Source organism: Ambystoma mexicanum, chromosome 1p (genome assembly GCF_040938575.1).
Source record: "Ambystoma mexicanum isolate Mex_15411 chromosome 1p, UKY_AmexF1_1, whole genome shotgun sequence".
Lineage (NCBI taxonomy): Eukaryota > Metazoa > Chordata > Amphibia > Caudata > Ambystomatidae > Ambystoma > Ambystoma mexicanum.
Window position 1 is genome coordinate 309,013,840 of NC_090921.1, and position 72,089 is coordinate 309,085,928.

A 72,089-nucleotide genomic window follows, 5' to 3' on the forward strand; every position below is an offset into this window, starting at 1 on the left:
AGTGGAATCATTTTGGTGTGGGAAGGGGTGTGGTGTTTGGGTGTGCTCCTTTTGTGCTGGCTCAGACTCCATTGCCTCCACCTGTGCTGATTGTGTGCACCTGTGGCAGTTAGGAACACTGCACATAGCATTTAAAGGTTGGTTTTCAATGCCGGTATCCCCAATTAGCACCTTCATGATGCCGGTATTTACATGTCCGCCTGACTTGACGTGATGTCCACCGATTTGCGACATGCTGGTATTGCCGGTATGATGGGCTGCATGCCCGCACACTTGCCGCTAATACTGGGTTGTTAGGTCAGAATAGCCCGGAGCGGAATGATGACCGGCGTCGTTTTTCCATTAACTCCAACCTCGTAATGACCCCCTTAAACAGTAAAATTTATTTAAGGGCAGTGCGTGTTGCATATGCTCCTGACACTCAGATTCTATTAAGAAGAGGCCAAACAGAAGTGAATATATACCTATATATGTAAAACTTGTTATTTATACACAGCTGTGGAGCTGGGTCTTCAATGAAATTGCATTTACTCAAAATGAATCGGACTATCAACAAAGTGAACATTATTTATTAACAATAGGACACAGCGGGAAGCACTTTGCAGGACCATTGATTTCCTTCTATTTCTTGCTCTGAGGTGAACAAGAACAAACCAGTGACCTGTTGCGTGGATTTATGAGGTCATAGCAATGGGTGTGGGTCGATAGAACTTGATACGGGCTTGAAACTATACAGCAGCAGCTGCTGGCTGGTAGGAACAATTCAATTCTTCCACAATGGCGCACACTCACATGGAAGTCGACTGCAACTTCCTCACATGGTTGGCGCAAGATGAAGTTACACAGTCTTAAAAGCTGTATGCTTCCTGCAGACAGCTGTGACTGGCACAAGTGCCAGCCATCCTCAGCATCGCTCAGTTTGCGCGATGCTGTGGCTGGCTGGCACTTCTGTCAGTCACAGCTGCATGACTCAATGATGGAGGCGGGCTCATCTACCATTGCGGCTGGGGCCGTGGCAGGTTAATGACCTGCCGTTGCTCGGTGGGACCGTGGGGGGGCCGACAGCGCCCCGGCTCCGACTCACTTTTTAGAGACTGCCGGAGCCCAGCCCTGGCCAACCTAATGCGCTAGTAGGGAGGAGCAACGCTGGATAGATAGTTGGGATGAGGGTGAGGGATAGATAAGATGCTCAGGAAGGCATGACAAGGAAAATGTGGAGGAACTATGTGTACAATTGGTCTGAATTTCTCATGGGAGTCAACTGTATTCTATGGGGTGCAGCCCCGAAAAGAGAAATAGCTGGAGTGAGATATTCTCTGCGCAAGGGGTCTATGTCTAGAAACTACTCACCACATGGTGAGCTTTGACATGTTGAAGTCATGCTCAGGAAAACACATGCAGTAAAGCCATTACGCTTGCTTTCCTATGCCGAACAACTTTTGGGAAATCCGAATTTGCCAAGTTTGCAAAACTCCCTGAAAAGAGAGAAACGAACCCTAACATTTATTGGTTTACTCAGTTATGTCATGGTCACCAAACCGTAGACTTGTGCTTCTGTGCATAGTGCTTAGGCCTATCTATGGCTTAACAGTGGTCAGGCTTTTGAGCCTTCAAAAGTGTCATGATGAGCCAAGGCATGAAGAAATCATGTTCAAGAAAACACAGTGTAGAAAGACCCTCTGCCTACTCCCCGAGCAGTCATTGATCAAGCTTTTCATACAGAAAGAGCAGAGCAGTAGAAATGGAGACTTCCCCCGCAAACGCAAAAAGATGCTGCAAAATTACTGTAGGCAATTAAAATCAGTGAATTTAACCTTACATTCTGCTTTTGTCCTTTGAGGTAAGAAAAATGCAGAATTCAGAATGGGAAAATAACAGAATGCGAAACTTGAACAATTTGCACTTCTTCTTACATCAATTATTGCAGTTTTTGCTTTCATTTCTTAAATGCTATGAAATTACAAATAATTTGCTTACATAACATGAATTATGGGTGTGCAGAGTTCATGAAAATAGACAAATGTCCCAGGGATTTCCACAAACGCACTACAGAGTGGATTCTCGGGATTAAGCCCTCTTTTAGTCACAGAAAGCTGCAATATAATCATGGCACTACCACACTCCCTCACAGACAGCAGCAACGCAAGCTTCAGACATAGAACAGAGGCCTCAGCAGCACAGCACTGGCTGCAGCAATGTGAGCCATCTCAAACAGAACAGAGAAGGTGGAATTACTGAACTGGGCTGTTAGGGTTCTCTCTAAGAGTCAGGCAAGAGCATAGTCAGGAACAGGGCTGGACTGGCCTACAAGGCACTCTGGAGATTTCCCGGTGGCCTCTGCATCATGGGCCTCTTTTGTGTGATTGGCTACTTTACTTCTGCATTTTCTTATAGGAAAAATGATTGGGCTTGCCCAGAATGTGTAATAATAGGCCACTTTGAACATTAGTTCAAAGTCCAGTTTGTCTGCTCTTACTTACTCTTAACACCTCCAGCAAAACAAGATTCCTTCTCCGACACAGAGCAGGTGTTGCAGTAGCAAATGCAGTGAACGCAGGTGCCGTCGCTGCAATGCAAACAAGCATTGGCAATGCCAACAGTTTCGGCTTTTGTGGACATCTATTAGCAGTCCCTGTGAAATGCCTAATACTTTATACACATGGTCAATGGGTGGGCAAATAATCAAACACCGACAAGCTTTGTGTCATCTCCAACATGCGGTACTCACACAATCCGAAGAAATGCAACAAAATGCACCAAAACAGAAGCGCCCATATCTTTCAGTAATCATTTCAATGGCTCTGCTTGGCTGCAAGATAAGCTAGTAACCAAAAGAGTGTTTGCTGCTGGGTCTGCAAAAAAAACATAGGTGACAGCTATGCGTGACAAAAAGAAAAAAAATATCCTGACACGTGATTCTCCTAATTATAGCCAATCACAGATGGATGAAATCCTGATTCCACCTCAATGGGATTCAAACATGTGACCTATAGATTGCATTCTATGTCAGCAGCATTTGCTCAATCAAGCCATCTATCCTAGCTCATAAATTTAAAGAAATGTCCTCGCCTCAACCTGCATCTGTCCCTCACTTCCTCTGCCTCCACTTTAGCACTTCACCCATCATGGTCACATCCTAAGCGCAACTGGCCGTACTGCCTACCTGCACTTAAGAATGTCCAATGTTGGTTGTCCTTAATCTATGTATGTCCACTTATCGAGGTGCAGCCTTGGAGCAGCAGCAAAGGTGCAGACAGTGATCGAAGAGAGTGGGAGCGGTGCTCCTCTACTTTTTTTTAATAGGTTTTCGCGCACTGAAACACTTGTTTTATGAGCGCGATAGAAATAAAATAGCAATATCTATATTTTTATTTTAAAAAGAAACTGTTCCGGAATGGGGTTGTTTTAAAATAAAAGTGTAAGAAGAAGTAGAAACTTGCACTTGCAGTGCACTGCACTGAAAGTTCCCTTAAACAGCAGGCGTATGTGTTTACGGGTTTGTATTGTGCGTGGGAGGCGGCGTGGTGAAAGGGTTTGTGGGGAGTGGGTGCAGGCCCGCAGGGAACATTGTTCCACTAATTCTTTTCGTACACTTCGACCACTGGGTGCAGAGATAGTATTATGTGGGTTATGAGCCTAAAATTCTGGCAAGCCTCCAGATTGGCCAGCGATGCCCGCTGAATGGAACAAAATCAATCTTGAGTGTTCTCCTGCCAAGGAGAAAGCAAGATGCATGTAGCACCTGCTTTAAGAGTGTTCTTTCCAGGAAAGCGCTACATCAGAGACAGCTGCTGCACAAGCAAGCCATTAAGATTGGGGCTGGGACATTGGAAGACGCACAAGTCTCACTGCAGTTTATTAGAGCAGGTAACTGGCATAATGCCTACCTTCATCACAGAATGACCAATTAACCACCTTTGGTTGACCTGGAAATAGTTTGTGTGAGCAGAGCCCGCACACTTACTGGCAGTCTGTTCTACTGAACCGTGGAGGTTATTGGAGAAGAGTTCAAGTCGCCTGTGTCTTCAGGTGAAGACACAACATGAGTTCAACCTCATGTCTCCTGCTGGTTCTCAGAGTCACCTGGGGGGTGGGGACACACCTTGCTCACAGGGTGGCCAGGGGAAGATGAACATTTAAGCTCTATTATGTTTCAATGAAGGAGGTGCCTAATTAAGGATACAGGAAAGCCAGCCTAACTTGCAAACATGTCCCGGGGGCTGCCCTGCCCTACCTGCAATACTCATAAGACACACCTTGTTTTTCAGTTATGTGGTCTTTGTGCTTCAGATCAGGTGAAAAGCCGCCATAGCTAACAGACTCACTTGCTGAGAAAAGGGGGCCACCCAGTAAGGTCAAAATTGTCCTAAACTAACAGAAAAGATTGTTTACCATTTCTCAAGCAGATGTAATATTTAAATGACAGTTCCCAGGCGGTAAGAATGCACTTCTACAAGCAGTTAATTTATTCGGGGAGCATTGACATTGATTTTCCATTGAACAAAAGTTTCAAATCAGGCCCATACTGTTTGTTTTTGTGTGTCTTTATGACTTGAAAAGCTGCATAACCATAGAAGATTTATTTAGGCTGACATAATTTTGCATTCATATACTTGTATTCTTCTGCTCCAAATAGGGAAAACAAAGGTTACTGTCCTACTATTTTTGGTTCACGTAAATATTTATATGTTTGTCATTACAGTTTACAATTTGATTTGTGTACAAACCCTGTGAACACACAGAGGACAGTGCTCAAAATCTGTCAGCACAGTCTTCCATGTGCTCACAGGATTTTTCTCGCACCTCAAAATTCTAGCTCTCCGCTGTCGGCAAAGCGGAGCATGCCAGCAGCGTGTAGCTAGAAGCTCACATCAGCGAGATCCTCTCCAACATGAGCACTGTGGGGTTTCATGTCTTATTGCGAGTTTCTTATTTGAACACTTTAGTTTAAAAGTGGTGGGGAAGGAAAACAACAGAAAGGGAATGCATCGAAGGACAAAAATAGACGTCGGGCCCATACAGGGTAGGCATCTTCTTGACCCCTCAGAGCTAACAGCAGCAATCATTGAGCCAGTAAGTGTTCGAGCACTACATGTAGCAACACATTGCTGATTTTCTATTGTAAGACATTGATACATATTAAAACTGATTTAAAAAGGACAAGAAACAGCCCTAGCTATATTAAAAAAAAAAAATGAAATGCAGAAAGTACAGAAATTATTACCGCTGTCAAAAGTATTGTAAATTACTTTAGCTATTTTTAAAAGATTATACTCACATGATTGAATGTATCATTTTATTTGGAAGATGCATGGTGTCTTTCCTATTCAAAGATGTCCGCGAGTTTCGGCTTGTTTCCAGAGAGCTTCCTTAGAGACAGTCATCCAAGATGGCGGCCTCCATGGGAGGGCTCAAAGAGCTCAAAGTGTTCTGCGATGGGCAGGAATGGGAAGGATTGGCCATAGGGATTAGCATGGCTAGGGTTAGGGAATAAGAGGGATTCAATAACCTAACAACTGTGTATCGCTCCTCAAATGTCATCTTCATTGGAAAAACATTACAGACCCTCATTCAAAGTATCGAAAACAAAATAAGTGGGCACCACTAAGTTGATACAATTACAATCAGGTATCTGCTGTTACACTTCGGACTTCCCCGTCGGCATCCTTGCAGAATTCATCTTCATTAGAGGCTCCTCTATGGTCCAGGTACAAGCTACCATGGCGTCTGTACAAACGTCGACGTACTCCAGGTCACCTGACACACCTTGTACGTGGAAGACGTACAGCAAGCCACGCCCCTTGTACGACTATAAAACCACAGTCTTCCAAGGGGCTCGTTGCTGCTAATTAGCGTTACCAGCTACACACGGTTTCATCCGTTTCTTCTTCGTGTATCCTTACACAAATCCTTATCTGAACTCCTGGTTTTGACCTTCTGCCTGAAATTGGATTGCTTCGTCTCCAGTGTCTTGCGGTTCTTTCCTGGTGGCCGTTCTGCACATCAATCATCTCAACAACTACTCAATCATAATCGTGTACTCAGGTACATATCTATTGTCTTCTATGGACGTTGTTTTCTGTTGGATTCTGGGACATTGAGTGACTTTCCTGTGAGTCTTTTCTTCAGTGCATATGAACGCTTTCCTGATTTGCACCAACCCGACCCTAGCGCGTCCCTCGTGCCGTCCGGGGTTACTTACCTATACTAACTTCCCTGTTTGTTATTTTCTCCTGTCGTTGTCTCCAGAATTCTGAACTCCTTATCCTGGACTCCTCCTACTCAAGTATTCCTTACTCAGGTCAGTTGTTATCAATACTATAGCTAAAGTGGGAAACGATACTGATTTAGATTTATTCCACTCATTCGTGTTATTCTTTGTAGATAATCCCGGGGAAACGCAATTCCAGTCCAATATCCCTATAGGTAGTTGTTCTATCATTTGCTGCTCTAATCACTTGTTTATAACATCCACACATCAACACTGTCTAATATCTTGTATTCTTTTGCAGCATTGGTATTGGCGGTGTGTGTTCTCCCCGCTCTTTTATTCAATTGACATCTCTGTCTGTTCTATTGAAACAGCAGAGAGGTACATTGTGGAAAAGAGCCCCTCGTTGAGGAAGCCTGAGTCTTATACTCAGGGGAGCTGGGATGGAAGGCTGAATTCGGAATTCTATATTACCAACATCTCCAAGGTCGTGTTCTCCGCATCTTTGACCTATTCGGAGTGGTGAGTAACAGAATTAGCAGCCTTAAAAAATGTCCACAGAGGCCAGTGATGCTTTGAATCAAATCGTGCAAATGGTCACGGATCTACGTACCGACTTAACCAATGCACAAGAAGCACTGCGCCAACGCATGGACGCCATTCTGTCTTTGGTTACCACACCAGCGTCACAGATGGCTGGTGCCGGAGCTACAGCATCCGGTTCAGGGTTTCCACCTCCACAGCAGGAATCAAATCCGATCATGCTTACAACCCAGTTCCCGCTAGCTCCTCCTGAACGCTTCCTAGGAGATCCTAAACAATACAGAACTTTCATCAATCAATGCAAATTACATTTTCTGTGTCGGCCCACCTCATTTCCCACATCTACAACCAAAGCGGCTTTTATTTTGTCTCATTTGGGAGGCACTGCAGCCGCATGGGCTAACCCGTTGTTGGAATCTAATAGTCATGTCCTGTACAATTGTGATGCCCTTCTTGCTATGATGAGTAAAGTATTTGATACACGTTATACCACTCAAGCTACTGATCTGGAACTCTTAAAACATAGACAAGGAAACAATTCTTTATTGGTTTATTTGGCTCGATTCAATCAGTTGGCAGCAGAGACCGACTGGCCTGAAGAAAAGAAGACAGCTGTCTTCTATCAAGGCCTATCAGATGAGCTAAAGGACATTCTCTCCACCGTTCCTCTAGTTCCCGCAGCATTCGGGGAATTACTAGATTTAGTCCTTCAGATTGATGCTCGTAAGTCTGAAAGACGTGGCGAAAAGAAAACAGCATTGTTCAGCTCGGTTGCAGCAGAGGCTTCATCTTCATCATCTCCTGCTCCTGAGCCTATGCAGATTGGGGCGATTAGGGGACCTCTTACCTCTGCTCAATGAGAATATCGTCGATCACACAATCTCTGCATGTATTGTGGGGCCTCTGATCACTTGTTACCTGAGTGTACCAAAAAACCTAAAAGGAAGGCGGGAAATGCCAAATCCCGACAGTTGACAGAGTCCCTATGTCGGGAAACTCATCCTTGGACTCTACAGTACAGAATCCGAGTCATCTAGTTCGCCTACCTGTTACATTTTCTTTAGATCATGGTGTTTCATTCCAGACTACAGCTGTGATCGATTCAGGTGCAACAGGTAATTATGTTGATCAATGTTTTGCCATCATGTCAAAATTACCATTAGTTCACAAAACTATCCCTGAAACAGTTAACGCAGTGAATGGTTCACTTCTTGTCTCTGGAATGGTAACACACCAAACAGTTCCACTCCATATGAGTACTGACGAAGGCCATACTGAAGACATATCATTTGATATCATTAAAGCACCAGTTTACAAAGTCATTCTGGGTATTCCATGCTTGAAACTTCATAACCATGCCATCGACTGGTCAACATCTCAGATTCAGTTCCCTTCCAATATGTGCAATACTCGATGTACTACATTACTCGGTATTACCCATGACAGTCCAGTCAGTGCGCTAGTTTCACCTACTATGCATATCGGAGCTGTCTCTAAAAACATATCCTCTGTGATACCTTCGCAATATACAGATTATTCAGATGTTTTTGGCAAAGGCATGGCGGAGACTCTACCTCCACCTAGAGCTTATGATTGTCCAATAGACCTAATTCCGGGAGTAAAAATACCATCTGGCAGAGTGTACTCTCTCACTCTCAAAGAAGACGAAGTTCTTAAAGAGTACATAGACAAGGCTTTGTCCATGGGATTTATTCGTTCTTCCAAATCACCCATTTCATCACCACTTTTCTTTGTCCCTAAGAAGGAAGGGGATCTACGTCCTTGTATAGATTATCGTGCTTTGAATGCAGCAACCATTAAAAACCAGTATCCTCTTCCTCTGATTTCTGTCCTTCTTGATCAGTTGGGTTCTTCCAAAATATTCACGAAGTTCGATCTTAGAGGAGCTTACAATCTCGTCCGCATGAGAAAGGGGGATGAATGGAAGACCGCATTTAAAACACGTTATGGTCTATTTGAATATCTTGTCATGCCCTTTGGCTTATGTAATGCCCCGGCCACCTTTCAAGCTTTCATGAACGATCTGTTTTGCGACATTCTCGATCAATTTGTTGTTGTCTATCTGGATGACATTTTGATTTATTCTCAAAACCAGGAGGACCACGAAAAACACGTCAAGATAGTACTCCAACGTCTGAGAGAACATAGATTGTTCGTTAAAGCTGAAAAGTGCATATTTCATGCCTCAGAAGTGGAATTTCTGGGATATGATCTTACTAACAATGGTGTGCGCATGAGTCAATCCAAGATAAGTGCGATTTTGGAATGGCCTGTCCCTAATTCAGTCAAATCATTACAATCATTCCTGAGATTTGCAAACTTCTATAGACGCTTCATCAATGGGTTTTCTGAAATATCTCCACCACTTACCTCTCTGACAAGTGTCAAAGTACCATTTGTATGGTCCTCAGAAGCTCAGGAAGCCTTTGATCAATTAAAATCAGCCTTCACTTCCGCTCCTGTCCTCAAACATCCTGATCCCGAGCTTCCTTTTTTTGTGGAAGCTGATGCTTCAGGTTATGCCATTGGGGCGGTATTGTCCCAAACCTGTCCGCATTCGGGAGAGATTCATCTTGTTGCCTATTTTTCTCGTAAATTGACAGCTTACGAAAAAACTTATTCCATCACAGAACGCGAACTTTTAGCCATCAGAGACGAATTCTTGGAATGGAGGCATCATCTTTTGGGGGCTAAACACCTTGTAACTGTATACTCTGATCACCGCAGTCTCTTAGCTTTCAAGTCTATGAAATGTCTTACTGCTAGACAGGCGCGGTGGGATTTGTTCTTTTCACAATACCAATTTGTTATTACATACCGTCCTGCTAAAGCTCAAGTTCCGGCTGATACTCTCTCGCGCTTACATGCGGATGGCCAGTCTCAACACATAGAAGCTCTTCCTCTTCTACCAAACAAGGTTGTTTGTGCTTGTTCGATCCAGCCTTCTTTGCATTCAATTATCCTTGAATGGGTTTCAAAACATTTAAAAGAGATCAGTGACCTCAATCTGGAAGTCATTCAGGGTATGCCATTCATTCAAGGGCGCGTCTATATACCATCAGGTCAAGCTAGAGACTTAGTTCTTCAGTGGTCTCACTATTCCTTGATTGCTGCACATCCAGGAAGTCAAAAAACTCTTGAGGCCTTACGGCGTTGGGCCTGGTGGCCTTCTATGGTTCGTGATGTAAAGGATTACATTTTGACATGTTCCATATGCATTCAGTGTAAAACTTCTAGGGCCAAACCAGTTGGATTGTTACAACCTCTTCCTGTGCCGTACAAACCTTGGCAGATGCTGTCTATGGATTTCATTGTGGAACTTCCTGACGTTCAGGGCTATGACACTATTTGGGTAATCGGTGATTACTTCACTAAATACGCATTGTTCATATCTTGTTCTGGTTTACCTGCAGCTCCTGAATTGGCAAAACTGTTCTTGACGAATGTATTTCGTTTCTTTGGGTTACCTTCGGTCATTGCTTCCGATCGTGGGCCCCAATTTACGTCACGATTCTGGAAGGCTCGTACAGCTTCTTTGGGTATTGAAGACAGGTACTCCTCCGCTTACCATCCGCAAACGGATGGACAAACTGAGAGAACTAATGCTACCATCGAACAGTATCTACGCTGTTTATGCCTTCAGTACCAACAGTCTTGGTTTACTTCTTTGCCTTATGCAGAATTTGCATATAACAACTCTATGCATACATCAACTGGAGTTTCTCCTTTTTTCGCCCTCTATGGTGGTCATCCTAGAGCACTTCCACTTGATCCGGTATTACCAACCATTAATCCTGCAGCAAAGGATTGCATCAGAGATATCGATAAGATTCATCGGGATGTACGCTGCCATTTACTCCGAGCTCAAGATCGTGCCAAGAAGTATGCCGATGTGCATCGATCACCTGCTCCAGTCTATCGCAGTGGCATGAAAGTGTGGTTATCGTCCCGTAATTTGCGAATTGCAGGTAAACGCTCACTTCTGCCTAAATTTGTGGGGCCCTATGTCATTACAGATGTCATGAATCCCGTGGCAGTCAAGCTTTCTTTGCCGCGTTCATGGCGCATACACCCAGTCTTCCACGTCTCCTTGATCAAGCCTTTCATCCCTGGAACTCGCCTGCCTGATCGTCCTTCGCCAATTTTGGTGGATGGTGAGGAGGAATATGAGGTCTCGCGTATCCTGGACTGCAGGGTGTCTAGGGGTACATTGTTCTACCTCGTGGATTGGAAGTGGTACGGGCCTGAGGACCGTACTTGGGAGCCGCTCTCCAATTTGCATTGTCCAGTTCTTCTCAGGAGTTTCCATTCCACCAGGGGGTTGCCGGTGTCTTTGGGGGAGGATGCTGTTACATTTCGGATTTCCCCGTCGGCATCCTTGCAGAATTCATCTTCGTTACAGGATCCTATGGTCCAGGTACAAGCTACCATGGCGTCTTTACAAACGTCGACGTACTCCAGGTCACCTGACACACCTTGTACGTGGAAGACGTACAGCAAGCCACGCCCCTTGTACGACTATAAAACCACCGTCTTCCAAGGGGCTCGTTGCTGCTAATTAGCGTTACCAGCTACACGCGGTTTCATCCGTTTCTTCTTCGTGTATCCTTACACAAATCCTTATCTGAACTCCTGGTTTTGACCTTCTGCCTGAAATTGGATTGCTTCGTCTCCTCCCTTGTTCTTGTTGTGACCGTCTGGCTGTTGAACTCGGAACGCTTCTGGATGCGGCTTTCTTCAGTCTCTTGCGGTTCTTTCCTGGTGGCCGTTCTGCACATCAATCATCTCAACAACTAATCAATCATAATCGTGTACTCAGGTACATATCTATTGTCTTCCATGGACGTTGTTTTCTGTTGGATTCTGGGACATTGAGTGACTTTCCTGTGAGTCTTTTCTTCAGTGCATATGAACGCTTTCCTGATTTGCACCAACCCGACCCTAGCGCGTCCCTCGTGCCGTCCGGGGTTACTTACCTATACTAACTTCCCTGTTTGTTATTTTCTCCTGTCGTTGTCTCCAGAATTCTGAACTCCTTATCCTGGACTCCTCCTACTCAAGTATTCCTTACTCAGGTCAGTTGTTATCAATACTATAGCTAAAGTGGGAAACGATACTGATTTAGATTTATTCCACTCATTCGTGTTATTCTTTGTAGATAATCCCGGGGAAACGCAATTCCAGTCCAATATCCCTATAGGTAGTTGTTCTATCATTTGCTGCTCTAATCACTTGTTTATAACATCCACACATCAACACTGTCTAATATCTTGTATTCTTTTGCAGCATTGCTATTGGCGGTGTGTGTTCTCCCCGCTCTTTTATTCAATTGACATCTCTGTCTGTTCTATTGAAAAAGCAGAGAGGTACATTGTGGAAAAGAGCCCCTCGTTGAGGAAGCCTGAGTCTTATACTCAGGGGAGCTGGGATGGAAGGCTGAATTCGGAATTCGATATTACCAACATCTCCAAGGTCGTGTTCTCCGCATCTTTGACCTATTCGGAGTGGTGAGTAACATCTGCGTAGAACTTCAAGCTTTAGCAAGAATATATAAAAAGTATTTGTGAAAGCTCACAGGAGCTGGTTATGATGAGTCTGGAGACACCGTGACTCGAAAACAAGTAAAGCAATAGACTTGAAAGGCCACCTAGTCACACAGCCGCTCTCCGTTAGAACCCAACCTTGGGTCGTGCAGTTCAAAACAAGCTGTTCAAAAGTTCAAATTCACTTTTCCAACTTTGTCTGTTCGCTATGGGTTCAAGAAAATTCAAAGTCTTAGTTCGAGTAATAAGTGTTTTATCAAAGAAATGTCAAAAATATCAAAAAAATTATCACTAATGAAATCTTAGTGAGGGCGCGGCTGACACATCTCATGATTTGAGTAGACTTCAAATGCCAATGCATTTCGGAGCATTAAACTCCTTCTTCAGGGCTATTCAATACTTAAGTATGGCATTATGATATGGTAGCATCAAGTAAATAACATACAAACAATTAACAACACAATTAACACCACAGTCATTAAATAAATGCATAAAAAAGAGACATGTGAAAAGTAGAAAAAATTGAAATAAATGACATACCCATGGAAGGATGTATTCAGAGCAGGTAGGAATATGTGAATAAAAAGAAGAGAAATTAATGAATAAACGAAGCCGGTGTGGAACTCGAAGTTGACTACCAGTAGAAACAGTCACAGGTTACCTTGCGTGTAGAGAATAGCCAAACGTGTTGAAAGGTTCAGAGTTGTTGAAAGACGCAGAGTTTTAGATGGATTCCAGTGTGTGGCATGCGATTGTGCATTTGACCAGATTTAGTTGACGATCTGTAAAGATGAAGTCAACTTTAGTACGCGACAGAAGCCAGAGGCAAGGTAAGTGTAGGGAAAAGTGCTCGTGTACCTGTGGAGTCCACACAGTAATCACAGCGGTTGCCGGAGGAACGCCGTCGGAGTAAGCGTTGCCAAGAAAACCTGTGCAAGATATAGACATGTGACCGCAACGCGAGGAAGAGAAGTGCGATGCAGCACGTATAATGTAGGGTGGCATATGCGTTAAAGGGGCAATGTGGGCGCAAGGAAATCAATTATAGATGTTCTAGTAGGTAAAACAGGAATAGTAAGAAAGTAAAAATACAGAAAATTAGGAAAAAATAGACATTGAAAAAATACTCAGAAAAAAATAATGGTATTAATAAAAAACAAAGGCAACAGTAAAGCAAGTATTATATGAAATAAATGTAGACAACACATCATAATGAGAAAAATAATACCTGTGAAATAACACTATGGAAATGTCCAAAATATGGCCAAAATATGCAACTTGTCCGCGGGCGATGGCACCGGTGGGTACCACCTTGGCTCTCAGACTCTTGAATAGGAAAAAGAAGATTTCTGTAGAAAATCAACCGTTTAATAAATCTACAGATGCTGAAACGCAAGGTAGAATAAGTCTTCATAGAAGTGTGCAGCACTTTTACAATTCTCCCATTTCTAACTTACATTATGCTGCATCGTGCTGATCGTACTGTTGGGAGTGTTTGTAGTTCAATTTTGTGGAAGGGAAATTTTGCCGAACACTATAAACTTAAACTTGACACCATAGTTTGTGTGTTCATTCTTTCAAACCAAGGCGTGTTGTTCTTTTAACACTCTTAGAAGGTGCGCGTAATGCTGTTGAGTGTGGCAAAATGCTGGCTGAAGCAGAAGTATAAAAACGCTTTAATTGCAATAATAATATTTGGTTCTGAAGCATAAAACTTTAAGCCAAAATGTTCTCGAGGTGGATTAGGGAGTGTCTGCTCGTCACTTGAAACAACGCTCTCAATGCATGCCAAAGTCCTTGCAGATGCGCATAGAGATTGTGCCTGTGCCCAGGGGAGGACTGGCAACATTTGGCCTGGGGCTGGGGGCAAGTTTACTTTTCTGGCCCATAGTGCAATGTCCCAAGCCCACAGTGCAGTGGCCCCAACTTCCAAAACAATTAATCTCAATACCAACCCCCTGCCCTCCAGAGGTCAAGTCCTAACAGGGGGACTCATTAGCATACCAATTGAATGTGGTGTCACCATAAATTAGCATGTCAAGATGCTCTCTGAAAAAAGTGGGGGACTCCGTCCACCCACATGTACCCTCATCTTGAGCCTTGCTCCCCTCACACGTTCTCAAGTATATATATATAGTAGACATTATTAACATTACTTTCCTTTTAGGCAACATATTATAATTGGTGAAATGTGAAAGCTGGGATTTGAGTCCAGTTTTCAATGTGTTATAGTTTGTAATTTGACAGCAGGCTACATCTCCTTCCACCATATCTCATCTTTAGTTTAGAACAATGTAAACAAGTGGGGAACCTGGAGAATTAATTGGTAGAGCAGAGACATTGTTGAAACATGGGGACTGAGTTTGCTCTCAGAGTCAAACATGCGCTGGCATGGCAAATGACCCATACCTGGCTTCCTGCCTCCTCACCCCACAACACAAAGCTCATACCTGCACCCTGTGTAACCACTCCCCACAACATAAGACCCTCGCTTGTCATCTTGCTTCCTCACCAGTATGCTTAACATAAATTGTTTAAAGTATTTCTAGAGTAACACTGTAATTTAAGTGGGCCTCCGCTGCCAATTTTTCTCATTTGCACGGCGGGTGGAGCAAATGTAAAAGGCAAAATGTGGTGTACAAGTGTATATGCCACCTTTTGCCCTTCAGATTTGCACTCTGGCAGCATTTACGTTTGATTGTGAGCACCACTTACCATGCTTTCATGGCAAGTGGCGCTCACAATGAAAAATAAACGCTCTCTGTCATTCCTGCATGTCAGACAGCATTTATTTGTAATTGTAAATGCTGTCTGTCATGCAAGCATAGCAGGTGGCATTTACAATGGATCCCCAAGGGGTCAGTCCCACCTTATGCTGGTGAATAAAGATGGCACACTATAGGGATCTCCAGCATTTGCCGGGCATAAAACCCCATGTAAGTTAGATGGCGGAAATGCAAATTGCATTCCGCCCCTCCTCTCTGCCATACAAAAGCTTGAAAATGAGCCGTGATGTTAATAGAATGAGTGAAAGCCTAATGAAAGGCTTTTACCCCTTTCATTATCATTATGGCTCTATTGAACATGAGCCCCTTTAGAGTATAAACCCATATGAATGAGGCTTTCTTTACAGATAGTTAAGGAAAATAAGGGACAGTGATGAAAAATGATTTTCTCACGATCACATAATGTATAACGTTTGGAAGGTGAAGAATTGAGCCCTGTCTTCCTGGTTTCACAGTTTCCAATTCAGAAAGCAGGGGATACTTCATCTTCTTCTATTCCATCTTCAATATTAGAAACTTAAATTGGCTAAACTAATATACTGTTCTATAAATCCAGTTTTCGAAGCACCAATTTTTCTACAAGAGAGAAACATATTAATTGTCTATATCCTGAGGCAAATACAACTGAGAAACAGACTAAGATTATAATTATGATGAAAATGTGCTATCATTATAATCTTAGTCTGTACAATTGTGTGTACTTTCAAAGCACCATGTCACATGATAAAGCAAGCTGAAAAATATAAGCAAAGTAGTAATTGAAACATATATTCATAAAGCAAGAATGTATCACTTAGGCAGCATCAAGCCACTCTCCCAATCTGATCAGTGGCATGCAGGTCAGGTATAGATCTCAGCAACAGTGAACCTGCTGACCCACCGTTCCAGATGTATACGTCCATCTCATTTACCCTATTTTCCTTAGCCATCATCCTCTGTGTCCTTCCCATGCCCCACATTCTGAATGCTCCCCTGTTTCTTACAATTAACTTTCAGAACTCTGATGCCTTTTTGCTCCATCCTTTAATTATTAATTCAATCCCCTTCCGTTACTGTGCACGCTCTTCCTTTCTTTGACCACATTGCTCAGTCACCTATTCCTTGTCACTCATGCCCATTCATTGTCCATCATACCAAGCCCATTCCATACTCCTCCCCGCCTTCCGTTGCCCTGGCTTACAGTTAGACAGTAGAAGGCCTTGATTTGCCAATCATCCTCTGCCAGACACAATAAGAAGCTGTGATCAGGGTCTTGCTGGTAATTGTGGCTATGGGGTCTGCACTTGGAAAATGAGGAGCATAAGACGTCGAGGAGATGTGGATTTTTTGTGCTCCCAAGTTGCATTTTCTTGGAAAGTCGGCTGCATATTTCAACTCATGGAAGCAGAGAGAACTGGAAGAGTAATACACCTTGGACCTCGTGATGGGGAGGGAGCAAGAGCAACCTATTATATTTATGTGTCTTTTCAATAGGGGAGTGTTTCAGTTTCTGTGACAGGTTTAATGTGTTTGAATGCAGTTGTGACAGTCGACGGTGCAGGTGGAAGGATATATCTGTTTTCATGTCACTTTGCAAATTTTACAAATGGACACCTATTTTGTCATCACAGTAGTTTTTTTTTACAGTTAAGACTATTGCAATACTTAAAAGTGTGCTTAACACATCGCCTTCTACAAAATGGTACATTACTTGTTAGCTATTAGGTGTCATATTGTACATTGAAACATGCTTATTAACTGCACTCTGAGCATCACAGCTGTGAATATCATTATATGAGAAAGGCATCTATATGGACCCAGTTAACGATGGGGAACATGATGCAAATCAATCCCTTAATTGAGCCCAATAATATGGCTTTGTATTTTGAAGATCATCTTTTGTTCAAAATTAGCAATTTTAGGGCTTCTTTACGAATGCCATGTACCTTTTTTAGTATCACCAATTCAAATTCCTCATGAGTATGACCTTTCTCTACAAAGTGTTTGACCATAGGGGCCAACAAAGTCTTGTTCTTTATACAGCTTTAATGTTCTGTCATCCTTATTTGCATTTTCTATTGGTTTTACCCACATAATGCAGACCACATGGGCAGGTAATCATATACACTACATTCTCAGTATTACAATTGGTCATTTCCTCTAGCATCCAATTTGTTTCAAGGCCTATGTCTACTTGCGTTGTTTTTCTAGAATATTTACACATGATGCATTGGCCTCAGGGAAACTGTTCTTTAATAGGGGACATGCACCATAGTGTAGTCTGACGGGTCTGGGTTTTGAGTTTATAAGAAATGTTGTTCCTCACTATGATGTTTCTGAGATTTTGGCTTTTTTTGAAAGCCACTAATGGAGATAACTGGTCTTTATCATTATACACATTCTACCACACCTTATTGACCACAGATTTGATCTTATATGACAAGTTGGAATACGTATTAACTAATAATATGCCCGTTTTTGTAGCCTCCTTATCCTTTTTTCTCTAAAAGAGCTTCACGGTTTTTATTGTAGGCTTGTTTGGACGAGTCCTTCAATAATTTGGGTGGGTATCCTTTTACTAACAGTTTATCTATTAGCCTGTTCGCACTGTTCTCATAAGCTTTTTTAAGGCTGCTATTTGTCTTCAACCTCAAAAATTCGCCAAACGGCAAGTTGGACTTGATATGGTTAGCATGATGGCTAGAGAAGTGAAGTAAAACATTCTTCTCCGTTCTCTTACTCTACGGCTTCACTTTGAGAGTCCCTAGATGTTGAAAAACCGTAATTTCCAAGAAGTTTATTTCCTGTTCTCCCAAATCTTTAGTGAATTTAAGAAATCTGTTTTGCAAATTCAGCCAATTGACAAAATCTGCTGCTTCCTCCTTTGTACCATCCCAGATTATAAAAACATCATTGTGTATCATTTTTGTAAGTGATGTTTAGAGGGATTATTATCTCCATAAAGGATGGATTTTTCAAAAAATTCACCATACAAGTTGGTCACATTGGGTGCCATGGCTGCACTCATGGCGGTTCCCTCAATTTGCTGGTAGAACATACCTTGAAATTGAAAGAAATTCTTAGTCAGTGCAAACTCAGTGCACCACATAATAAAACCATTGCTAACTGGATGGCCATCATTCCTGTTGTTTAAACTTCCTCTACCACCTCAAGGGAGGCCTTCTGTGGTATCATTGTGTATAACAATTGTATATCGAGGCATAGCAATAGATTAGTGTTTAAAATATTTGCTGTGTCTAAGATTATGGGTTTCTTCAACATTGATGTTTATCTCCTGGAAGTGCCCCATTGCAATTTTTTGGAGTAAGTGTTCGAGATTCAATGACTGGTCGAAGTGCGGCAATTCATGGGTATTTCCTCTAGATTCTCAATATGCATTGACGTTGGTATGTGTAAGTCAGTATTTTGGAATGGATATATTACACGCATTGGTTGACGTTTCGGAATATCGAGCGAGGTTAGAATTACAGCAGTGTGTATTCACATTTATGCATTCCAATATTATTGGGGATTTGAAATGGACACACTAACATGCTTTTGTTGTTGTTTCGGAATATCAAGCGGGGCTAGAACCACAGCTGCCTACTAGTGCATTTAGGTTTGAGGCATTTCAAATATGGCACTACTTTGTTATCAGTGCTATGATGGCCTGTCTTTTATGTCTATTGGTATATCTTCTCCTGATGTGGTTGACTGAGTGGTTTTCGCGTTGAGATCTGGCGTTCATTGGGACTAACAGTGAGACCTCTGAGGAAATTAGTCAAGGTTGTAAAGGCATATTGATTTTGTCTTAACGAGTGCTGATTTGGAGAGCCCATTGTCGGGTATTGCATTCAACGTGAGACTGATCGTGTGTAGCTTTCAGCCCCATTAGTAAATATTATGAGCACGTCAGACGTGATGGTAACTCTACGTGCTACATGGGAGTTTTTCAGACGTTATGGTAGAGTGATTTTGGGTGTTGAAGAAAGTTATTAATATATAAATATTATCCAGTTTGCTTGTGAGTTATATGGGAAATAATTACATTTCGTGGTGGTTTTCGGAAACAGTTAACATGCAATGCAGCGTTATACATACACATGGTTATAATGATGGTCTTGTTTACGGCTTAGGCGCATGTCGAGAAATTTCATACATTGAAGAAAGTGACAGATACACTTATTATATCCAGATACTGCGTGAACCCGATGGGAACCTGTTGGTGTTCATAAGATAAGAGCAGGGGTGGTGAATAACTGTGCAGAATGGACAGTGTTAATTACATTCTTAGAGCTTCTCCTACTTTTTGCACATGTTTTTATAGAGAGTAAGATTCATCTTGCTTCCTGTGCCATTGGATTAAAGTACACCATTTGCAAGTTCTCCATTTGTGGCTATGCAAGGTATGATTTCGTTTGATCGTTTGATACATACTAGTGGTATCATGGTGTGTATAAGGTGACAGTTTTTGATCTCGGGGATCCCAATTCAATATTGATGAGGGTACTGGTATCTTATGTCATTATGGGAACCTAAGAGTTTACATGCTACGCAAGAGCATCGCAAATGAACAGTCCATATTGAGTGGGAACTAGGCAAAGATATCAATTTGTTGAATGCTGCGGAAGAAGTTCCATTTAAAGGTATATTCTGCAGTATTGTATGGAGTATCCTATAGGGCATACTCTAGGTATCCTACACACTATATGTGTACAGGTAGTTGGGTATTATATGCATTTGGTGCGCAAGTCTCAAGTGGCTGATTGAGATCTTTTTGTCTCTCCCTTTCCTCAGTTTTAACCCGCATTGCATTTGCGATGCAAATTACCCTAAACACAAAGTGTTGAAGAAATCTAAATCTTAAAGGACATCCCCTGATGAATGGTCTACCAATTCGGTGATGGGAACAGAAACATGTTGGGAGTTTTAGTGTAGAGACACTTTATGAGTGCCTAGTTTACATTGTTATCATTTGTGTCTGGTAGATTGTAGTATGTTGTGATTTTTTATGTTGTCAATGTGATATTTGTATGGAGCTATTATTCACTTTGTGATTCTATGGGTGTTTTATAATGTATTTTTTGTACTATATTTGAATTAATAAATTTAATCAATTAGGAAATGTATACATTCTAGGAGTACTATGTCATTTTTTTGAGGACGATTGGTATTGAGAGGGACAATGACACATCACTTTCTATGAGAGAGTATTGTTTGGAACATAAGACATTCACCATAACATAAGGGGCATACTCATACAGAAGGAAACAGTGTACAAACTCTGATAAGATATGCACCCTTACTTCCTTGGCAAGTAGGAGTTGTGATAAGCGTCTGTGTATTGCAACTGACCAATGAAGTAAGGGGTGCACTGGTGCCAACATTACCATCCAGGGTTACAGAATCTGTTATTCAAATCCATACATTGCCACTGGGCAATATGACAATGCCCCTGAAGCCTAGACTCCCCTGCCTATGACGCACTGGTGTGTCCCACATGTGGTGGCCATGCAGGCACATCTAAAAGATTGCTGAAATCAAGACGAATGCTTTGCTCCCTTTACACAGAATCTGAGCAGGCTTTGCAGCACTCGGTTCCTTTGTGGCAGGCCAGATTCTGAAAGATTTAATCTTTGTTGATGTTTTTAAACATTTTGGAGCTCTAGCCCAAGGGGCGACATCCCAGCCAGCCTGTGGGGAAATTGCCCATTTTCCCCCCTTTCCAGTCTGCCCCTGCCTGTGCCTGAGCCCTTCTATGCCTTTAATCCTCAAAGCTGTGGTCTCGTGGTCACTGCTCATCACTACACCCCGCTTTTTGGTTTTAGCAAATTTCCAAAACCATTGTTACAGAAGAGAGAGAGGGAATGGGGTCTCTGAACTGAGAATATCTGGTTGGCATGGCAACCGGCAATGACATGGCATGAAACTGCCAAATCACTAAAATCCCTTTTTCCTAACTCTCCTGCTATACTAATGAGGAGTTCCCTAACACGATTTGCTCCAATCAGCAGCTTTGTAAGAAGCAAGTCGGTTGCCAGGCCTTCCATTTTCATCACTCACCCTGCCCCCAACCTCTCTACCCTCACCCACCATACCCCACACTCTCTAACCAGAACCAACCACCTTACTCCCACTGTCTCTAGCCCAGGTCACCCACCCTATCCCCACTCTCTCTACTGCACCCACCCAGACCCTACTCACTCTACCACAACCCACCGTCCCTATCCCACTCTCTCCACCCCATCCAGCCTATCCTACTCTCCCTTTTCCCACCCACCCAAACAATCCCCACGCTATCTATACCCACCCACTCTCTCTAACCCCAACCAAACCCTACTCCCTCCTCCCCATCCAGCCCTACCCTAGCCCCATACTCTCGACCCATACACACCCACCCTACCCTACCCCACCCCACTCTCTATACCTACAACAACCCTAGCCCTACTCTCTCTACTCCAACCTTACCCCCATTCTCTCTAGCCCCATCCAACCACCCTACACCCACCCTCTCTAGCCCCAACTCCCCTACCCCCACCCTCTCTACCTTCACCCACACCACACTCTCTCTACCCCACCCACCCTACCACCACGCTCTCTACCCACCCACAATACCTCCACTCTCTCTACCCCACCCACCTCCCCTACCCCACCAACTCAACCTCACCTGCCCTACATCCACTCTCCCTACCCTTACCAACCCATCCTACCTTGACCCATCCACCCTGCCTCCGCTCTTCCTACCACCACGCACCCTACCTCCACTCTCTTTACAAAAAACCCACCAACCCTATCTCCACTCTTTTCTCTCCCACCCAAACCACTGCTCTCTCTCCCCCACCCACTCTACCTCACTCTCTCTACCCCCACCAATCCACCCTACCTCCACACTCTCTACTCCCACCCACCCTAACCCCACTCTCTCACCCTACCCACACCTGCTCACCCAATCCCCACCATCTCTACTGTCACCCACACTACCCCCACCCGCTCTACCCACATTCACCCTGCCCAACTCTCTCTACACAGAACCACCCACCACACCCCCTCTGTCTGTACCTCAAGCCACCCACCTTATCCCCACTTTCTCTACCCCACCAACCCAACCCCCACTCTCTGTACCCCCACCCACTCAACCACCCCTACCCATCCTACCTCAAACCTCTCGCCCTACCCACACCAACTCACCCAATCCCCACTCCCTAAACCATCACTCACCTGACCCCCACCCTCTCTACCCTCACCCACCATACCCCACTCTCTCTACCTAGAACTACCCACCTTACCCCCGTCTCTAGCCAAAGCCACCCACCCTATCCCTATTCTCTCTACCCCACGCACCCAAGCCCCACTCTCTCTACCCCATCCCACTCTCCCTACCCCCACCATCTCTACCCCATCCACCCTAGCCCACTCTCACTTCCCCCACCCACCCAAGCTATCCCCACTCCATCTATACCCACCCACTCTCTCTAACCCCAACCACCATAGCCCCACTCTCTTCACTCCCACCATCCCACCCTCCCCCATCCATCCACCCTATCCCATACAAGCCACACCCACCCAACTACCACTCTCCCTGCTCTACCTCCACTCTCTATACCCCCATCCATCTTATCCTACTTCCACTATACCTACCCCTACCGACCCACTGTGCCTCCACTCTCCCTACCCCCACCCATCCTCCCTCCACTCTCCTAGCCCCACCCATCCTACTCCCACTCTCTTTAACTGAAACCCACCAACCCTACCTCCACTCTCTACCCCCACTCAAAACACCACTCCTCTACCCAACCAACTCTACCTCCTCTATGTACCCACACCTGCCTACCCTACCTCCACTCTCTTTATCCCCACCCAAACCATCACTCCCTCTACCCCACCCACTCTACATCCACTCTCTCTACCCCACACCCGCCCACCGTACCACCACTCTCACTATCCCCACCCTCCTGCCCTACCTCCACTCTCTCTAACCCCACCCGCCCACCCTACCTCCACTCTCTCTAACCCCACCTGCCCACCCTACCTCCACTCTCTCTAACCCCACCCGCCCACCCTACCTTCACTCTCTCTATCCCCACCTAAACCACCACTCTCCCTACACCACCACCTCTACCCCACTCTCATTACTCCCACCTACCCTACCTCCACTCTCTCTACCCCAACCACCCAAACTACCCCCACTCTATCTATACCCACCCACTCTAACTCCAGCCACCCACCTTACACCAATCTCTCTCTACCCACACCCTCCAAACCGTACCCCACCCAACTCCCTCTGCCCCAACCACCATAACCCCACTCTCTTCACTCCCACCCACCAACCTTGCCCCCGCTCTCTCTACCCCATCCACCCTACCCTCACCCTATCAACCTTCATCCAAGCCTCACTCTCTCTGCCCCACCCACCATACTACCACTCTCTCTGCTCTACCCACACAACCTCCACTCTCTCTACCCCCACCCACCTACCCTACCTACACTCTCCCTACAACCACTCACTCTACCTCCATTCTCTTTACCCCCACCCAAACCACCAACCTCTCCACTCTCCACCAACCCCCAACTCTACCTCCACTCTCTCTAACCCCACCCACCCTACCTCCACTCTCTTTACCTGAAACTCACTATCCCTACCTCCACTCTCTCTACCCCCACCCATAAGACCACTCCCTCTACCCAACCAACTCTACCTCCATACTCTCTATCAACACCTGCCCACCCTACCATTCTCTCTACCCCAATAAACTCTACATCCACTCTCTCTACCCCCATCCACCCAGCCTACCTCCACTCTCTCTATCGCCACCCGCCCACCCTACTACCACTCTGCCTATCACTTCCAAACCACCACTCTCTCTACCCCACCAACTCTACCTCCACTCGACCTACCCTCACCCTGCCCACTCTACCCCCACTCTCTCTATCCCCACCCAAACCACCACTCTTTCTACACCACCAACTCTACCCCACTCTCATTACCCACCTACCCTACCCCCATTCTCTCTACCCCATCCACCGTACTACCCCCACTTTATCTATACCCACCACTCTTTCTAACCACAAACACCCAGCCTACACCAATCTCTCTCTACCCACACCCAACAAACCCTACCTGACCCAACTTCCTCTGCCCCAACCACCATAAACCCACTCTCTTCACTCCCACCCACCAACCTTACTCCTACTCTCTTTACCCCATCCACCCTATCCTCCCCCTATTTACCTCCATCTAAGCCCCACTCTCTCTACCAGACCCACCCTACCCCCATTCACTCTACTTCTATTCTCTTTACCCCCCACCCAAACCACCAACCTCTCCACCCACCACCCCCCCAACTCTACCTCCACTATCAATACCCCCACCCGCTCTACCTCCACACTCTCTTCCCCCACCCACCAACCCTACCTCCACACTCTCTACCCCCACCTGCTCACCATAATTCCACACTCCCAACTCCCACCTGCCCACCCTACATCCACTCCCTCTACCCCCACCTGCCCACCCTACATCCACTCTCTACCACAAAAACCACCGTACCCTGTTCTCTCTACCTGCACTCTCTACCCCAACCCACCCTCCCTACCCCCACTCACCCTTCTCCCGACTCTTCCTTCCCCTACCTCCCACACTACCCCCACTCTATCCATACTCACCCTACTTCTCTCAACCCCCAACCACTCACTCTACCCCATGCCCCCAGTCCTCCCCACCCACTCTACCATACCCCCATGCTCTCTACTCACACCTACCCACCCACCCTACCTCACCCCACTCTCTACCCACACCCACCCTAACCCCACTCACTCTATTCCCACCCACTTTACCCCCATTTTCTCTACCCCACCCACTCTCTCTACCCTCACACACCCTACCCTCACTTTCACGGCCCCCACTTTCTCTGCCCCTGCCCACCCTACCCCTACTCTCTATTCCCTTACCAACCCAGCCTACCTGCACTCTCTCTAACCCATCCACCCCCACTCTACCAGCAGCCATCCACCCTAACCCCACGCTCTCTACCCCCACCCACTCAGCCTACCTGCACTCTCTCTAAACGCCTACACTCTCTGCACCATCCACTCACCTTACCTCTACCCTCTCTACCCCACCCTCTCTACAGAAATCCACCCATCCTCTCTACCCCCACCAACCCTAACATCACCCTCTCTACCTCCACCCACATCCTACTCTCTCGACTCCACCCACCCTACCACCACTTTCTCTTCCCCACACACTCTTCCTCCACTCTCTAAACCCCCACCCACCCACCTCCATTCTCTCTATCCCCAGCCACCCTACCTCCACTCATCCTAACCCCACCCCCCTCCTCCACACTCTCTACAGTAAACCCACCCACCACTCTATCCACCCCCACCCACTCAACCTCCACTCTCTACCACCACCCACCCTACATTCACACTCTACTCCCACCCACCACCCTACGTCCATTCTCTCTACCCCCACCCACCCTATCTCCACTCTCTACCCAAAACCACACACTCTAACGCCACTCTCCCTACACCCACCCACTGTGGACTTACTGGGAGTAGGTAGGAACAGAGGTGGAGGGGTGACATTTGGCATCCTCGCAGGTAATGCATAGCAGGGGAGTGTTCAGCTGACTCATCGCCAATGTAATGCCGCTGAGTACGGATACATGATGAATGAAGCAACAGTACGTATAAAAAGCACTTTAATAGCAATAATAATATTTTCTTCTGAATTATAAGGCTTTAAAACAGTAAAGTTCTCAGAGTATTCCAGGTAGCATTGGCTCACAGTTGGCTCTGCACTCTCAATGTGCATGTGCATAGTGACTGTGGCTTCACCTGAGCACCCCAGTATTATCAATCCCGGACATGGCGGTCAGCAGCATCACTGCACTTCATTACAGGGAACTCTTTAACGCAAAAATTAACCTGCGGCTCTGAAGCATGATCGAATGTTGTACACAGATCAGCCCTATTTCCAACTGAAGTCCAAAGAGGCTTCTTTGTGAACACGAAACAGGAAGAAATCGCCTCATCCCAGCAAGGGCAATATCAGAGAGACTAACCACTGATGGATTAGTTGGCAAGCAGATGTTTCATTCATTCTTCTTTTGGCTTCACTTTCTGCCTGGAACTTCACTTCCAGTGGCCATCTTGGATTGGTGACATCACCTTCAGCCGCCTTCTTGGATTGGTGGCATCACTTCCTGTGGCCATCTTCGATCTGTGACATTGCTTCCTGCCGCCATCTTGGATCAGTCCCATCCCTAGCTGAAGGACACAAGTGACTCCTATGGGGCCAACAATCAGGAAGAAATAGCCTCATCCCAGCAACACCTGGGACAATATCAGAGAGAGCAAACACTAATGGAGTAGGCAATCAGATGATGAGAGCATGTGTCATGCGTTCTCCCTAGGGGTGTCCAGCAAGGTGTCTCCCAGTGAAGGGTTGAACAGTGATGGGTAAAGACCAGCTGTTGACCAGCCTCTTTTCTTCTTCACCTATGAGCCTTTGCTTTGCTGTGTCCTTCTATTTGTCTGCAAGTGCCCTTACTTGCTACTTCTCAGCTGGATCCTTTCCATGCACTTCTCATGTTATTTATTCTTTTCCCTTGTACTTCTCTCTTCACTCTCGTCTGCTCAGAACCATCTCAATTATATCCCCATCCCTATAATCTCTTCTTCTCAACACCACCTCTGTTCTCACTCCTCTACTCTATCTGTTCACAAAACCTACACCAACCCTAACTTCCACTACATATCCTCTTTTCACATCTACCCCCAGCACCTCTCCATTTCGCAGATGCAACTTTGCTATGCTTCTACATGTCATTTTCTTTCTATTGCTTTCTGGAATTCACAGTCTGTCTGCAATAAAACATTATTTACCTCAGACTTGTTTCTTTCTCATTATCCTTCTCGTGACCTCATTACTCTTACTGAAAGCTGGATCCCTCGCTTTGACTCTGCAACACTTGCTGCCCTTCAGGACCCTGTCTACAACTTCACTCACTCTCCCCGTCCTACTGACATGGGTGGTGTTGTAGGACTGTTTTCATCCTCCAAAATGTCTATTTCTCCTAGTCCCCAATCTCCTGCTAATCCTCCCTCTTTCGAAAACACTACCTCCAAAATCACTGTTCCCTATGGCATATATATTATCTCTCTTTACCGTCCACCTGGTCCGATAGGTACATTCTTCCACCACCCCTGCCGACTAATTAACTCTCCCTCCTGATCACCACCTCATTGTCATTGGTAACTTCAACCTCCCCTCTCTCTCTGCTGCTCTACCCACTGACTTTAACTCTCTTCTACTTAACCATCCACTCTCTTCTGTCCACTCCCTGCCCACCCAATCAAATGGTAACTCCCTTTATCTTATTCTCAGTTCCTCTCAACACTCCGCCTTTATTATCTCTACTGAGTATTCTCCCCCAGATTGCTCTTTCGTCTTAGCCTAAATCTCCACTCCTACCTCGTCCTTACTCTCTCTATCTACTACAGCTATTACTAAGCACAAGTTTCCCTGCTTCAAACTCCCTGACTACCTCTCCAACTCACACCGCTCTCTCCTCCTCCACTAAACTCACCTTTCATCCACTGAAGAAACCTTCACCAACTTTAACACTGCTTTTTTATGCACCCTTTTCCTCTCACTACCCTCTTCATACATTCACTCCTAAATCCTCCTCTCCACGGCCCTGGATTGAAAAACTCATCTGCACCAAGGCGGATAAAGCTTTGCAGTTGGCAATGGTCAAGACACTCCTCTGATCTCCAACCCTATTTCACTGCTCTTCAAAACTATTCCTCTACTCTTGACTCTGCCAAACATGACTTCTATATATCTCTCATTTCATCATAATCCTCCCAAGTTAGGCACCTCCAAAAATCTCCCAATTCAATTGTCTCACCTCCTAAACCCACCTCTATCTCCTCTACTGTTTCTGCAAATGATCTTGCTCTTTGCTTTACATCTAAAATTTCTACCATTCTCAATACCCTCGCTAATTATATTCTATCCCCTCCTGCTCACTTTTCTCCACCACTCCTACCCATCTCACCCGCTACTATGTCTTCCTTTGCCTCACCAACCCTGATGATATTATTACCCTACTCGGGTGCCCCCACCGACCCACTGTCCCCGCACATTGTGAAGCACATACCTCCCAATATTGCTCTAAATCTTACTTCCCTCGCCAACTCCACATTTCATCATCCTATAAGAAAGCTACTGTCATCCCTCCCCTTAGGAAACCTGGTCTAGATCCTAACTGTCCTGACAACTTGTACCCTGTCTCTCTTCTACCACACTACTCCAAAAGAGAGTAGTATTCAATCGACTTACTAAGTTCCTTGATACACAGAACCTCCAGCACTCTCTTCAATCTGGCTTCCGACCTCTGCATTCTACCGAAACGGCTCTCCTCAACAGTAGCAACTTCATCTCTTGCGCTCAGCAGGCAAAGCACTCATCTATTCTCATTCTTCTCAACCTCTCTGCTTCCTTAGATACTGTGGACCATTCTAACCTTCTCGCTACCTTATCTCTACTTCTCAGCCAAACAGGCAATCACTTCCTCTCCTCCTCTTCTTCTCTTTTCTCCTGACTACCTTCCTTACTTAGCTTCTGCTCATAACCTTGGTGTCATCTTCGACCCATCACACAACTTCTCACTCTTCATCTCCAAATCGGTCACTGCAGCCAAACTCAACCTCCTCAATATCACAAAAATCTGTCATCTTTTCCTTTCAATACTTCTAAAAAGCTAATCTCCTCCATAGTCCTTTCTGGATCTGACTACTGTGCCAGTCTCCTCTATGGCCTTCCCAACTATTCTTTTCCCCAACTTCACGTTCTGGACACTTTTCAGCCTTTCTCACTTTACCTGTACCTCCTCTGCCCATTGCTAGATTGGACGGCTATTTATGAAACAAAGGGCTAAGTATAAACTTCTTCTCATGATTTTTAAAACTATCCATGTACTCAATCCATGCTACTTATCGGCTCATTTCACTCCCTCCTCTCCTCCTCGCTGCTTAAGATCATCCTCAGCTCCCCTCTGTGCCACCACTCCAGCCCTCTGCACTGCCTCTCATTTCCGTTCTCTCTACCCTCGCTCCCCTACTCCTTCTCTGTGCTACTCCAACTCTGCCACTATTTAAATCCAACCTCAAAGCTCTCCTTCTTTTTGAGGAACCTGTTTCCTAGTACTCTACGCTACTACACGACCCGCTTTTCCCTGCTCCCCACCCTTCATGGACAACCCAACAGCACTTTTCCAACACACCTCCATCCTTAATTCAGCACTTTCTCGTCGTTCCATTCCTATTTTATTCAGTCCTGGCCCGTCCCTGGTTTCTGTTTCAAACTACCCCTGCAAAATCTGGTCTTGAAGTCACATTTTCTCACCCCATTGTAACAGGCCCATGTCCTCTGCTGTTACCAATAGTACATTCTGTAGCATTGCCTTCCCTGTGATTTTTGTAAATACATAAGTGAAATAAATAAATAAAACTCTGGCTTCCATGCCCAAACAGGTAAAGAAGGGTGAGTGCTTCTGAGATGCTGATAGACAGTTTAGTGTATCAGCAAATGGGGTGTTGCAATTTAAAGGCAGCAGAGTGAGGGTCCTCATTCCACTGGGACACAGACATAAAAGACAGTGTGGGGAAACACATCCCACATGTTTTCCCTCATTGAAATGGTTTGTCAACTGCTAATCCTCCTTTCTTGGCACATCCCCCCAAACCCTTCTAATGCACTGCACTGCTCTACAGAGTGAGGTCTGGTAAGGTCTCTCAGGGTGCACTATACACCACCTTTTGGACAAAGTCAGGTGCTGAAAAATCACTATGGTGGTCGGGGGCGCAGAATGGAAACTAGATACCCATTAGATAGCATCGCTAGCATGAAGTCTTCACAGGACATGTCCTTTCACCCTTGGCTTGTGGAAGCATGGTGATGCTCGTTGGTCCTACTATTCAATATATTTATTCAAGTTTTCTGTATAGAGTATGAATTGTCTTGTCTCCAACGCATTATCTATTCCGCATGCCTCGCAATTTACAAGGCTTTGTCGTGAATTAACCTTTCCTGAATTTTGCTAGTGTTGACAATTAGCATGTCCCTGAGCATCAACACGTTCACTGGGGCCTTGCCTTCTCGTATAAAAGCGTATTTGTGCAGTACCGCATTCTCTTGGTACTGAAATCTGTCTGCTGAGCACCCCATGGTTTCAAGAAAGTGACATCATCGATAGCCCCCGGCGGAGACTCCATCGGGCGGTCTGAAAAAATGTGCTGTCCTCCATACTAGGGCAGGGATGGAAATGGACGAAATTTACTGGGGGACCTCCTGCACCCTTCGCAGAGTGAGGGGAGGGGAAGAGGTGGATAGGGGACCGTGAGGTTTGCCAAAGTAGTGTGGCTGGGACTAAGGGGCGGAGCTAGGTGTCGAATAATGTGGGTAGCCTGAATGTCAGATGCTGGCTGCTCTGCATAAAAACAAAGTGCATTTTGGGGACATAAGAATACCAGGCAATTTATGAAAAATGTATGTGATTGTATTTCAAGCGTCCATTCCTTCTGAGCATGCAATACAATCTGGATACAGTGCTCATTATATCTATCAGAAAATTCACCATCACAGTAAAATGTGTACAAAGTAGAGGACATATATACACCTTTGGACGGCTGTACTATTCGAGTTTAGGCTGCCCTGTTAAGCAAGGATGACTGTCAAATGCAGCTTGCAAATCTGTTGCACATTGCCGATCAAACGCATGGTGTTCAGGAGTCTCAGATCAGTCGGAGACTGAGAGCTTTCTCAACTTGACGCTCAGTCAAGAAATCTGGTGCTGGAACCCTTTCTGCCCTAGGGTCTTCAGTGAGCTGGCTTTCTGTCTGGAAGCCAAAAGGTCAGGGTCCTAGAGCCCGTTTGTAGGTTTCTGACATCTGAATCCACGGTACTGCAGGCTTACTGGGTGAAAGGAGGACCAAGGGTGGAGGGGTGACACTTGGCATCGTCGCTGGTCATGCATAACGGAGGAACCTTCAGCCCAGGCCACTCGTCGCCGCTGTAATGCTGGGCTACCCTCAGCTGTCTAGGGAATTTAAAATCAAATGAACGCCTGGGACCGGATAAGCAACGTCACACATTTGCAGGGAGTTACGTCATACCAACATGTCTCATATATGTTATACTCTGGGTACCGCAACGTTACCTAATACTTTGCCCTTCAAGTATCTTATGTAGATTTATACTGTTGCTAGATCGGCTGCCTGCATTGGCCAATATCGAACCAGCACTAAAAATGACAAAAAATGAAAGGACCTGTCGAGAGTGCAAAAACACTAGCTGTTGGAAACTGTGAGGCACGTACTCACGGAGCACCCTGGTATAACAACTGTCATCCCGTCAAATCTTACTGATTATGTCCATAATATAGTTTCAATTGGTGAGAGTGCCTCGTGGATCCCCTGCTAGAATACTACTAGTAAGAGTCTGCATTTGGCATTACACCGCATATGGGTCTTTTTTGAGCACAGGTGTCTGGCATGAGGACTGGAGGAAATCAGTAGCCTGACTCCATCTCAGCCCAATGAGCATATGACTAGGAATTCATATCAACCCTGTTCCTTGAGTCCCGGCACCTTGCAAATGAAAAACAAAAAGATACATGAAATTGATGCGTAACTAAAATGTGATCATAGATTGGAATATGGAATATGAAATATGATATGAAAATTGTGAAGTATGCATTTTAGCTTAATTTTACTGTTTCACTATGTATTTACTATTTATGTCATTTATTTTGTAATTTGTATTGTTTTTATGTGTAAAGTTCATTTTGTTTAAACACATTAAACCATAATAAAAAGTAATGCTGTTGAGTACAGAGAAATTATGACTGGAGGAACAGTAAGTATAAAATACGCTTATATTACAATATTTGTTTCTGAGCCAGAAAACCTTTAACAGTAGCGGAGGCAGTTTTCGGTGCGTGGGCGTGTGGAGGGGGGGGGGGGGTAATAGGTCACCATTCTTGCTGGGATGTAGAACAAAATACAGAATTGTTAATGCTCAGGTATCAGCAATGGGGCTGTTTTCCACCGAGAATTAATTCTCTCATTACTCACTGGTAATCTTCATCACAACGCGTCCTGCTCTTCCTCATCATATTGGTGAATCACGGGGGTCATGTCAAGAAAACATGCTACACGCTATCCCTTTACATTGAAAAAAGTTAAGTCCTCGCCCGGCCCTAAGGATAAAGCACCTCCAAGGCACAAGTAGTATGTTTATGGTCAAAGTTCACGTCATGCAGACTAGCCGGCGAACGGGAACACACTTCAGATATCATGCAAAGCCAGGTACATCAAGCTGCTTGTGGCAACCCTTCCAGACCACTGGGGAGCAACTAAGGGCGTCCAGGTGAGCAGAAGCAACTGGGTCCTGCAACAGAAAACCAACCAATGTGTATGACCAGTAATCCAGTGGCTGTCGGAAATTCACCACAACGAAACTAACACATCTTACATAGATATTGAGTAATGAGTCACAACATGAAATCAAGCAGGTGTCTGAAATGCATCACCTTGGAAATCAATTACTCATCAAAGGGATCCGGAAAAGAAACAAAGCAAGCATGCACAGGTGTTGAGAAACTGGTCACACGAATTAGAACACAGCCTGGCGCGCAAAGGCAGACTGCATCCTACTTGTTCCTATAGAGGTGGAATGCAGCTGCAAACTTACAGTTCCCAGCTCAGGTTACAGCCAGCAGGCTTGGGGCTCAAACGAACTACCCTGCATTTTAATGTTCAATGCTATACCCACAGAGGGACGCACAGGGCCATCTTAAGAAATGTTGGGGCTCGACGCGCAGACACAGTTGGGTCCACCCAGAACTAAAAACATGAAGGGATCTAGAATCTCTAGTCATGCCCCACAATGCAACCACAACCCATAGTATGATATGCCGCGCTGCAACAATCAAAATATGCATGGGTGCTCCCTCCAGTCCCCTTACCCTCTACAGGCTTGCTGGAAACAGAATAATAAACAGGTGGCTTTTCGAGAGCTACATTAGCAGTCCACGATCAGAGGGTACAGGGCACGTTTTAAGCATTTGCCACACACTGCCATGACAGAACCACATGACCATTAGAAAGAAATTGTGTGAGTACCTGGGCATATGATACCAGTGCCTGGAAATGCCTATCTAATAATACAAGCCAAAACAGTTGGCTTTGCCAATGCTTGTTTTGAACAGGCCTTCAGTCAAAGGACTTTTGTATTGCTTATATGTATGAAGGCACACTTGGTAAGACATGTTTATTGCACCAGTAACACATTTAGAACTGCAATTAACTCTCGATGGTTGTGATTGTCGGGGAACTTTGTGAGACAGCTAATGACAACACCTTCGAGAACTTTAGAGGAGTGCTGAAGGAGAGAAACAGGGTGAAAGTTAGCACGTAGGTTTGGGGCAGCCCATAGCTTTTTTAGAGAACGTAACCATTCTGAAAATAGAGGGAAAGCAAGTAGAGTCCAAGGACAGTTTGAAAAGTTGAACAAGGTGAGAGTCCACAGGCTTGACTAGCTGAGAAGAAAGAGTGTTTAATGGGACACAAGAGGGGTTCATCAGAAGGGTTGATTGTTTGAAGTTACCCGGCAACAAGGTGTGTGTGCCGGGATGTTTGAAAGTGCTTGTAGAAAGTTGCAAGTTGAAATTGCTAATAGTGATCTACATTGGTTGCATTATTCAGCGAATTGAAACTAGCATCTCAGATACGCACACAAGCGCTGTGAAATTTTAAAGTAGCCTGTTGCTTTAATTTGTGTGTATAGTCAATACCAGCAGGCAACCTAGAGCCTACTTAGCGAGCCACCTTAACTTTACTTTAAGTGTTTGTATTATGTCATTCGGCGCCAAACGCTGGAAGTTAGAGTACTGGTTCAGAGCCTTGCTGACTAGTACACACGTTAGCAGAGGTTGCATTCATTTTGCACCTGCTACGTGTAACAGCTATGTAAGGACTTCAAGTCACAGAATTCCTGACTTCTTCAAATCGAAACGTCAGGTGCTTCAGTGCCGGCGCTTCGTATGGCAAGCCGGTCTTGTGCCGGTCCTCACCGTCCACGGCGTCCCAAGGCCACAGACCTTAGTCCTCTGCTGGAAATATCTCTATTAAGAGGTAAGAATGGAGAAAAAACATGTAGACTCTCTGGAGCACGATCTTGTTTATCATGCTCGCATGGAAATGGTGCAAAATATCGCGTTACAAGCATTAGAAGAAAATAGGTCAAAGACGAATAATAATAATAATAATAATAATTTAGCATTTATATAGCGCTATTAACCCTCAGGTTTGAGCGCTGCTTATTATTACCCACGGTGTGTGGTGCTCATTTATCGACCACCGAAGGATGAACGGCTGTGTTTGGCCCCGCCGGGATTCCAACCTGCGTCAGCAGGCTCTGCACGGATGTCAAAGCGAGCACTCTACTTGCTGTGGGGTGTCCTTGGGATCTTTCAGGTGGGGTCTTTTATCAGGACAATACAGTTCACAATGTCTCTACGTCTCTTGGGGTTTCCTTCCCCAAGCTCCGATCCCTCTGGTTCTGAAACAAAGAGTCACAGTTCAAACAAGTATAATCTTTTAGTTTCATGTACACATCCTCCCATACAAGGTCTGTAGAAGTTTAGTGTGTGACAAAACCAGATTACTAACACTGAAAGCCTGTTATAACACTGTTGCCATTCTATTGCTGGATCCTTACCCAAAATCTGAAAAGAAGAGTCCTTGCATAACTCTGCCGGCATACCTGCCATGCACAGCATACATTTGAAGGATGAGTAAGTATTATGCTCACATCCTGAAAACAGAGATCAAGATTCCATCTTCTTCCTTGTACTCTCGTGAGGCTTCTGGTGTAAGACTTGTTCTTGTGTGATTTTGGCTGCAAACAGAATAGTTCAAAAAGTGTTAAAGACATACAGTGCATTACTGAGTGATGTCAACATCAATAACAGACGTCTCATGACTCATGTTCCCATACTTTACGGAGAAAATCCTAGCTGCATGTTGTATCCCTCCCACACTCACCAACACTCTTTATATGCCTAGGTTTCTGTTCCTACATGTTCACTATCCTCTAAACCCCTGTACCTCTCCATAGAAGTACACATTCCAACAATCAACACTGTTGTATAGATTTTTGGGCAATGCCCAACAGCTGCTCTTCCTTCACTATTCTGATCATAAGACTTCAAATTAGGTTTTGTACCCGATTAAGCCGAACAATGGCTTGACAGACTTGTCCAGTGCTGCAGTTTCAATGGCAAAAGAGTTGGGTTGCAGAAAAAATGGCACATGCCTTTCTTGATGTAAGGCAAACATTTTGACTGGAAGGCAGGTTGTTGCATAGGTGACCGGAAACCACAGAGGAGGGCTGTGGGTGTTCAATGGAAGCAGATCAAGACACAGAACTCTGGCAGTGGAGCTGCAGGTGTTTGGCAGAGAAAGGAATGCCAGTATGCCAGGTCCTGTTTTGATGTCATAGACCTCTGGTTGTGGTGCTGATGGTTTCTGGCTGCTTTTACAGGTAGACACTGACTGGGTATGTCTCATTGTTGCTTGGTTGTCTACAAATCAGACGCTGACAGCTTGGCAGATGCTATTTTGATGACAGAACTTTAGCTGTGGGGCAGCTGGTGACTGGCTTCAAAGGAAGATGCTGTTAGATGGCTCATCATTGTTTCAGTGACTGGCAATCAAGAAGAGGCGGGTGGGATAGCAAATGGTTCCTTGACCCAAAACTCTGGCTGTTTTGCAGCTCGTGGCTGACTTGGCAAGAAGGGATGGGGATGCAGACTGTATTCATACATCAATAACCGAAAAGACTCAAGTAGTTAGCAAATAGGATAACTGTTTTAAAATCAATTATCCAAAACAGTAGTACAACGGACATCAACGGACGTCCCAACGCACATTCTCTCAATGCATCTTAATAAAAACATTCTTTTATAGCAAAAAATCATCATATGTATTTACTAATTTCATCCTACGTGGCAAACTACAAAATCTATTGAAGAATGTGAAAGGGTCTAAGGGAATATCTAAGTATATGTTCTATATTAGTATGGGACAGTGAAAGAAAGAAATTGGTTTCTTAACGTCAGGTGGGGCAACTAAACCTTCCCCTTAAACAGGTCACTATGGATGTCACTAAATACACAATGTCCTATTGGCTACACAAACTATGGGACCCTTGATTACGTGGTCCCCTACAAATGGTTAGCACTCTAACCTTCATCAGTACTTTCCATCCTGTGATAGCAGCACGCAGGCTGGGCTCCCAGGTGCTGGTGAGCTCGTCTTGACCATAGCTTCCCGCCAATTAGCATATGTATCTATCATCACCTCAGTGGTCTGCTGATAATTAGGACTTTGAATTTGTCCTTCAGAGTGTTCTTAGCTCTGGAGAATTCAGGGGGTGAAGGTACGCTCTGCCCTCATGCATAGGTGTGACCACCTTGGTCGTCCAACTTCATTTTTACATGTGACTGAAGACCACAAAATCGAGTCTCTTGTGTATTAAAAATAGTATTTTCCAATAGACCTCTAACGTCTTCCTTGTTTGGTTCATGCCTTCTGAACATGAGTTTTGTTCTTTCACATGATTTGTATCCAATATCTGCTCACTCCAGCCTGATAAGAACTTGGCCTCTTGGCTTGGCTTCATGGCTCATCCAGCCTCGCCTTTCTGAGATTCACTTGGTAATTCATTTGTTTTTTTACTGCAACACTCTGAAAAAGAGGTCTTCCTTTTCTAGCCACGCTCTGCTATAGTTCGTAGTGGAAACATGAAAATACAAATGTGTGTCCCCACAGGAATGCCGTCCAAGGTATACTAGTCCAACCAATCAACTGTAACCTGTCTCTCTAAGAGGGTGAAACCCTTCAATCACCTACCTTGATAGGTAAGTGATACCAGTTCTAAACTTGATTACTTAGAACATCAATCTTTGTTGGTCTCTTATAACAACAACACAAAAGTGTTATATAGAGTCACATATAGAAAAGCACATACAGTTTAATATTATAAACTAAATCTGTATCATAATTTATTAAAAAACTTTAATCTGTATCATAATTTATTAAAAAACTTTGTTCAAAGAGATACAAAAAACTAATATGAATGAAGAAACAATCTTCCCAAGCTCATGATTCAGCCTAGACTCAACATATTGAAAATATGATAAACAACACCAACAAGAAACATTTGAAGGTATTTTGAAATATTCACATACAGACTTTTGACATGCGTTAATCTTCTTGGTACAAGTAACCTGCTATTGACTTATTCATAACAGGTCTATGTCTGCATGTCCAAACAATCTACCCCAATGGTTACAAATATTAACAGGTATTGTGAATATATTCAGATACAAAAAGATAAAGAAAAACATTTAAAATGAAACTTAAAAAGCCATAAATCTACTCGGGGTCTACGTATAGTGGCTGCAGAGATTGAAACCCAGTCAGCTTGCACCCACTAGAAGCGGTACTCGCAAGAAGGTGTGCTCTACTTTTCTCAGGACCAGAGTTAGATGAAAAAATGATGGTGACCCCTAAGGAAACACAAAATTAAAAATACACTGTGTATATTGCCAACAAATTGAAAAATAAAAAATCTAAACAACTGACTGTTGTAAATCAGCTCACATACATTGTACCTATTTCATTCAGACAAGTGCCACCCGTGTTATAGTGTTCATACACCATCTACATCGCCTAAATGTGAAATGAGTCTATACAGTGTAAATTAAAATAGTAAATGCACAGAGATCAACGTCCACACACCATAAGACCAGAGCAGTTCAAAGCCAATGGGTGAAATGAATAGATAGAGCTCTACAGGGACTATGTGTACCACTTGGCAACTCCCAAACTCAAAGACATTGCATTAATCCGATGTGTCTGCCCGTTACCTTAATAAGGTTGAAAAAGTGTAAACTTGTGTTGAAAACTCGTATTCCCAGAAGTTAAAAAGTGGGACACGAGTATAGAATTTGCATGCTTAATAACTCACAATTTCAATTGCTTTCGGGGCCCGTATGTGGAACCCACATGGCTTGATTATGTATATGTGGCCCAAATGTTCAGATACATCAGGTAAATAGTCATAATTCCTTAGTTGTAGTTCAAGGGGAGAAGCCCCCGTGTCCTGGATGGCAACAAAGCAAAACAAAATGTATTTTCAAAAGCGACCTGCCCACAGTTGAACATAGATGTAATCACACTGTTGGATAATGCCCGCAGACTGGTGAACAATCTCCTTTACTTTGAACTCTTTGTTACTTGTAAGGAAATCTGGTAGCTGGGGACTGCCTGCAACCTAAAGCACGTCCAACAGCACCGAGCAGGCGCGTGTGTGAAAAGTCTGTGTAAATTCACCGCTGCAATGCGGTCTCTGTAATCCGCTGGGAAAGCAAACACTCAATCATCAAGTGTATTCCCACAGAGCACATAGCCCACGAGTCTAACAAAACAGTAGCCGGCACTCACCCGTGCGTACAAGCGGACATATTCGTCCTATGCACACGCCGTATAGAATGTCTCCACATCAACAACAACTGCAGAGAACGAGACGCCCTTGTGTGTCCTATTGCAAAAATAGCAACACAGCACCTCAGTGGTCAAAGGATGTATTACACCTTGTTGGTTGGGAAAACCCAATCTGTCTACCCCATATATAGGGGAAGGGAATGCAAGAGGTGGTGAAAATCACTCAAGGTACTATAGTAAACACCAACTCTTAATCGTGTCAAGCATCAAAAGAATATAGAAATGTATAGGACCAGATGTTTGATATGGTCACAGAGATACCAAAAATGTGGGGTCTCCTCATTGAGTCCTTTTGTGCTATCCAATGTTTGTAAGCGGAAAAACCACCTTGACTCCCTATTGAGTAGTGCTTGTTGCATGTTCAAGCTGTTTTTGACCACATCAAGTACCCACCACTTTATGTCATCTGCGGAGTGCGAAAATGCCACAAAATGTGATACCAAAGGTGCCAGGTGGTTTTTACATCGTATTCCAGAGTGATGTTCATTAATCCTTACGTGTACCTGCCCACTTGTCTGAACGACGTAGCGCAGGCCACATGGGCACTGGATGCAATAAACCACGTTACTAGTTTTACAGTTTGACAAAAATCGAATTTCCCAAGTTCTATTATCAATAGGGAAGCTTGTAGTCTTCCTTGTAAGCTGGCATGCATGACGATTTCCACACGGAAAGTGGCCCACCAATGGACGTAGCACTCTCTGGCTAGTATTGGGTATAACTAGTGTAACGGAATGGACCAGTTGATATTTAAGATATTGTGATCTTTTAAATGCAAAGAGTGGTTTTGCTGAGCAGGGCAAACAGGTGTCAATCATTGGCCAGTATTTCAGTAAGACTTTTTTGATGGCGAAGGATTGTGTGCTGTATGTGATTACACATGTCATCCTCTCTTGTGTTGTACTTCTCACTTTTCGTTCCAAAAGGGTGTCCCGTGGCGTGAACCTGGCTCTTTTCAGGGCATGCAAGACCAATTTTTTAGGATATCCCCTATCTCTCAGGTCATTGGCCAATTTATTGGCATGATGGTAATAATCCGATATCTCAGTACAGTTGCGCCTCAACCTCAAAAATTTACTATACGGCAGGTTTTCTTTGAGGGATCTGGGGTGGAAACTCGTAAAGTGGAGCATGGTGTTCCTGTCAGTGTTTTTCTTATACAATGTGCAATGCAGATATCCCAATTAGGCCTTCAGTTCCAGATCTAAGAAATTAATAGATCTGTTGTTATGTTCCATTGTAAATGTAATGGTCGGGTGCTGGTTGTTGTGATAGATGAAAAAGGCATTGTGTGAATCCTAGTTACCTTGCCAAATGAAGACCACATCGTCGATGTAGCGCTACTACTTCCTGATTTGACATCTAAATTGATTTTCAGTTGAGAGTATCCACTGTTCTTCAAATGCAGCCATATAGAGAATGGCTAAAGAATGCGCAAAAGCTGCCCCATTGCCGTACCTCTTATCTGCAAGTAATATTGACCTGCATACACAAAAATGTTTTTTGTAGGGCAATAGTCATGAGTTCGGTAATAAATCCTGCTGGAACTCTCTGCTGAGTACCCTGATGCGTCAGGAACCTGTGGACAATTTCAATAGCCTAATCTTGGGGTATATTAGAGTACAATGACTTAATGTCCATTGTGACCAGGAGATCGTTTTCACTGTCAAATGGTTCCCCCTCAAAGATATTAATCATAGCCATAGTATCCCTCAAATATGTCACCGTTTTCTGACTTATCAGCTGCAAGAACAAGTCTATAAACTTGCAGAGAGGTTCTAATATCGTACCACACCCCAATATTATGCGTCTCCCCGGAGGGTCTATTTCGTGCTTATGAATTTTTAGAAGCGCGTAGAAGGAAGGGATCCTGCCCTCAGAATGAGTCAGATAATCCAATTCCTCCCATGTGATCCAAGATCGATCTGCTGCGAACTGAGTTGTTTCCCTGATCACTTCTTTAATTTCAAGGGATGGGTCCTTACGTAACGGTTGGTAACTCCCATTATCCTCTAGTAGGTCCATTACCATTTTATGGTACTTCGCTTGAGAAAAGACCACAATCCCTCCCCCTTTGTCTGCAGGCTTAATTACTAAGCCTGTATTTGATGTAAGTTGATTCAATGCCTGTTTTTCAGCATTCGTCATGTCGTATCTAGTTTTTTGAGTGTTATTTTGTAATCTCTTAAGATCTGACAACACACATTTTTCAAAGAGGATTATTTCTTGCATGATCTGGTTGTCCAGTGGGGTAAAACTGTGTGGGACCCTTAGGCCTGTGTCTTCTTGGCTTGGTTCCAGTTCCTTATCGCTGAAGAAATTCCTCAGTCGTACCTTTCTGAAGAATTGTCTCACTTCCCCTTGTGTGGTGAACCAATCTGTTCGATTGGTCGGAACGAAAGAGAGACCTTTACCCAGAAGTTGGATTTGCATGGGAGACAGTACTATATTTGACCACTTAGTGTTGGAAACATCCAATCTTTACTCACTTATGCATATATATATATATATATATATATATATATATATATATATATATATATATATATATATATATATATATATATATATATATATATATACACACATATATATATATATACATATATATATATATATATATATATATATATGTTGGCGCATACCGCAATCTATTCACTATAAAGCTAGCCTCAAGAATACTTCATCCGCTTGTGTTTCTCTGCATCTGTACACATGTAAACTGCCACGATATCTTCAACATGATGTCACCATTCATCTTGACCATTTACTTGCTCTGCTTCTACCTGGATTTCATTCAAATGGCCATCATACTTTCTCAATGGGAACCTTGGTTCCAGGATTCTCTTTGGTATCGGTATTCTTAGTTGTACCGCACGTGTCTCACGCTCTGGTTCCCAACATATAGGCAATATGGGTGAAGCAGTTGAGGTGGAGGTACTTGGTTCCTTCTCTATAGAGGCTACTCATTCCTTCGGTGTCTGGGAATTCTAAGAGACTGGTAGTTTGGCAGATGTTTTTGACTGTGCTGTGCTGCTAGTAGTGCCTGTCTGCCTTCAAAGGAAAATATTGATTGGATGTCGTGCTGTTGCTTTGACTGAAAATCTATAGGAAGCTGGCAGTGTGGCAAATGCTGCCATTTTGAGGGCACACATGACTGCTGTAAGTCTAAATAGTACCTGTTGCATAGCTAGCTGGTAAACAATAGGTTGCTCACAAAACTCAACAGCATAGCAGACAATGTTTTGAAGGTATACACAGAAACTGGTTGTAGTGCATCAGTGATGTAGCATGGCTGACTTCATGTTGAGAAGAGGCTGGTAGTGTAGGACGGTGGCAGATTGTTTTGAAGACTGTATGTGGTGCTGAGTAGGTCTGCTTGACTTAAAAATAAGGGTGTAACTGGAAAGTGAGCTATAACCTAGTGTAGTGTCGAGAAAGACAATGGTAAATCTGTCAATGGCATCACTCAAATTTACCTTGTTAACCTCCATGCTATTATCAACAAATCACTACGTCTCTTGTCTCCACATCTATTTAACAAATAGTTGTTAACTCTTTTCAAACAGGAGAAGAACCTCTCATTTGTTGCAGTTGTAATCAACAATGCAATGACCAGATGCAGCAAGTTTAGGACCTCAGAACCAGTGGAGTAACTTTGCTGAAAATGTTGGGGGGGCATGACATCTGATGAAAAGGTGCCCCAGCCAAATGAATGGGGACAAAATGGCTTGCCATGAAAGTTGGGGGGGGGGGCAAACATCCCCTTCGCCCCCTAAAATTACATCCATTTCCAGAACATCCTTGTGATGATGAAGTTCCTGACAGAGTGAATACCTGCCATAGTGTTGTTATATAAACGTATCCTTTCAATGTCAAGCCCTGAATGCAATTTAACATTATTCACTTCGGCCCCTAGGTAGTGCTCAGCAAGAACATTTTCAGATGAGGAGTTCAAAAAATATATAGCTCTTGGATTGAACATGCCAGCAGCCTTGATAAGTCCCATGTTATCTGTAAAAGGTGCACCCTACTCACTTACAAACCTATCTAAGGTGGAGAAAAACACCTCTTGCTTTAACAGTTCAGTCTGTGTCATTCTATCCTCAGAGTTCTCATAATGGTCATGCCTCTTTCCTACAGAAGTACTTATAAAGTATTCTGTTCGTTTGTTGCTCAGTTGGCGCTGGCTTAATGATAAAGCATTTCAGTTGTGGCCGTCAACTGTTTCAGTAACACATTTTTCAGCTAATTCTGCCAATTCTATTGCCTCATTGACAATTTGCATCCAAAGGCATTCTTGTCGAAGGGCGACGAGTTCAGTTCTCGTCACTTCAATTAGTTCACTCTCTTTTGGCAAATCAAGATCCTTTCTCTGAAGTTCTTCAGATAACACATGAATCTTTCGCATAATCACTTCCATACTTAGCAAAGTTAACAAAAACTCAAATGTCTGAATATTTCAGAGACGTCCTTTGGCTTCAGAACTAGACTCCTTGTCACGTTATTGTGATTGTATTGCATTCAGAACAACAACGGTCTGAAATTGAACCTGTATTGTTCTGACACTAATGTACCAATAAAGTCATCTAGTGCCAGCAAGTGTATCTAATTTGTATACTTGCAGAACACTTTCTTTTTGAGCTTTTACAAAGAGTTTGTGTTGAGGAGAACTTTGGGAAAGGAACGCATACACAGCCTGCAAAGTTGAGAAAAATCTTTTACTGTTTGTATGATAGTGCTAGTTTGCACTAACACAGTTTACACAATGTGCATGACAGTGAATATAAATAGCCTGTGGAGCAAATTGTTTGAATTTGGCTTGCATTCCATTGAAACAGCGGAGTGGTCGAGACTGAGTGGTCTGCAGTGGCTGTGGATTTGCTGTGCAAACTCTTCGCTTTCTATTGTGAAAGAGGGGCTACTGACTGAAAGACTCCCAGAAACAAGATAAAAGCACAGTTCTCACACAGAGCGCCGCGTGGAGTGGGGGAGACTGAGTGGTATGCAGTGGTCCACTGTGACCACAGCAATCCTGGCAATCCAGTAAGAAAGGACAAATAAATTCAAACCCCTTTTACGGTTTGTAGCAAGTTTTCAGTTTAATCATTGAAGTTTCTTCGCCCCTTTATCAACCTTCATTGTATATGACTTTGACTGAAAATACAATATTGAAGCGCTGGGGCATTTGCTTCGGTCGTATTCACTGCACAGCCGAATAAAACGGCAACTTAAAGCAACACGTAAACAAAAGCCCAGCCAAATGCTGCATAAAACATTGTATCAATCAAATGCGATCTTAACACCAAGATGCAATAGATAAGGCTTTGATGTGAGACAGGACTTGGAAAATGCCAAGGGCATTCTGGGAGTTGTGGTAGCGAGGAAGGGAAAATTACCAGTGTTTCCCCACCAGCAGGAACAGTGTTGTCTCGTTCAAACATCATCACTACAGACCCCACCGCTAAACAATCTTGTCCCTCCTTCACAAATACGATCGAAAACAATCATTCTCTTTTAAACATGGGTTTGGACTTACGAAGAAAGTCCCGTTGGCTGCACCCAAGTTGAACTAGATCTGCTGGCTAGTGCGACTACCAACTTGTCTTTTAGTCCGGACCTTACTGGTAATGCGGCCAGAACGGAAAATACCTCGGATTCACTTAGCTCCTCCTCTTCTGACGATACCAGGGACAAGCCTCTGAGTGCACAAAAACTCACATATTCTTCAAATCTTGACTCTGGGGGTCATTATGAGTTTGCAGGCAGCCATGGCGCTATTAGCGCCATGGCTGCCTCCAAACCCGGGTCCGGGTCCGGTCTCACTGAATGGGGACTTAACGGGTCATTCCAACCTTGGAGGACCCGGTAAGTTCCCATTCAGTAAACGATTCCCCATCCCCATTTGAGCCCCCATAGGTCGGGTCCCGCTAAGAACGGCTGATCAGACCAGCCGTTCCTGCTTGGACCAGCTAAGGAGCCTCGGAATATGGCGGTAGGGGCTTAACGGCACCGCCATCCTCAACGGTGCCATTAAGCCCCTACCGCCATACTCGTGATGACCCCCTCTATCTCTATAGACACCACGGTCGATGCCATTTTTGGTAGGTGCTCTATGATGGTTAAGGAACAGGAGGCAATAAAGTTCATCCTGGACAATGTTGTGGGCGTGATTCTTGCTAACAGCACAAAAGCAATTTATGTGGAAAAAACTATAGATATAGAAGAAAGTGCCCCTATTTTAGATCGGACTGTTATGGATGACATAAGCATGCTAAACACACCTCTTACTATATCAACGTCTACACCGCGGCCAGAGACACAGGCACAATCACAGACAAATGCATACACTTCACTGACCCCTGACTCTTTAAGTATGCTAGCATTTCTCAGGTACTCGATACAAATAGAGTTGAAACCACTGAACCAAAAAAGGCAGGGCGAAATGCAAAAAGAGCAAAAAGCTACGTTTGGCACCAGCATCTCCACGCAAAAAATCAGAGCTTGTGATTCAGTGTTGGACCTGGATAACCCTAAAGTGCGACATGGAATAAAACGGGGTAGATTACCCATCAAAGCGTAACATGCATCAGCACAGAGGGAAACACTAACTAAAGGGTGAAAGAAGGAGGGTGAACAGAAGGGAATGCTGCATAGATGGTTGCAGTGCCCTGAATTACCATCTTACCCTCCCAATTTGGTAACGGAGCACGTGCCGTTACAGCCGGCGCAAAATGAAGCGCTGGTTAGGGCATTTCTCCCCTGCGGCCCAACTGTCACAATCCATGGCCACCGGGAAAAGTCATGCTTATTTCAACCCTTCACGCAGTATCCGCAACAGCCGCAGTATCAGCAACAGCCGCAGGGGCTTGCTGTTCCTGAAACCCGGTACACCCCGTTGTGGCGCGGCCCTTTCGCCGCTGGCCATATTGGTGCTGCACTTTGGCCACAGAGATCCTTTTGGCATGCCCAAAGTGTCACGAAGGCCAATTCAGCACAAGCCTTTTTACGCAAGGGTCGTTTGGACGCGGTTGACATTGCAGCCTATGTGTCAAATGGCACACTGCACTTTATGATGACAACAGACTGTCCTGTATTTGAGAGGCAGGTAGTTATGTTAGTCTAGTGTAGTAAAACAGAAGTGTCCCAACTGGGGAGTGTACCAAAACGAACGATTCAAAAAAAAAATTCAAGTTCCAAATCCGATGAACATCCTTCGTAACAGCAATGAATGCACTCCATGGGTTCAAATCGTTTGCCATCATATGCCCAGGTACACATATTATATGGCAGGTATTGTCATCATGTACCCAGGTACTTGCATCATTGGCAGGCATTGCTACCATATACCCATGTACACATATCATATGGAAGATGGGGTTATCATATACCCTGGTACTTGTGTCATTGGCAGTCATTGCTATCGTATGTCCAATTACACATATTACATGTCAGGTACTGTTATCATATACCCGGGTACATGAGTCATTGGCAGGCATTGCTATCGTTTGCCCAGGATCACATCATATGGAAGGTATCGTTGTCATATACCCCAGTACTTGTACTATTGGTGGGCATTGCTACCATCTACCCATGTACACATATCATATGGAAGACAGTGTTATTATATACCCAGGGGAACAGTGTAATTAGATCAAACATAACCTTACCCATTGTTTTTCCGTAAAACACGACGTGTACCGTATCAATAGAAGTGGCTCCAAATGCTGCACTACAAGTCCCACAATGCAAAGAGAAGGTAACAAAAAATAAAACTTCTCTGTCAATCCGAGAGCCCTGGAGGATGCTTGTGTTGGGTAGAATGTTGGGAATTAAAAATCTTCAACGAGGAAAGCTCTTTTAGAGTGTGTACAGTGAAAGTGCCAATTTAAATAACAACCAGTGCTACAACTTCAAAATACCCCTTTAGTGGGGCCAGCATGTGTAAAAACAGGCAGGGATCTGGGAACGCGGAGGGGCAGAGAACCCTGGCTAGTACCTTTCATTGGCAAGAAAAGGTAAGTGTGCCGTACATGCCATCCTGCCCCAGTGCCAGACCTTAGTGCGCTCTCACACATGGGGGGCAATTATTGATTTTCGCAACATGGCAGAAATCGAAATGCCCTATTCCTGCCTTTCCTGCCCTAACTCCAGTATATGATACAGCTGTCTTGATCTTATGATGTGGTCTGGCGCCTTTGTTGCTAACCTTGAACCCTAGGTTCTAATGGCTGCTTCAGCACTTGCCCAAAAATAGTGTGCTTCTTGACAAATTACTTTATCTTCCCGTGTCTTACCATGTGCCATCCACCTCTGCCCGCCTCCCCATCCCTTTCCTAGTTTCTTGATCTGATTCTTCACAGAAGCCCACGCCCCAGGCTGGTGTGAGGGCAGCACCCCTTCTTCCAGATGCAATTCTGGACATCTGTGCAGTTTTTTCCATGTCCTGATCTGAAAACGGATGCTCTTTGCTGTCGGCTAGTGCTCCCCACTACCCCCAGATTCATTGCCCTCAGTCTCATAACGTATAAACTGCATCACACAGATGAGCCCCTAAAAGGGCAAAATGTGTCTGTGATTGTTGAGCATGTTTGAGAGGTGGGGTGCCTGCTGCCGAAAAAGTCATGTGCTCAAAACTGTGACATTATTCCGTGTTCCAAGGTTTCACGTGAAGGGGGCGCTGCTCTGTGAGCAGGTGGTTACACGAGCCTTCGCCTGTGCCTTTCCACTGCAGTGAAGTCCAAGGAGGAGGGAGGGGGCACTGTGCGGATAGAGAGTGTCACGAGGAATGCACACTTTCTAGTGCACATTACAGTGGACTTTGCGCTCCATTTTCATATCAAGCATTATTACTGAGATGCTTAAAATCCATATTAAGGAAACTGTACTCGATCAATACTTTTTTGTCACATTTGGAACTATAGCTCGGTGGGTACATTTGCCTGCTGCAAAGATGTAGCGTGCAGTCTGATTTCACTACAACGTATTCTATGATGTTAGGCAATGTGTCCGATGCAGAGATCTGTGCGTCTGCAATCTGTAAACATTCTTTAGGTGCCCACGATGTAGGACATCTCAGTGGATCCATGTCCTTGCTGCAGAGAGGTGTGAGTGTAACTTGAACATATTATTGGAATGCCTGTTATGCAAGTGGTGTGTATGAACATGGCTGCTTTCGGGATATCATTTTAATCTCGGGTTAATGTTGAGAATGATGTCTAACGGGCAACACAGCCCAGTGGGTTTGTGTAACTTGATATGCCTATAACAGAGCACTAATCTATAGAGGCCTGTTCTGTGAATAACTCAGTGGGTCAATGTTAAATCCCCACTTTAAAAATGTTATCTCGCTAGCACCCAGTGCTATCAATAGGGGTGCTAGCAAGATATAATGTCATTATATTCTTTGTCGTGCCAAAACATGCTGGTGCCAAAAGATCCCTGCGCCTAAGTGGCCGCGCTGAAGTGGGCGCACCAAAACAGGTTGCTTGACCAAACGTCTGTGCCAAACCGGCCCGCGCCGAACTTGCCGTGCCGATGCTCCCCCTGAAAGCAGAGAAACTGCCACCTGTGGTCGGTCACCACAGCTATCTGATCTAATGCATAATGTTGGGGCGCATAACCATTGACATGTACTGCCTATGTGGAATGTACCAACCCACTCATCCAAGCCTTGCAACATCACTGTGCATTGCTGGCAGCAGAAACATCATAATGGCCACTGGAAAGCATGCTGCTCGCCAGAAATCACCAGAAAATGTGCAGTGAAAACCTGGAAAATAGGCTGCCATCCACTTTTGCCTATCTTAGTGAGCACAGGAGATCACTTCTAAAACCATCATTGGGCTACCCACAAAGCAGCCTGAAACCACTTTGAAATAGCAATGCTGATTGAAATCCTTTTTCTTGATTGTCAAAATGTGCTAAAATCATGGCTCACAAAGCACCTAAAAGATCCAATCTCTTTGTTGGGTGTTCCACATTACTCTACTGCAAGAATCCACATCAATACAATATCAGCAAGAATCATATGCTATCAAGCAAAATCCTCTTTTAAAGATACTGATGGAAAGACAGCTGTCAAAAATGGGTGGTATACCGTTACTCACCTCTACCAGAAAGCCGGCGTTTTAAACCATTTTCCTTGCAAAGTTGAACATGGAACCCGAAACTATGCCAAAGAAATACTTGCTATCAGAAGCCTAAGGGGTGGGGACAATTTAAAACTATATTCAGAAATGACTTGAAGGAAGCAATTGTTTAATATATGTATTAAAAATGTGGGTTATATTGTAAGAAAAGACAATTTGTAGACATTGATTGCAGAGTTAAAAAGTTTCCCACACTGCGATCAAACAGATTCCACACCTTTTCCCTGGACAAAAGAAGCTTTCTTCTGCCTTGGCCAAGAGATTGACAGACTGGTGTGAACAGGAACTAGCCAAGGCACCCTGGCCTGCTGCTCTCAGTCAAGACAATGGGGGCTTTGGGATGAATAGGAATATGCTGATTTGGGTGTAATTGGTCAACAACTGCTCGGGGAGAGACAGGACATGTGACCTCTGAGGCAGCCAGCTCTGGGGGCAGAGACAAACCATTGTGTGTATTGAATTGAAAGCAAATATATGCTTTATAAAATTGCTTATAACAAATTTTACCAAGCTGACAAAAATATGAAACTTTGGGATTCTTAAAATGAAAAATACACTCACAATTTAAGACTAAGCTGGACGCCGTGTGATGTTCTGAGACCAAACACCGGAATGTATTAATATTGTATTAATATTGTAGCTGCAGTGTTGTTGTTATGAACATGAGAACTTAAGATCTTACAGTAGTATGCCCAGAGAGGATCTGCATGCATGCATCAAATTTGGTGCAGAACCAATATTGGGAAACTCACCAAAAGCGCAAATAAGTGGTCATTTCTGAACCCAAGCTTGTCGGAACATGGGACTTGAACAGAGACATGCCTTAATTAATCTGTGATGTGTATATGTATTATGAACAATTTGTGTATCTGGGAAATATGTTTTGGGGGAAAAATTGATTTTGTATGAAAAAGCAAAGGGGAGGGATTTCAGCTAAGCCATAAACACAGCATCACTCTGACTCATTCTGACACGCCAAACCTTTCTCCAGTCAGGGGACAGGGAATCCTCTAACCTATCAAATCCTTAGAAGGTTGGGCATGTAGAATCAGCCTTCCCACCCACTTTGAGAACACATAAATATGGATTGCTTAGGACAGATAGGGACACACTCTTTTCCACTACTCACCGATTCCTGCGAAGCACCCTGCCGGAAGACTCCAGAATCCAGATAGAGCCAGAGACCACACTCTAAAACCAAGCTCTAGAACCTTGAAGCAGAAAGGCCCAATCCCAAAAGCTGAACTCTTTTCAGAAGGCCTCAGAATCTTTTGCAACCTGATTCTAACCCCTAAACTCCCTAGGGCATTTCACCTTCAACAGCCTGGCTGAGCTGTTTTGCTTCTAGCTAAGAACCCTGTGCTAGAACCAAGATCCAGACCCAGAGAGCACAGTGCTGTATCCAGAACCCATCAGACCCAGACCAGAGGCCGTGCTGTGAGCAGAACCCAGTGCCTGAGACCGTCCGGTGGCGAGAGTGAAGTCCAAACCCTTGACCAGATCTGTGACGAAGCCCATTCCATTCCAAAGCCTAGGAGTGAGTATCTAGTCTCAAACTGTCCATAACCAATCTCTTAGTTTAAAGTAATCCTCTTCCATCCATTTTAACCTGTCCAGAACTGCATTATAGAATCTTATGTCCATCCTGTTGATTCCAAATCTGTAAAGCGCGATCTGTCAGTTTGAAATCTTGACTTTCTTTCTGCAAAATCTACCTTCACAAAAACCTCTGTAACTTTTGAACCACACGTCCAATTCATTATAGTTTTTCCGTAATTGTGATTTACGCGCGCGGAAAAATTGCCGCCAATTGCAATTTAGCCCAAATTCATTTTCTGTCAAAATAACTGTTTCTCAATTGCTGAAATTCGTTTTCAATTTGATAATCATTCAATGATCATTGCTAGTGTTGACTTGTACCAATCCAAAGTAATTCTCACTAGTGCTGAATCTCCTTTCGTGAATTAAAATCAATTTAGCATATGTTCACTTTCACTGCAATCACATTCAAAAGTATTTTTGCCTGTTTTAAAATCATACCTGTTTCTCTAAGCTTGCTGGGGGAACTGGAATTGAACTGCCTTTTTGATTGTATTGCGGAAACCTGTGTGCCCTCATTTCCATCTCTTCATATTGCATAGTGGGGGGAGTGAGTAGTCACAGGGGACAAAGTGATTATCTTGTCTTTTGATTGAAACCATATCAAGTTTATATCTGTGTTGCATTTTTCCCATTATTGCATTTCCTTGAATCATATAAGATATTCTCTGCTACAGTATCCTTCATATTCATACTCCTAAGTGATTAAAGAGATTGTCAATTTTGTAATATTACCCCTTGTTGATTACCGTCCATAATCATAAATGTGATATTCAGATATTTTTTTGTTCATAAAAGTGTGATATATATATTGTTTAATTCTTCAAATAAATCTTTTAATTTGCAAAACAAATTCACTTCTTGGCTCAGTGAGGTCAGGGGGATTCAAAGAGAGGGGCGTAATATAAGGGTTCATCATCCAGATTTAAAGAACTTTGACATAAAAATATATAAATAAGGGCTTCCATTGGGCATCCAGACTAGGCATTGACTTAGTTGGAGTGCTGCATTGAAGTCACTTACACCTACTACGACTGTTGAAGGTGCTAAACAGCCATTGCAATATTTCAATGTCGGTTCCCGTACTCTACGGCTTGAAGAAGTGGCACCTACCAACAACAGCCCATTTTTTAATTTGTGGCAAGTTGATATGATTATTCAATCAAATTCAGGCTCTTAAAATCTTGACACAAAGAGATTGAGGGAGTAGAGTTACCAGCTGTGTATAGCCATAGAAACTGGGCAGTTATCACCGGTGTCTCCCCGGTGTTCATGGAGAAACGTGCACTGTCCCTAGATGAGCTTCAGTACTTGCGGGTTGACATGCAGAGTGAAACACGCTTCCCCAGAGATCTCTACACAAAGGATGGAAAAAGAGAGCATTCCTCACAGCAGACTTCCAGATTCCCACAACCAGAGCACCGTGGCAGTTTGCACACACATGGTTACTACTCAATGAAAGGGCCTGCTTGGTATTCGGCAGGGACGTTGTTTCACCAAAATGCCAGAGTTAACGGAAGTGACATCACACGACTCTTGACTCCCCCTGATGACATCACAGGAAGTGATGCCATTTGACCCCATCCCAAAGTGATATCGCTGGAAGCAATGGAACACAACCTTTCACCCGTTGACAAAACAGGAAGTTGCATCACACAGCATTCTACACTACGAAAAATATATTTACGATATCACTATAATGTGATGTACATTTCATACAAGAATGGATAGCGATATGTATCATTAAGATCAGTGTGTATGACTGTGACCAAATGATAATGATGTGTATTATATAGCACTTACACTGAAGCGCTTTATATAGAAAAAAATATGCACCCAATATCACCCAACCTGTGTTGGTACTCATTTAACGACCTCAGAAGGGTGAAAGGCTGAGTTGAGGCGTTTAAGAATGACTAAATCAGTGACTCACCCCCTGAAGTGTGCCTGAAATAAACTTTTAATGAGTCTAGCAATTACTGTATATAATTCCACAAAGACACATTATTTAGTATTCCTACTCTTTCTTATTTAGGGTCAGTGCTGAAAGTGTTAGACTTGTGGTACTCTTGTTCTTATTTTTCTTATGTTTTTTTTTTTAAGGGGCCTGAACAAGAAAGCCAGCCACTCCAGAAGTAAAGAGCGACATGGTGCTGGCCACAGCCCAGGAGCTTGCATTACCAAAAAAAAATGGGAGCAGTTGCGACCTCTGGTGACCCCTAAATGACATCCCTGGTATTAGGTGGAAGCAGGGTACATGAATTGAAGCATAACGGTTTTTTCCTTGCAGTGTGGTCTGTTCTGTCTAGGAACACGCGCGGCCAGAGCTATTTTGCATCTCACACTGTAGGAGCATCATGTCAGATGGATCTAGAGTGTTCGGATTAAGAACTCCAGGGGTCGCCCTTCCGGTGGATTCTGTATTGGAGTTAGAGCTCACTTGGACGCCTCCTTGTTTGGTATGGACTGAGATCGACTTTACTGTCTGGACATTGGTATTAAGAATTGTACTTCTGCAAATACTGCCATATTCATAACTAATGTGTATGACTCTCCTGACGGGAAAATGACGAATTTGTTACGTAGGCGAATTAACGAAGCCTTGAGGACCTGGCAACTTGCATTTCCCAATGGTGAGGTGCGTGTTGCTGGGGATTTCTACGTGCACTGTCTTGTCATTATGGATGATGGATTGCTAGAGGGGGGTGATAAATTGCCTAGGAAATGTACAGTTGCGGCGAGCAAACATGCACTAGACCAGTGGTACTCAAACTGTGGGTCGCGACCCCCTAGGGGTCCGCGGGTGCATCCCAGGGGGGCCCTGAGAGCTCAGCATGAAAAAAGATTTTTTTTTTTTTTTTTTTTTTTTTTTAGATTGGAAGAAATAGGCAGGGGTGGCCCACATGGGCAGGCTGAAGCATGAAACTGTCTCAGGCAACAATGAAAAAGTGGCCCACAGTTGTAAATGGATATTCATTCCTTTAGTCACAGACTGGGCCTCATTACTACTATGGCGGACCAGTAACAACGGTGCTGGTAAGCTACCGGCACCGTTGCTACCGTTCCGCCATAGTAAGATTTGTGCTCGTGGGTGCTTGACAGCCCCCGCCAGGTCTGACCTCAGCTCGTCGGATGCACCAGCACCGTTATTAACGGTGCCGGTGCATCCGAGCTCCCCATTCCCATTTGAGCCATATGGGGCTCAAATGGGAATGGGGATCTACCGGCACCTTCGAAAGGGCAATTATCACGTCCGCCTAACTCGGCATGACCTAGTAATTGCCCATTCGCGGGTGCCAGACCCGGATGCAACTCCAGTGGCAGCTGCGCCGGTTTTACCGGCACAGCTACCGCCAGAGTAGTTATGAAGCCCACTGTTTCAATAGTACCCAAAGGGGTGCTTTGTGTTAAAATGTAAGTAAATTGTGATATATTCAGCAACAATGGTCAACATTACTAACTGCATAGTTAAGTAACTCATCAAAATGGTCCACATTGGCCAAAATGGTGGCCCATTTTGATTGGCCCAAACTAGCATTTTACATTTTTGGTACAGGCATTGCCCTATAGGCCTGTCCGAGCCTGGCGGCTCATCCATAATGGCAAGAGGCGCCCACCCAGTGGCCCCTCACCCATTATGGAGGAGCTAAGGAGCCAGCCCAGTGAAACAGTGAGCACTCCCTCAGCTGCTTTATCCAGCTAATGGAGTGCTCCTGGGCTGGCTGAACTGTCAAAGGGAAACACTGTTTCCCTTTGACAGTTCAGTTTAGTTCCCCAGCCGCACATGCTCACTGAGCCATGCAAGTGCTGGGGCGTTTTGCTTCGCCAGCATTGCATAGCTCATTGGAAATGCTGGCTGGGGCACTGCATGTCTGTATGTCCGAGGGGGAGCTCCTGCGCCTCCTCGCACATACGGACAGAGCAGCTGGAGCAGGCCGTTTCAGCACCCACACACAGGCCAATGCAGAAGGTACGTTTATGTTCATTGTTTTTATTTAAACATGTGTATGGATGCGTTATGAGTGAGTGTATGGTGATGGATGCTCATGTGAATGATAGAGTGATTGCTGTATGAATGTGCAGCGCCTTGCATATACACATAATCATGTTCATTGTGTTAGGACCAGTGGGGCCCAGGGGACAGGGATGGTATCTTTTTACCAGACATCTATCATTCAAAACCCTCTGCCTTGTCCACAAGGCTTTCTGGGGCCTGGGTCCAAAATACCTTCAGCTATACCTCCGCAAATACCTCCCCTCTCGAGCTCTTCACTCCTCTACCTCCAACTCCCTCAGGGTCAGTCGTTTATCAAAGAAACGAGCTGGGGGTAGATCTCCGTCTTCGGCTGGGGCCTCCCTCTGGAACAGCGCCCTGCCACTCTAAAACTTGAGGAGAACCATCTTTCTTCCTGCACTTATCAGACCTACCCTGTCTGCTGCCTTAAACGTAGCACTTACAAATTGCTGGCTGCACTACCACTGTTTGTTGCCTTTATTATTTATTTATTGTTATTTATCTGTTTCTCCTCTGCTTCGCACTTTCCACTTCTCCCCCCTTCCATGCACTTTTCCCCTCACACTTGCGCGTTCACAATGTCACTGGGCCTAGTAAGATCGCTGTTTTATTCTCCTCTGTTCCCCTCCCTTGCCTTGTCACGCTCTGAAACACTTGTGTACGAGCGCGATAGAAATAAAATATCAATGCCTGCCCCCTGGACTCCCAGCAACAATTGCAAACTGTTTGGCTATTTACCCATTTTTTGTTAAAAGTATGCTCTACAATGCAACATTTTAACCTATTATTTAAAAAAAAATTCACAGGGGGAAACCCCCCCGAACCTCCCCTTAATGCCCCTCCACTTAAAAAAGATTCACCAGCCGCCACTGGCCCTCAGACTGTGTTGGGAACGGGATGGGGGAACCGAGGGACTATGGTGGGAGCACAATGGGCGGGAACCATGGGATAGTGATGGGAGCAGAGTGGGGAGAGCCCTGGGTGTGTGATGGGGTGGGGAGAGACCAGCGACTGGGTAGGAGTGGGATGAGGGAGCCCAGCGACTTTGATGGGAGCAGGTGACGGCGCGCAATATATACTGTCCATTTGGCATTTCTGGGGGGTCCCGACCTGCCCAAATTTTGCTCAGGGGGGCCCTGGCCAAAAAAGTTTGAAGACCACTGCACTAGACTTAATTCAAGGTGGGCGTACGTGGACCAACGCGATGTTATCACATAGCCTCGAACCTCTTATTGCGACTGATAGACATTCATTAATTGAGGTTGTATCCAGGTAAGTGGTGATAGCGCCTTTTTCCTGCATTGCATTTTTGCTGCCAACACTCTATGCAGCCTAGTACAAAGATAAGAAATTACACCAATCTCGCCCAATGACCATACCATTGTAAAGGCTGTGTTTCATATGAGAACGTGCATTAGACAGCAGCAGGCATTGAGCAGAGCTGCTATCACTACCACGGGAAATGGAGGCACATGGACAGAAGCTAACATAGCGCATTGATTGAAGACAATGGGGCTCATTCTGAGTCGGGCAATCCAGTAAAAATGTGCCCGCATCCGAGGGTACTAGCACTTTACCGGACTGCCCAACTACAGGAGTGCCGGTGGTGCACAAGACAGGCGCCCTAACGGTCAACAAAAGCCCTCGTTACCGCAACTGGCATTGCTGGTGGCGGTAACGACGACGACAAATCCCCTCATGGAGTCCTATGGGGATCAACACCGCTCCGCCGGCCCAATGCTTGGACTGCAGCTGATTTATACCACAGGTGCAGCCGTCAATTGCAATTGTTATTTGAGATAATACAGCCCCCCCCCATTCTTAGGGCAAAGTTTGTTCATGTACAGAACCAAGGGGCAGCACCTTTGTTTGATATTTTTATACAAGAAAGCCGCTCTGAGTAAACAAATAACCCTACTAAAGCAAAGTAAATTGATCACTGCTACTGTACGACAAAGATTGGTTCATTGAGATCCGCATATAAGAACTGGCTGCGTCAATATAAACACAGCCTTGCTTCTGCCAACTGGAAAATTGTATTCTGTTTAATTACATGTAATGATTCACGGAAATGTTGGCATCCAAACAGCTTGCATAAGGCCAAGCCAACTCCATCACTGCCACCCACCTTCCCGGTCCTCCGGCCCATGAAGCGCATGTCAGTTGAGGCTTTCGCCACCACTTTCTACTATATCAACGTCTACACCGCGGCCAGAGACACAGGCACAATCACAAACAAATGCATACACTTCACTGACCCGTCACTCTTTATGTATGATAGCATTTCTCAGGTACTCGATACAAATAGAGTTGAAACCACTGAACCAAAAAAGGCAGGGCGAAATGCAAAAAGAGCAAAAAGCTACGTTTGGCACCAGCATCTCCCCGCAAAAAATCAGAGCTTGTGATTCAGTGTTGGACCTGGATAACCCTAAAGTGCGACATGGAATAAAACGGGGTAGATTACCCATCAAAGCGTAACATGCATCAGCACAGAGGGAAACACTAACTAAAGGGTGAAAGAAGGAGGGCGAACAGAAGGGAATGCTGCATAGATGGTTGCAGTGCCCTGAATTACCATCTTACCCTCCCAATTTGGTAACGGAGCACGTGCCGTTACAGCCGGCGCAAAATGAAGCGCTGGTTAGAGCATTTCTCCCCTGCGGCCCAACTGTCACAATCCATGGCCACCCGGAAAAGTCATGCTTATTTCAACCCTTCACGCAGTATCCGCAACAGCCGCAGTATCAGCAACAGCCGCAGGGGCTTGCTGTTCCTGAAACCCGGTACACCCCTTTTGGCGCGGCCCTTTCGCCGCTGGCCATTTTGCTGCTTCTTTTGGCCGCAGAGCCCCTTTTGGCACGGCCAAAGTGTCACGAAGTCCAATACGGCGCAAGTCTTTTGGCGCGACGGTCGTTTGGACGCGGTTGACATTGCAGCCTATGTGCCAAATGGAACACTGCATTTTATGACAACAGACTGTCCTGTATTTGATATGCAGGTACCGACGTATCCACGCCAAATGTATTTATGTTACTCTAGCGTAGTAAAAACAGAAGTGTCCCAACTGGGGAGTGTGCCAATGGCAACGCTTTAAAAAAAAATTCAAGTTCCAAATCCGATGAACATACGTCGTAAAAGCAATGAATGCACCCCATGGGTTCAAGACGTTCGCCATCATATACCCAGGTACACATATTATATGGCAGGCATTGCTACCATATACCCATTTACACACACCATATGGAAGATAGTGTTATCCTATACCCTGGTACTTGTTTCATTGGCAGTCATTGCTATCATATTACAGGGACACATGTCACATGCCAGGTTTTGTTATCATATAACTGGGTACGTGTGTCATTATCAGGCATTGATATTGTATGCCTAGGAGCACATCATATGGAAGGTTATACCCCGGTACTTGCATTATTGGTGGGCATTGCTACCATATACCTACGTACACATATCATATGGAAGATAGTGTTATTATATACCCAGGGGAAAAGTGTAAGTAGGTCAAACATAACCTTACCCATAAGACACGATGTGTACCGTATCAATAGAAGTGGCTCAAAATGCAGCACTACAAGTCCCACAATGCAAAGAGAGGTAACACAAAATAAAACTTCCCTATCAGTCTGAGAACCCTGGAGGATGCGTGTGTTGGGTAGAATGTTGGGAATTAAAAATTTTCAACGAGGAAAGCTCTTTTAGAGTGTGTACAGTGAAAGTGCCAATTTAAATAACAACCAGTGCTACAACTTCAAAATACCTCTTTAGTAGGGTCAGCATGTGTAAAAACAGGCAGGGATCTGGGAACGCGGAGGGGCAGAGAAGGCTGGCTAGTACCTTTCATTGGCAAGAAAAAGTAAGTGTGCCATACATGCCATCCTGCCCCAGCGCCACACCTTAGTGCGCTCTCACACATGGGGGACAATTATTGATGTTCGACACAGGGCAGAAATCGAAATTCCCTATTCCTGCCCTTCCTGCCCTAACACCAGTATAGGATACAGCTGTCTTGATCTTATGATGTGCTCTGGCGCCTTTGTTGCTAACCTTGAACTCTAGGTTCTAATGGCTGCTTCAGCACTTTCCCAAAAATAGTGTGCTTCTTGACAAATTACTTTATCTTCCCGTGTCTTACCATGTGCCATCCACCTCTGCCCGCCTCCCCGTCTCTTTCCTAGTTTCTTGATCTGATTCTTCACAGAAGCCCACGCCCCAGGCTGGTGTGAGGGCAGCACCCCTTGTTCCAGATGCAATTCTGGACATCTGTGCAGTGTTTTCCATGTCCTGATCTGAAAATGTATGCTTTTTGCTGTCAGCTAGTCCCCGCCCCCACACCCCCCAGCTTCATTGCCCTCGGTCTCATAACGTATAAAGTGCATCACACTGATGATCCCCTAAAAGGGCAAAATGTGTCTGTGATTGTTGGGCGTGTTTGAGAGGTGGGGTGCCTGCTGTCGAAAAAATCATGTACTCAGAACTGTGACATTATTCCGTGTTCCAAGGTTTCACGTGAAGGGGGCGCTGCTCTGTGAGCAGGTGGTTACACGAGCCTTCACCTGTGCCTTTGCACTGCAGTGAAGTCCAAGGAGGGGGAAGGGGGCACTGTGCGGATAGAGAGTGTCACGAGGAATGCACACTTTCTAGTGCACATTACAGTGGACTTTGCTCTCCATTTTCCTTTCGTGCATTATTACTGAGATGCTCGAAATCCATATGAAGGGAACTGTACTCGATCAATACGTTTTTGTCACATTTGGAACTATAGCTCGGTGGGTCCATTCGCCTGCTGCAAAGATGTAGCGTGCAGTCTGATTTCGCTACAACGTATTCTATGATGTTAGGCAATGTGTCCGATGCAGAGATCTGTGCGTCTGCAATCTGGAAACATTCTTTAGGTGCCCACGATGTAGGACATCTCAGTGGATCCATGTCCTTGCTGCAGAGAGGTGTGAGTGTAACTTGAACATATTATTGGAATGCCTGTTATGCAAGTGGTGTGTATGAACATGGCTGCCTTCGGGATGTCATTTTAATCTCGGGTTAATATTGAGAATGATGTCTAACGGGCAACACAGCCCAGTGGGTTTGTGTAACTTGATATGCCTATAACAGAGCACTAATCTATAGAGGCCTGTTCTGTGAATAACTCAGTGGGTCAATGTTAAATCCCCACTTTGAGCAATGTTATCTCGCTAGCACCCCGTGCTATCCATAGGGGTGCTAGCAAGATATAATGTCATTATATTCTTTGTCGCGCCGAAAACATAATGGCGCCAAAAGATCCCTGCGCCTAAGTGGCCGCGCTGAAGTGGGCGCACTAAAACAGGTCGCTCGACCAAACGTCTGTGCCAAACCGGCCCGCGCCAAACTGGCCGTCCCGATGCTCCCCCTGAAAGCAGAGAAACTGCCACCTGTGGTCTGTATCCGCTTTTATATCAGCCATGTGATCTAATGCTTAATGTTGGGCCGCATAACCATGCACATGTACAGTGGCGCCCCCAGACATTTTTCATAGGGGTGGCCACACTTGAAGTCTTGGGGTGGCACACCGAAACAAACATACATAAATGAATGGGCCGGTGGGGGGGCCGTGCTTTTATAAGGGTGGCCATGGCCCCCCTTGGCCACCCCTTGGAGGCGCCCCTGCACATGTAGTGCCTACTACGACTGTTGAAGGTGCTAAACAGCCCTTGCAATCTTTCAATTTTGGTTCCCGTGCTGTACAGCTTGAAGAAGTGGCACCTACCAACAACAGCCCATTTTTTAATTTGGGGCAAGTTGATGCGTCTATTCAATCAAATTCAGGTCGCTTAAAATCTTGACAGAAAGGGATCGGAGGAGTAGAGTTACCGGCTATGTAAAGCCATAAAAACTTGGCAGTTATCACCACAGCCTGATTCAGGGAATTATCTGCGCGTATGAGGCATGGGGATTTTCGGGCAGACTGGCGCGCAAATCTGTGTTTTAATCGCAAACAATTCCATGAATCAGCTGGTGTTCGTAAAGAAACGTACAGATCCCTACGAGCTTTGGAACCTGGGGTTCTACATCTAAGTATGTTGGAAATTGAAGAAAGTGAAGAAAACATAATACCATTGAATGAACAAAACATAGCTGAAGTGTATTCTTTTGATTCAACAACAGTGCAAACAGAATTAGATGGCCACATTCAAACAAGGTCACGATCGGGCACTCCCTCAGTTTTGACTGAGCTATTGACAAAGGATTGAATTAGCTCAGACTTTTCAAGTGTCACTTCTGATTTGCCACTCTTACATCACACGTTAAGAAATGCTGATGAACAAATAAAACTGAAAGCTCCAACCATCTCAGCACTTCATTTTGTGCTTGGTTCATTTGTCAATAGCTACACCAACATCACAGATGAGATCAAATCCAAAAGTAGTTGAAATAAATGACATCATGGACTAATAAATGAATGATAATGAACATGTGGAAAAAAAAACCAGAAAGGAGCTAAAAATGGAAAGCAGACGAAACAGAATAGTGAAAGAGAACAGTCCCAAAAGAAATCCAAAAAAAACAAATTAAGAGAGAAAACAAATAATATTCAAGAAAATGTCTAAGATCTCTGCTTCTTATGAACGCAACCATATCTCTACAGCACAACAAACCGCACTCACATCACAACACAACCAAAACAATGATACAAACCACACATAGGGCCTTATTCCGAGTGTGGCGTTCTGGATACAAGGGTGCCGGTAAGCTCAGGGGCACCTATTTTTCCAGACCACCACACTACGAGTCTACCTGCAGGGGCCATTGCGCCCAGCAGGGTCAGACCTGCCGGGTGTAACGGCCCCTTGCAGGCATTTTCTTTCATTCATGGGAATGGGGACTTACTGAATCCCCCAACTATTAACATGTATTCAATAGAATGGCAGTAGTTTATGAATGATACTTAGTACATGCAGCCTGTAAGTGAGTATACCTCATCTTTCTAACTACTTCTTATGACCATATTCAGTGGGTTATATTTTTTATCAGATAGATAGAAAACATTGGTTTACATAAATCTGTGCTGTAGCTATCATACAAGTGCCACACCAGCTGCACACATAGCCAGTGCACCCACGCACCTTATGACTCTCTCTCCCTCTATTTACTGACTTTAACTGCGGTTCCCGAGGACGTTGAACCTACCAGCTCTTTGAGATCATACCAATGATACATAAGGCGCTATATAAATGCAAAGTAACATAACATAACACATAGCTACAGAGAATCAGAAGTGATACCACGAAGATGACTTAGATGTCCTTGTTGTCCCTAGCGAACCTGCACTTATTGACCAAGTCTCAACTAAGATAAGGTAGGCACTACTCTAATCAGTTGTATAACTCAATTACTCTACAATAGATGTTATAACCTTGATATATATAAAATTAGGTGGATTCTCTCTACTGTACCTACACAGAAATTCACAGACAGCATAAGCCATTGAAGAACGTGCCACTTCATGGATCCCCAATCAATAACTAAGCACTAAACTAATCAATAACTTAGCACTTCATCTGTGGCTCAGCCATGAGCTCAGACACCCCAGCACTGACCCCCTGTCTTCTTCCTTGCTGTGCTTGCACGTTCTGACTACTCACAAGGCATAGTAGGTTTGTCCTCTTTTCCACCCACTGCTTGTAAATATTGTGTTTCTTTATGTATTTCAATGTATTTCCCACTCCTGCTCACCCCTTTTTCCCTGTGGGTGCTTTGAAACAGTTTTTTTCCTATTGTATAAGCACCTAACAAGCAAAAGATAAAATAAATAAAATAAATAAGGCGATGTTACACTGCACTGGTCAAACAACATTTTCGAAGCAATATAATTGAAAAAGTATAATATTAACAATGCATATGTTCACGGGGGTATGAGTGACACTTAGACTTGTGCATTTTGTTTTGCAGTTTTTGGGGAGAGGGCTTGTTTAAGTAGCAAGGCCCCCAGGCTAAGCCCTGCTCCCCCAGTGGCGCTGGCCCGCTAGGGCAGAGTGGTGGGACCACCTTCTAGCTGCAAAATGTCCACGCGGGACAGTAGTCAGAGCTCCACTCCCTCGTGGGCATTGCCTTTCAGTATTGTGGATCTGAGGGTGGCACGCACATTCACAGTAGAGCTTTGCCACAGGATTGTTTAGCAATGCTCCCCAATCCGGGAACACATAGGTTCCAGGGGATGTTAAAAGTGAAGTGCGCCCCATTTCTGGATTAAAATCGAGATTCTTCCCCCACCAGTCTCTCACAAAGTCTTGCGTCAAAACGATGACCTCCCCACAGCCGGTGCAGAAGCAGGGAGACATCCTGTGCTAGGGGATGGCCCTTTAAGGTGGTACACTCATTCATTCAATCTCTACCCCAAAGGAGAGTGTCCTATCACAGCATGTGGCTGCCACCGGAAGTTCCAGTGCTGACTTCCCTGCTACTGAGGATTCAGAGGACAGCAATGGAAACCAACTGAAATGAGAAGAGGGCTGCTGATGGCGCATGCAGGTGTGGATCAAAAATGTGTGTGTGTGTGGTAGTGGGTGTGTATGTGTCTATCGGTCAGGAGTGGTGCATGTATGCACCAGCTGGTGTGTGTGTGTGAGCAGATGTGTGTTTGTGCATGTTCGTCTTTCGTACAGTGCAAAGCTGACATATTTTGAAGACACCAGCAAGTGTGGCAAAATGAAAATGTGACAACACGGGCATGCATAGTGGGCACAGGCAACATAAAGTAACTTCCCTTGGCAATGCGGAGATACATTCTAATCATTGGGAATAATAAAAGAATGTACTCCAGTGATGCTGCCATACATGTGGCACAGCACGCATGACTATGTGTTCTTACTGTGGCATAGTGGTGCATATGAGACACATCATGCAAGAAAGCGTGTGCTTATAGTGCCAGGCTGGCATTTCTTGGACACAGGCAGCATGAATGTATTTTGACAGTGTCATGTAAGCATACAATGGGCATAGCCAGCATGAAGCACAATTCCTGTTGCCTGCTGGTATACGCCACCATGAACATGTGTTCTTGAAGTGCCATCATGGTAGATATTAGGCATAGATTGACTCCAGGAATTGCCCACTTCCTCTGATTAATTAATTATAGACTTATTGATTTATCCAATGTAAAGATTTGCTTAATCGACTATAACTAAGCACATCGTACGCTCTATTTATTTAACAAAGTCCTAAAACCTGAAATGTTTTGTTTTTAATGAAAACATTTAACCTTTGCAATCATAATCACAAGCTTCTTAAATTCCTCGACCATTAACCTTATACAAAATCAAAAACAAATATTATTTGTTTGAAAATTTAACATTTGATATTGGAACCATAATCCTGCATCAATTGCATTTCCTCAAATAGTAGCCAACACGTGTTTCACTCGTAGGTACTCATTCATTATTATGGGCCTAATAGCGAGCATCTTCAGGGCTGCTGAAGAGTTCCTATTTTCTTTGTTCTCTGCTCAAATATTTCGCCCACCACCCCGTCCCCTCCTTCTAAATTCATGATAATGAAGAAGGCCAGAAAACACTGAAATCGGCCATTCTATTTCGGACGAATTCCTAGTGGACCCAAGATTGACAAGTACGTTGAGAGGGATCCCCTCAGCCAGCCATACCGACAAAGGGACATACAGATCTATCCATCGTGAATGAAGAGCCGCAAGCCATGATCAGGGACACCTGTATGGACAGCTTGGCCTAGAATACCAAGAAGCCATGTTGCTGACGTCGTTAGATACACCACGACATGGCAGTGTTAGACATGAAGCACACGTGCCATCCGCACTTCAGGACACAAACACACACTCAAATACATAAAGAACACGAGTGTACAGTTCTTAAGTTAGAGGACAGATACATATACATACTGAGAAAAAACAGGCGGCAGAGTAAGTCAATATTATCCTCAGCGCTTTCACCGGTAATTGCGTTGTGCACAAGAGGCTGCAGGTCCCTGGGACGTGTGGGTTTACTGCCAATATACTACCACAGAAAATTGACAATTAACAAATGTAGGCCCCAGTAACACTGTGCCACATTGATCCAATAGTTGTATGCCATTTGGTATTTATTTTGAATACGTCGACAGCCTGACACGTGTTTCTAGCTTTTCTAGCTCTTCTTCTGAGGCTTATGTATGGGGATCTTAGGTCCAATTGATTAAGGCAGAAATTGCCTGTTCTGCAACCAACTCTGATGCTTCGCAGTTGCGGCAAAATCAAATAGCGAATGGAGTTACAGCAATGATTATCAGGAGGCTGTCTACGTATTCAAAATAAATACCAATTGGCATCCAACTATTTCATCAATGTGGCACAGTGTTACTGGGACCTACATTTGTAAATTACAGATACAAACTGTCATTGCTTTTATTATTTTTGCCATTAGCTAAAAGCAGCAAAGCAGAAACCACAAGGCGCAAGAGAGCCTGAGCAGAGTTTGCATATGCTTACATGCAAATAACCCTATGGAACTGCAGAAGCACCAATGGGACTTAACAGAGCTAAGTGTGACTAACCTATGGAAATGTAGTATAGCATGGACACCTTAGAAACCGCATTATAAGGTTTAGAAAAATTGCAGCAGCCCTCAGGCATCTGAGCAAGAGACAAGCTGAACCGATTCAGGCTGGACAGAGAGCGAACCTTGTGAGACAGGACCCACAGCCAAGGTCAAGAGATATGGATGACATTTCAATCCCCAGATGACAAAGGGACCAGCTACAGAAAATACAAATACATTCTCAAAATTCAGAGCTGCAGAGCTGAAATTCGTGGTCTCTGAACAAGTCACACGGCCGAAGCAGACAATGGACATCGATAAGCGGTGGGAAAGGAGAGCTGGTCCCAGGCTACCAGACACAGACCGCAACAAGTATGCAACTGCGGGATGTTTTTACACATGCATCCAAGCCCTACCATGAAACTGTGCATTACTGGCATGGAAAACATCATGATGGCCAGAACTCCCCAGAGAGTGCACAGGGAAAACATGAAGAATAGGCTGCCACCCATTTTTGCCTATGTGGTGAGCACAGGAGGGCACTGCCTAAAACCACCATTGGGCTACACACACAGTAGCCTGAAACCATTGGGAATGGCAATGCTGATTGCCAAAAAGCAACTCAGAACTGTGGGGAATTCATTTTCTTAATCCCAAAAATGGTTGCAATACCGGTTCTCACCACTATCAGAAAGCCGGCGTTTTAAAACCACCAGACTTCTGTGTAAAACTGAACAGAGGAACCCAAACCAGACCAACGAAAGACTTGCTAAGAGGTGGATACAATGTAAAACTATATTCTGAAATGACTTGAAGGAAGTAATTATTTAATGTATAGGTAAAAATTGTAAGTTTGATTTAAACTGGGAACTAAAGTGACATTTAGCTGAAACCTGGCTTAATGAAACTGGATTCTGCCTGACAACTACCCCCGACAGGAGAAACCTGCTCAGCCACTCTTCCAAGGCCTGGCTGCATTCTGCTGCCCCCACAAAAAGGAGGTGACACCTCTCTGATTGAATTACCTGGGGACTGCAGGAAACTGAACAATGGACTCAGGCAAATGTTATATTGGGGGGGGCCGTAAAGTGGCTTCCTCTTGGGAGAAGTGGGAGGAGAAGTGCCTGTGAGAGCCAGCTGAGCTTTGGGGAAGTGGATAAACCAGTTCGTCCACCATGTGATGTGGGAAGCCACACCCCTTTTTTTGACCAGGGCATAAGTTAAAAAGATAGATAACTCATAGTGCAGACTGGTCAAAATTATATAAGTAATATCATTATTCTTGTGATTTTTCTGTGCACGTTTTAAGAGGCGTTAGGACCCTGTGGTGTATTCTGGGGGGTTGCTAGTGGAAAATAGGGTCTCACTCCAAATGTCTGCATGTTAAAAATCTGACACTTCATCAATTAATGTCCATACTCCTTGCGCACATGTGTTTACTTTTTGGTAAATGTCTGATATTGGTAAACCAGTCAAAAAGCACAAAATGTTGTCATTTTTGAATGCAAGCCCCCAGGAAGATCAGAGGCGGACAAGCATGGACCATAAGGAATATATAATGTGTCCATGTAATTTCAACAAATTGTGTATCTGGGAAATATGTATTTGAATCAAATATAGATTTGTGGGCAAATTGACTAGGGGAGGATCCTCTGACCCATAAACAGACCTCATCATGATGACAATCCATTTCCCTCCCCCAATCATGGGAGAGGGGAGAATTGGGCCAATGACAAGTAGAGAGGGTCAGGTTCAGTTACGCCACGCACACACCCACTTCCAAAACACATAAAAAGAGACTGCTGGGACAGGTAGAGACATTCAATTCCATTTCCTGCGGGACGCTCTGCCGGGAGACTCCAGACTTCACATCCATCAATCTCCAAAGACCAGAACTTTACTTCAGAACTTAAAGCAAGGGCCTAACCCACAAACTGAGAACTCTTCTCAGCAGGCCTCAGCATCCTTAAAATCATCTGCAAACTATTCCAAGCTGTTTGAATTCTGTGCCAAGAACTTTTGCCGGAACCGCAGACCAGACCCAGATCGCTGTGAGCAGAACCAGAGATCCAGATCGCTGTGAGCAGAACCGGTGCCTGATTGACCCTCCAAGCAGACAGAACCGCCGCCGGACATGTTGTCCAGATCCGTGACGAGGCCTAGTTCAAATTTATATTGTGAGTACATAGCAGAACTGTTCAGAACCAATCTCTTAGTTAAAATAAGCTATTTTAACCTAAGTAGAACTGCCTCCTAGAAATCGTGTCATCTGTCATTCTTAAAGCTGCACAACTGTCACCTGTCAATTCTGCAGCTGCAAGCTGTCACCTGTCATTTTGAGTTTTACTTTAAATCCGAAAATCTACCTTTATTAAATCGTCTGTATCTCTGCAACAGTTTGTCCTAGGAACGAGATTTAACTTTCCTCTGAAAGCTTAGAATCTAAGCTTTCCAACATGCCTAGAACCTACTCCTTATACTTTTACCGCAATCGCGATTTACGCACTCGCGAAATTTACCGCGATTTGCGATTTGGCTCAATTTCTCCACTTGTCAAAATAGCAGCTCCATTCTTTCCTTTGTTAAAATCCGTTTGCAACCTGGTAATAACTCATAGAGCATTGCTAAAGTGAGCCTGAACTAATACCAACAAGCATCTCTCACTCACCCTGAGTCTCTAGAGGGAATTAAAATCAGTTAGCACATGTTCCCATCCGTTGCCATCACATTTAAAAGCATTTTGGGCCCGTGTTTCAAACTTCTACCTGTTTCCTCTAAGCTTGCTGGGGGGGAACTGAATTTCGTATTGTATTTGATTGCATTCCTGATAACTGTGTGCTCCTCTTTCCATCTCCTTGCATTTCTTACATTGCATAGGGGGGGGATGGATTGCCAGAGAAAAAGTGATTACATTGTTGTTGGTGAAATCATATCAAGTTTATTTGCTGTACTGCATTTTATTCCACCTTGCATTTCCTTGAAACCATAAGGCATTTTCAGCTACCTCATCCTCTATACTACTCCTACGTAATCAAGTATACCACTGTAACATTACCCATTGTGGATCCACATCATATGTCTCAGTGTACTATCAGATATTAATTTATTATAAAAGTGTGATATATGTATATTGTTTAATTTTTCAAATAAACCTTTTAATTTGCAAAACAAACCTACTTCTAGGCTCAGTGGGGTCAGGGGGATTCTAAGAGAGGGGTGGTATATAAGGGTTGTCGTCCAGAGTACATGAACTGGACCTAAAAATATATCAATAAGGGTTTCCCTCAGCATCCCAGACTAGGCATTGACTCAGCTGTAGTGTTGAAGTGAAGCCGCTTAACACAACAGTATGCAACAAGTGTTGCGCCGGACATGAGAGCACTTCCATAAGCAAAGGTGGTCCACACAAGTTACAATACAGACACATAATCGTTCTCAGTGAGCTGAGAACCTTTGCGGCTCCCAGGCCTGGGGAAATCAGCTCTAGCCAATCACAGTTTAGTACCCTTGCGGTGGGTAGCAATGGGAGAGAACCAATGGTAAATCCTCAACACTGCAACCATGTTATAGATAATGACATTGGGATGGAACAGGACAGCCACCTGACATGCGAGGACCAGTAGGATTACATCTATAATGTCCTATATAGGACAATACCCTATCACTTGTCACAATAGGTTTTCTGGAGAAGGGCCCAAGTTGTGATGAAGTTCTGATGCCATTTGGAAGTAAAACCGGCCTGTGATCCAAGAAGAGAGAGATAGATATGCATGAATGTTCTCTGTTCCTGTGCTGATCCCTGTTAGTTTTGTCTGTAATAAACTGCAGATTGAACTTGCCGTTGACTGAGTCCTCCGTGTATCCTGGGGGAGGGTGCTGAGTCTGCAAACTTCCAGTATCCCTCTGGCATACCTGTACTAAGTGTACTAATATTCATTTGCCTTTTCATAAGGTGTTAAGTTCACTCTTCTTCCAATTTATGTCGGAGCTTGTTTCTTCGTAATGGAATGTTTTGATTTTTCAGGACCTTATCTCAATAGTTATGGAGTGCATGCTTTAGCGTTATTATTGGGCATAGTCAGTATATATCTGTTCTTAAAGTAGAATGTTGTTGTGTATTGGGCATAGATAGCACATATATGTTATTACAGCAGCATGCCGGCATATATTTAGCTCACCGAGCATGAAAATGTGTTCTTGAGGTGGTAATAACAGCACACTGGGCACAGGCAGGTTGAAAATGTTTCATAGGGCAATGCTGGCATACATTGATGGATTTCTATTTTTCTTTTCCTTTGGAAGCAGCCAGAATGAAAATGTGTTCTAAAATATTTCTGTCATAGGTTGTGTGGTGATTTTGCACCTAGGTATCTACTGAATTTTCTATGTGCTCCCATATAGAACCTATAGTAAGTTGCATGGCTCTTTTATGCAATGTTTCTGAATGTGAATGCTGTAAGAATGCATCATGCAAGCCACAAATTTAAATAAATCGCCTGAGTAGAACCACACTCCTCACACCCCCATACATGATTCTAGCACACTCTTAGCACTTGTGTCAATTACTGGAAAATGTATATGTCCCAATGGTAGAAAAAGCTGTCTGTAGCCACTGTGTTATTCTCCTATGCCCCTGGCAGAGCCCTCCATAAAAACAGATTGTAAAACGCCTGGTGGCAGGTTGCTAGAAGCTGAGTTAGTGGAGGAAACCCCCTAGCGCCAGAAATCGCCCAGTGTAAATATTGGGGGAATCAAGGAATGCATTGCAACTGCGTGACGTCATGGGCTACTTGTGCGAGACTCGCAGTGGCTGTTCTTGATCTAAAGCAAGCCTGGTTTCTTTGATGTCCCCATTGGTTTCCTGTGGCAGTGGCCAGGTCACTTAGGATGGTGCAGGCTCCTGTAGGGGAGGGCCGAGCCCTCCTTCCAAACAGGCTTCAGTGGCTTCAGGAAGATATGTTTGACTGAGCACCCCCATCTCCCCCTGGCACAGAAATAAAGCAAGCTATGTGTGAGAAATCATGAAATATCCTATTTGCACTGCATGGCATCCTGGGCAGGATGTGAGAGAATTAAAACAATTGCTTTTTGGTGTAAAAGGTTTATTTTTTATGTTTGGTGTTAGACATGGTTTCCTGAGGTACTGTGCAGCCAGGCGAGCTAGGAAGGAGGGAGCAAGCTCAGGCCGACAGTTGCCATAAAGACTCGTTATAAAGAGACTGCAAAGTAGCCTGTCACCTATATTAAGGAGCATATTTTTGCGGGGAGTACCGCCCCATCCCGCTCTATAGCAATCAGCCTGGGTATAGTTTTGCGGTAAGACGGAAATGTAACCTGTTTCTGCTTCAGACTGTGTGAGGGCCGGAAACATGGCCACTCTGGGCAGCTGCGTGAATCGGGAGGGAACAGGGACTCAGCCATTCTTTTATAAGTCTGAGGTAAACCCAGGGCTTCAAGTGGGGTAAGAAATCGAGGGGGAGGGGCTCCTTTAGGGTGTGGCTTGCAGGATGGGCATGGCCTAACAAGTGCACAAACCATAGTAAGGTACGCAAACAAATATATAAATGCATGCAATCATTTATATATGTGTATGCGTACCTATGGTTTGTGTACTATGCAAGCCATCTTTTATAAACAGACATACGACCAGTCTTGATCTGTTTCTACTCTTCCTTTCACTTCTATCCCTCACTGTTTTTGCTTTTGCTCTGCTGTTCTGTATGAGTTATGCCTCATTCTGCTGTAACCTCTTCCTGTTTCACCATCTCTTGCTCTTCACCTCATTTGCTGCCTCAACTTTCTTTCCTGTTTCACCCCTCCTTTCTCATGCATCGCTCACACTGCCTTTCTCTCCACCTCCTCCATTTCTCTCTCCCTATCATTTGGAATGCCATCCTCTCCTGTTATGCCGGGTTTATCTCTGTTCGTCTATCCTTCTTTCCTTTGCACTTGTCTCCAACTCTTCTCACTTCCTGATGAGTTCCCATTCAGTCTCACACTCTTTACCAGTTCTCTCCCTCTCATTCTCCCGCCTTTAGTGTCTCACAGCCTTCTCTCCATTAATTTTCTTTCACCCTTTGTTCTTACTCTTGCTCTCCCTTCTCCCAATTATTCTGTGCCTCTTCCCTTGCTCTCACTCACTGCTCATATCTCTTTTTATCCAGTTCTGTCACACTTTCTTGCGTGTGCGTCTCACTCACTTACACCCCTTTTCTCTGTATCCTTGTATCTTTCATAAGGGACCTATTGCATGTTAAGGATGGTATATTCAAATTGCTTTATTTGACATAAATGTTGGCTTTTACTGAAAAGGGTGCTGAAAAAAAGGTTTGAAAATGTGTTTCCCTTTCGGCTTGCTTCTCTGTTTCTTGTCTGGCAGCCACACCTGTCCCAGTCTGTTGGTACAGGCAGAGGCCTGAGCTCCCGTTTCTAATAAGATGAATGCTGCGAAAAACACAAAGTAAAAAGGAAACACACCTTGGATGCACTTCCAGGCTGTTTATTTTGTACATCTTTCAACTTATCACTGCCCCCCGCCTCCCCCTGCCACACAACAAATAGAAATGCCCCACCAGGTGAGCCAGCCCCCCAAAAGATTTCCAACTACAGTATATGTAGGTGGAGACCGTTTTGCTATGTTAATGAACCCTGGAGTGGGGGCTTTCAGACCATACTTAACAAAACATATGGATATGAAAGCCGCACTGCGGATAATAGAAAGCAATTACAGCAGGTCATCAAAAGGCTGCAGGCAGCCGAGTCCCTGTCAGTGTGGGTCAATGTATGACAATGGCAATCAGCCCGAGCTGCAATGTGTGTAAAAAAGCTGTCAAAGGACGAACGTTAGTTCTCCTTTCATGCATGTTTTTACAGGCTGCGGAGACAAAAGGACAGCAACTGCCTCCGGTGACCTCTCGCGTGAGGGGTCACCTAAGGCAGTTACCGTGACTGTCAGAAGTGCCAGCCAGCCACAGCAGCTTGGCTGGCTGACACTTCTGTCAGCTTACAGGACTCGGTGGCGGGCGCATCTACCAACGCGGCCTCAGCGGGATAATGTGCCCAG

General features: G+C 44.5%; 1 long non-coding RNA gene across 1 annotated transcript; it reads right to left on the reverse strand.

Moving 5' to 3' along the window:
• Positions 1-34,487: 34,487 nt before the first annotated feature.
• Positions 34,488-38,743, reverse strand: LOC138505304 (uncharacterized). Its single transcript, XR_011280298.1, has 3 exons — positions 38,664-38,743; positions 34,966-35,052; positions 34,488-34,713 (listed from the first exon to the last, which is right to left on the reverse strand). It is a non-coding gene; the product is annotated as an uncharacterized lncRNA (long non-coding RNA).
• Positions 38,744-72,089: the final 33,346 nt, after the last annotated feature.